Raw genomic sequence first — 72089 nt, forward strand, 5'->3', positions numbered from 1 at the left:
GGAGATCTGCAGTATTTTAAAAAATATGTCAGAAATTGATCAGTGTCTGAATGTCTCCATATGCCATTCAAGATTTTTCTTATTTATAATTTTTACCTAAATAAATAATCAAATAAATGGAATAAAAATATTAGAAAAAATAATACAATAACGGTTTCTTCCTTTTTTTACTTTCTTTCTTTGCTCCCTCATTTAGTAGTGAAAGGGTCAGATGATCTCTTTTTTCTCCAAGTCATTTATCCCTCTTTTCTACAAAGACTTCTCTCCAAAATATTCTTCTCCATGGCAACAGCAAACCACAAACAACACTTTTGAAAGAAGTCATCATTCAGATTTTTATATTATTTGCACTGTAAATTATATATAAATGTATTCACAAATTATGTGTGAATACTTCAGTAAGGTGCACAGCGTATAGCTGTCATTCATGCAATTAGGTTATGTATTTATAGTTCCCATGGTTACGCTTCCTGTGTATCTGTGTTTTAATCATGTTCTTGCATTTTGGGTGAAAATCAGTGTCGCATTCTGTACAACTGGATTAAAAACATGATCTAATGTCACACTCCACTGGTAACTGTACTTTCAAGGAATGCCTGGTTTCTTCTTTTCACTTTCTCGGAACTGAGAAAATATCAGTGTGTATCAGATGACTGCCAAAACCTTCCTTTAAGCCTTCAAAGCGGCGGGAAGCAATGTGGTGGTGTAACATGGTAGCGCTGTCACCTCACAGCAAGAGAGCAGGTTTGGGTTCAAATCTGCATGTCGGCTGTAGTCTGCTGTGCATCATCGGTTTTCTCAGGGTGCTCTCACAGTGCAAAGATATTTATTTAAAACTATTTGGTGATTGTAAAGTGGCAGCAGTGGATCAGGCTGAGATAGGCTGCTGCTCTACTATGACGCTGGTCAAATAAATGATTAAAAAAATACTTTTCTCAGCCTTTTCTTATCTGAAAGAATTATTTTAAAAGTATAGTGAGTAGAGATGCTGAATCAAACCAGAGCATCCCCCATAGTTTCAGAATACATTCCTTGTTTGTTTTTGCACTGTTTGAATAATATACATACGCTTAAAATAAAATAGAATGGTAAAAAAGAAATGTGCGCAGTCGGAACATCAATTCTAGAAACCATAGAGTACTTTCATGTCATGACTTTTAAGTCAACATTCCAGCTGTTAATACAGATTTCTTCAAAGCTTGCAAGCTTTAATTTCTAAACTCAAAATCCAGCTTTCAAACTAAATTTGAAATATTTCTCACTCTGTTGGCAAAACCTCACCAACAGATCAACAGTTTAATCAGTTTGTGCCTGGAACCACAATTATTATCTGATCATTCACACAACCTGTCAGAATAATGTAGCTACTGAGAAGTTGTTAGATGGTGAATTCAGAATTTTTCTGAATTGCTGAAACACTAAAACTCATTGTCTGAACCAAGTGCTCAGTGGCCATAAACACAATTTACAGATCTCAGTGACTAATTTTTGCAAAACTCTAAAAACATTATCATTACAAATATTTAACACTGTGATGCACAAATGGCAAAAGGTACATAAAGCACAGATGTCCTAAATTAAAATCGATCACATTTGTTCCCAATGATGTGACACAGCCAATATAAGCCAGTTCAGAGAGCACACAGGTTGTTGAAGTTATTGGTTTCATATCTAAAATATACTGAAATTATCAGAGAGGCAGAATACATGTCATAGACAGGGTACAACAGGAAATTCAAGGAGCCTAGGAGGATGAAGAGCAAGACAAAGAGTAATGATTTCTCATGTAATTCAAGCTACTATAACAGACAATGGTCTTGTTCATGGAATGACTATAGGGAACAGGACAAAGAGTGCAACCCAACATGAGCAGATTCTTTGTGTCCACCAAAATTCATAGATCAAGACAAGAGAACAGGTACAGCACCACTGTGTTTAGTCACTGTCTTTATATCAGCACTGTATAATTTATGCAGTTTTAGTTTTAGTAACCAAGGTCATCAGAGTTAATACTGTACTGCATTAATATTTTTGTAACTGCACATCTATCTTTATGGACTTGCAAGATTGCCACACAAGGGTGGAAATTCACTCAGCAGCAAAAGGCCATTATACCTGACAAGCTGTTTCAAAACAGCTCCATAAAACTGCAGGAAATATAGCAACAAGTTACTGAAGGCAGTCCAGACTTTGTAGGATTCAACACCGTCAGCCTTTCCACCAGCGACTCTGTCTCCAGGGACAACAGGGTGCACATGAAGAAAATGCACTTTGAGTGCAACTCAGAAAGGGTCAAAGAGCTGCATTTTTAGCATGTGCAAGTAAGTGCACATTCAGACAAAGTATAGATATGGCAGGCTCAAGCTCAGTGAAATCACATCAGTATGTCCGGTGTAAGTCGATATTGCACATATTATACTCTACAGCACAATGCCGTCTTTCTGTAGCACTTAGAAAATTATATCTATTTCAACATATAGAACATGTTTGATGTAGGATACCTGTTCAGTCATGGTAATTTGACACTGTGCTGCCATAAGCAAATCATATGGTTCCCCACTATTATGTGACTCAAAGGCCAAATAATACAGAGCATCTTCTTGGGTCTTGCATTGCTGTTCAGAATGGTTACAATTATGGGCAATTATTGCCAAGCACCATCCACCTCCCTTTCCTCAACCTAATATGGGAGTTTTTCTTGTATGGTAGTGGAAGAGATATGTGTGTCAAGGCTGGATACACCAGACAGTTCTGTCCCCATTGGCTGGTGTGGGGGAGTATGCAGCGTTGATGAAGTGCTGCGGCCTGACCCAGCCCAAAGACACGATAAAGCCAAATGACAGTCCAATTTACGGTGCATTGTAGGCTTTTCACTGCAAGGAACTTGCCATTTCTATTTTCCACTATGTTTTTTAATGTACATACAGTAAATTTAAAACCCACTATCATTTTTTTTTCTATAATGCAATGCAAAATGCACTTGCTGGACTGTAAACAGCAAACATTTCTCCTGCAGCTATATACCTTGAACATTCTTCTTTTCATCTACTCATCTTTTCTTTATATAGTTTGAAATGGCTGCTCAGTTGTGCTTTTATTGTGACTGTCCTGTTTATGATCTGTTGCCATTGTTGCCTTTGAACAAGGTTTTAAGGCGAGTGTTTGATTTTGCGAGAAATGCCGGAGCTTTTTTATAACGCCGTTTGAAAACGTTGTTTTGTATTAGTAGTGGAAGGTTTCAAGAAAAGTGTTTTAGCAGTTCAGAAAAAAATGTAACTGTAACAGAATAAAACATATAGCAAATGTTTATGTTTTATATGTATTGTATATTTTGTAGGATTTATATATCTCACACTATAACTCATGAAAGAGACCAATTTCACTTCTTTTTTTTTCATATAACATAATTTTAAAAAGTAAACATAATACCCTGTGGGAAAATATGAGATAGTTTCAGCAATAATGAGTCATTTCTTTTCGGATAGTTTATCATTTGTAGAAGAAAATCTCTACAAAAAACACCTTTCTTTATCTTACTCTTCCTCCGCTGCCTCTTCATTTTTTTCCCCATCCATCACTGGTAACAAGCTTCAACTTGCCCTTGCGTGCAACTCTGAACTTACCTTAAATTGCATCTGTAGCAACCAGTCTGACCAATTTTGAGTTATGCTCTAGAAATGAGTCTGCACTGTAGTTCAGTTTAACTTCTGTCTCCTGTGGTTAGCATTTATCAACACAAGTGTATCACTGTGAAAAAGTATTTAAGAGATAAGAATGTGTTCAGAGCTCTGACCAAAAAAAGCTTGTTGTACTGAGTGAAATTGTTTATTGTTTATTGTTTATTTATTTATTTATTTATTTATTTATTTATTTATTTTGTCAAAACTGTGATGGAGAATTGGATGATATGAGAATAGCTGTAATTTATTATTCTAGAGTCAATAAAAAGGGGCAAAGCAAGCTTACATGGTTTGTTGACTATTTAAAGTTCTTTGATCCTTTAAGCCAAATAGAGGAATCGGCCCCCACATAGAGTATACATTGTGTAATACATGTTATGTAGGGTTGGTTCCAGCTACATACCAGTCCTTGAGTAAATACACCATTCAGAGAAAACTAATAAAGAATTTACAAGGAGGAGTTTTATATGCTAAGCCATGCTGCATACAACTCTGATCAGTGTCAGTTTAATCAAAGCTATCCGGTAGCTTCACGTGTAGCTTCCTGCACCTGCAAGCCAATAATCTAATGCTAGAAAATCATTTAAGATTCTCACGCTAATGTTATGTGTATTCTGTGAGCTCTAGGCTATGTTCTGAGAATGGCTATGTAGAAGGTCGAACTGATCCACTTCCCCACTTAATTGAAGTCCAGAGTGTTCCCTTGGAAACCATCTGATGGGGTAAAATGTACTGTAAAAAGACATGATTCAGAGAAAAATATGAGGGAAAACATAAAAATAAAATCAATCACAAGCAATAAATTTGTGCATCAGAACCTCAGATGTTATAAGGAAAAAAAGTGAGATTGTTCCTGTGTGGCTGTACTTATGTGGCTTTATATTAAAGTACTAGGGATAATAGGGGATAACACAGGGGTAATAAGTGTTTGCAAATGAAATTGTCTGTTTATCTACAGTTTGCGGTGTTTTAAATGCGCTAAAAGATTTAGAATCATCTTAACCTTTTTCGTGGTCTATCTGTTTTGCTAGTGTTACCCTTTTCTCTCTTTTCTGTCATCATTATTTCAGTTACTGACCCTCAATCACAGATGGAAAAATAAAAAACAAGGATAAATCACTGGGCAAGTGTGAAGATGAAGGTGCTCTGCTTGTCTTTCTGCTCTTCGCTGTGGTAAACTCTTGCAATACAACTCTTACAATAACGATTTAGAAAGACTCACCCATCGGAGCTGATGCACTCAAAAATACCCCTCATCAGAGACAATTTGGATGACAAAGGAGAAACTGAGAATTTTTGAGGATGATTTTGGAGTCCCTAACCAACCTTAATGAGAAGTGTGAGTTTGAAAACGGGTTTGTGTTTGTACAACAAGCATGCCCCTATATCTCCAGTTGGTACCCCAGCCTTAGTCAATGCCACAAGTCTTGCAGAGCTTGAAACTGAGAATCAACCCAGACAGTGTGATGCAATAAAAAAAAATTGTGACTAAAGATAAGAGAGAAAGAGCTGAACTCGAAGAGCCTGGATAAGAACTCACTGCTGGTGAGTGAAAGGCATGAATTCATCTTAGCAACAGTAGCAGAGTTATGCATTGCACGTAGCGGCAATGCTGATACAAAGCCATGAATATTTCACAGTATCTGTTTAGGAGTCTTCAGTGTTCCTATTTCTGTGGATGGACAGCTGCAGAGCAGTCAAAGCAGTGGGTGGTAGTAGCTTTAAAGCTTCAGCAGAGTGTGACTAAAATGTTATTAGGCAAACTGAAGGAAATTGAAGTGATTAGAAGTGATAAATGCAGCAGTAGTTTTGTTCTGCCTACTGATGCTGTCTGCTGTGTACTTTTACATTATGCATTGTTGGCTGTCAATTTCACGTAATGATGTGTAAATGCAATGTAGCTGTGAAAAAGTCCAGAGGAACAAAAGCATCAAACTAAATATATCCACTCACAACAGCACTGGACACACAAATGCATTTCATTTCAGTGTTTACACTGTATTTCTTTAACCCTCTCAAGGCAGGCGTTGCCGATTTGCAACAGTTAAAAACTAACAACCTGATTACCCCACATACATATTGTATGAGTTTTTTTTACTCAGAAGTACCACTGCAGGACTTGGTTGTGCATTAGCAACAAAAAGTTTAATTTGAGCCTGAGAGGGTTAAATAGATTTTATTTTTAATCATGGATTAGAATATTTTAGCTTTACTAGTTTATTTTATGTTTAAAATGCTGAACCTTAAACCATACAGCACTCCTACCTACAGCATCTTCTGTCATGAGTCACATACCTAGTGAACAGGGTCATTTACATGTCTCAGAGGACTGCAGGCGTTTTAGGGGAGATCAAGTGTAACGTTCAAAGCAAGACCTTTTACCTTTAAACACTATCTTTAACTACAGGTTAATTGTAGTCATTACTGAATAGCTCATCATTAAACCAATCAATATACAAATCTGACCTCAGGATACCAATCTGATTGGTCTCTGAATACCAGCTGTTATTATATTAATATTATATTAATAGGCTATAGTTTTGGTAAAAATCCAACCACATCAGTAAAACTGTCACTGCAATTATAGCGAGGACTGCTATAATTGCTCTGGCTTTCTCCCACAGTCCGAAGACCTACATTTAGTGGGGTTAGGTTAACTGGTGATTCTAAATTGCCCTTATGTTGAATGTGAAGGTGAATAGTTGTCTGTCTCTCTGTGTTATTAATCCTGGCAACCTATAATGGTGTTCCCTGCATCTCACTCTAATGGCAGCTGGTATAGGCTCCATACGCTCCTCAGTCAGTCAGTTAGTCAGACAGACAGACAGACGGACAGTGGTACAATGAGTGTTCACACTATCAAACTAACTGACAGGTCCTTAAACGATTGCACTGCAAGCAACCACTGGACACACTTCCTTTGATCAAAGCCCTTCAGATGTTCCATGTGAAAACACCACAGCATAATATCTTCCATTGTTGCTGAAGGAGAACAAAGCAAGCTTTGAGAAACTGTCTGAAATATGTATTATTGATCCACAGATGAATACAAGACGAAAAGAAAAGAACGGTGGACATTAAGCTTTGATGTGTCTTTTTCACTGAACACGGCTTTTAAAAACCTTGGTACTGATTTATGTTATGGTTTAAGGTTCATCACAAATGACGACCCGATTGCAAACACAATAGAGGCAGACAAGCAGCTATAGCAAAAACAAAGGTGAGTTTTAATAGAAAGCTGTTTAAAACTCTCGAGTTACCATGAAAACATTCAACTCTGCGGTTATGAAGAGTAAAGTCTAAAAAAATAACACAGTGGTGAAGAACTCGGGCAGCCAAACAGGCAGATGAAGGACTGAGGAAAGAGGTAAAAAAAAATTAGACTGAAACAGACAATCAGAGGGGTGGGAGGAATAATTGAAACAACACAACCAAAAACAGACATCAAGATTTTGTTTCTTTTTTGTAGTTTTTCAGTTCAGAGCATTTCCCTCATTCAGTGTAAAACAAATCTATAAATATGCAAATTACTCCTTAACACCTCCACCATTTGCCTGCAGACTCAGGGCCCACCCTCTGTAACTGGAGGCATCAGTCACTCTGTAGGATCTCTTGGTATGTGCTGGGGGAAAACAATGGCACGTTAATACTTGGGAAGTGTGTCTTTGTTAATCAGGACACTAAAACCCAGTGTACAGTCTGTAAATGAGCAAACTATGCACTCAGTTTTGAACCAAACAAAACTGAATGTTTCTTCTTTACTTACCTGTTTTGCACCTGTTTTGTCCCTATTACATTAAATCATTAGTAAATGAATTAAACTCTGGTCCTCTCCCATGTGTGTCTTGTCTTATCTGCTCTGCTCCCTTAAGTTTCCCCTCACTGTCTCTCATGGCAGATGGCTGCCCCTCCCTGAGCCTGGTTCTGCAAGATGTTTCTTCCCATTAAAAGGGATTTTTTTCCCTTCCCACTGTCGCCAAGTACATGCTCATAGTGTGTCCTCTGATTGTTGGGGTTTCTCTCTAATATTATAGGGTCTTAACCCTACAATATAAAGTGGTTTGAGGTGACTGTTGTTGTTATTTAGTGCTATATAAATAGAAGTGAATTTAACTTTGGAATGAATTGAAAGTGCTGGGTTGTTGGAAATGAGAAAATACTTCAAACCCTGGGCCTGCACTGGCATAAAATTTTCAACAGAGTAAAGCAGACTGAGAACACTAATGGCACCAAGGTTTTAATATATATGCATTTGTGATCATTCTGGTGATTGTAATTTTCATAATGTGAACAATTCATTTTGGTGGACCACGAGGGCACGAAAGCTTACATAAACTGGTTGAAGTGCATCTGCTTAAGAGGTACTTCATAAATTAAAGTAATGTGGGACTAATGAAGAAGGTTGCCTGATTTATTTAAAGATGAAAAGAAGGATTTACATGAGGTTGCGTTTCGGGGTTTTAATAAACATTTTTTAACTCACTAAGTAACATCCTAACATTTTGAAATTTTCTTTGGTACAATTAGGTTCTGAATCATTAATCACGGTGGCTCTGTTCACAGTCTTTCAGCAGTTCAACAACCCTTAATTAAACTAAAATGGATGCAAGTCGGATCGTGTATCCCATCAGTAGTCCCAGTGGGTGGGAGATTAATAAACTTGGCTAACATTTTTCATAAAACTTATCTTGGACTTTATCAATAATGGGTCAAAACAGATGAGAGCCATTTCTGAGTACTAAGACATGATGTTGAAGTACAGCAAAGATACTGGCTGATCAAATTACACTGGTGCATATATATATATATATATATATATATATATATATATATATATATATAAAAAAACACCCAGCACGCCCCTGCGGGCGGTTTATCCTTCAAACTCGGGTCCTCTACCAGAGGCCTGGGAGCTTGAGGGTCCTGCGCAGTATCTTAGCTGTTCCCAGGACTGCGCTCTTCTGGACAGAGATCTCCGATGTTGTTCCCGGGATCTGCTGGAGCCACTCGCCTAGCTTGGGAGTCACCGCACCTAGTGCTCCGATTACCACGGGGACCACCGTTACCTTCACCCTCCACATCCTCTTGAGCTCTTCTCTGAGCCCTTGGTATTTCTCCAGCTTCTCGTGTTCCTTCTTCCTGATATTGCTGTCATTCGGAACCGCTACATCGATCACTACGGCCATCTTCTTCTGTTTGTCTACCACCACTATGTCCGGTTGGTTAGCCACCACCATTTTGTCCGTCTGTATCTGGAAGTCCCACAGGATCTTAGCTCGGTCATTCTCCACCACCCTTGGGGGCATCTCCCATTTTGACCTCGGGACTTCCAGGTTATACTCGGCACAGATGTTCCTGTACACTATGCCGGCCACTTGGTTATGGCGTTCCATGTATGCCTTGCCTGCTAGCATCTTGCACCCTGCTGTTATGTGCTGGATTGTCTCTGGGGCATCTTTACACAGCCTGCACCTGGGGTCTTGCCTGGTGTGATAGACCCCAGCCTCTATGGATCTTGTGCTCAGAGCTTGTTCTTGTGCTGCCATGATTAGTGCCTCTGTGCTGTCTTTCAGTCCAGCTTTGTCCAGCCACTGGTAGGATTTCTGGATATCAGCCACCTCCTCTATCTGCCGGTGGTACATACCGTGCAGGGGCCTGTCCTTCCATGATGGTTCCTCGTCTCCCTCCTCTTTCTTGGGTTTCTGCTGCCTGAGGTATTCACTGAGCACTCGGTCAGTTGGGGCCATCTTCCCAATATTCCCAATATTCCCTTCCCCAAGAAGGGAAGGGAATATATATATATATATATATATATATATATATATATATATATATATATATATATATATAATCGGAGCGTGGTAATCGGAGCACTAGGTGCGGTGACTCCCAAGCTAGGCGAGTGGCTCCAGCAGATCCCAGGAACAACATCGGAGATCTCAGTCCAGAAGAGCGCAGTCCTGGGAACAGCTAAGATACTGCGCAGGACCCTCAAGCTCCCAGGCCTCTGGTAGAGGACCCGAGCTTGAAGGATAAACCGCCCGCAGGGGCGTGCTGGGTGTTTTTTTTTTTTTTTATATATATTCCCTTCTTGGGGAAGGGAATATTGGGAAGATGGCCCCAACTGACCGAGTGCTCAGTGAATACCTCAGGCAGCAGAAACCCATGAAAGAGGAGGGAGACGAGGAACCATCATGAAAGGACAGGCCCCTGCACGGTATGTACCACCGGTACATACCGTGCATATATATATATATATATATATATATATATAGATATAGATAGATATAGATGCAGCATATTTTATCTGTTCTGCCTGTTTTAAACTTTGAAATTGGCATCACAGTTTGATTTGGACTATTTCCAATGAACGCCTTTAATGATTTTCTTTTGAGAAAAATCAATCAATTCAATTCTTGAATAACTTTTAAAACACTGTACTGCAATGTGGGCATGCCAAAGTACATAATTGTGAAGCATATTGAAAATTGGCACTTTGGTATAATTACTGAGCGAAAAGACAAGAACAAATCAGGGAACTGAATAAAATTAATATCTAGCCAGCATAATTAAATTCTACATTGTAATAACAGCTTATTTTAGTTCCTCGTGTTTGTGAGCCCACACACTGACCCCTAATGAATCATTCCAGATGAGCATTAACATGTAATTACCTTTTGTCTCATTAGACAAATTTTGTCCTATTCCAAAATGTTATGATGGATCATTATAGTATTACCAGGCTATTTAGCTGCGTTGGGCTTACATTGTAAATCTACTTCGTACTTTATTCAATTCATAACACCGTAAATTATTATTCTCCTCCAAACCATCAATTATACTTTATATAATGACTCTGGTTTGTCACGTTTAGGCTAAGGGAAATGTGCACCCGTTTTGCAGTATCTATCTAAATACACAACTTTGGTTTAAAATAAATACATAAATTAATTTATCCAAACGGTCAATCCTACTGGATCGACGTACACAGAAGAATTTCAGTCGGCAGTGTTGTACGTGTCTTCAGTACATTTAGTCAACCTACTGCAAATGCCTTGGCATGGGTTCGAGGACACGAGCATCTTGCAGCGTAGTCTCTTTATCTCCGGGAGTAAGTGAGACACTAGTACAGAGACTGTTGGGTAAGGGTGATGCGCACTGAGAAGCTCCCCAAAAGGCTGTTGCTTCGCTTACTGGACTCACACGAGGATGGATAGAGTTTTTGCGTAACGGTAACGCGGTGAATTTTTGTACTCTTTTTCCAAATTTTGGTCGCTTTGTAATTACGTTATTAACGGAAATAACGTTCAAGGAGTTGTTCGGGGGATTCCCCAAATGTCCAGCCTTTGAATTTATTTTCAACAACAGTAGAAAGATCTAACATTCCTGGAGATTGCCTGTTTGCAAACGTTTTGGATACTATAGCGTCTCACTCATATGGCGTTCTGACTGGATTGATTTGATTTGTCTTCTACTGTTATATCACGAAAAAAAAAATTAGGTTGAAATGTCCGACTTCCACAACCGGAGCCAAACAAGCGCACGTCGCAGTGACTACGTGTGGCAGTATGAATATTATGAGGACGAAGAGCCCGTGTCGTTCGAGGGACTCAAAGCGCACAGATGTAAGCCAAACACATTACTAAGACGTTTCCCATTGTTTCTGATCTCCTTCTAAATTGTGCAGTGTTTATGTCTATGGCTGTGTTATGTGTAGCCTATGTGTATGCCTTCCAGCGCACTTTTAATTAAATGATTCATCACCCTTTGGTCCCCCTTACTCCTTGCATTATTGCTTTAGCTGAACGCTGTCTGTTTCTCAGCAACATTGTGTAGCAGATTTAGTTCGTGGAGCACCTGTAGTGCCGTTTTATACTCCAGTGGAAGCCTAATAGTCAAGCCAATTAATGAGACCAAATTGTAATGCCAAACAATTCGGTTACTTTAATCAAATGTTAGACGAACGAAATTTCACTCTTTACAACACAATTAAGAATTCTGTCCTCAGAGTGAGGCTTCCAGTTGAGAATAAAAGTCACACACAGAAAATGAGAAGAGCAGAGATTAATGTAGTCATTAATTGTACTAATAAGATTCTTCCTTCTCTGACCTTTCAGACTCCATCGTCATCGGCTTTTGGGTTGGACTTGCTGTGTTCGTGATTTTCATGTTCTTTGTTCTCACTCTGCTCACAAAGACAGGAGCGCCACATCAAGAGTGGGTATAATAGCAGGCTGGAGCCCATGTTTATTTCCACTTTCACATTTCCCCCTACAAGGACATTTAAAGCACCGTGGAGAGCTCAAGGAAATAAGCACTTAGCACTTCTCATCTAGGTGGCTGTTTAAGAGTGAGCTGATGAGTTTCAGGGATGCTGTTCTGACAGTAGACTGTGCAAAAGTCTTGAGCTACCCCCACATTATTTATTAGTTTTCTAGAAAAACTGGAAATAGTGTAAACATTTTTGAAACATGTGCGAAATAAATACAGTTTGTAATGCAGAAACAGTGTCTGTACAATTCTAATGAGCTTGAAAGTCATTTTGTTGGTATGTCCACCTTAATTCTTCACCACAGCCTGAACTCTCCTAAGCAAGCTTTGTGGTCATTTATTTAAGCAGTCTGCAGGAATAGCTCTCTGGGCTCCTTGAAGGGCATCCCAAAGCCTTTCTTTGGATGCTTGGTGCCTTTTGCACCATTCTTTCTCAAGATGATCCTACACTGTTTTAATAACATTGAAGTCCAGCAGTCCATAAGACTTGTTGCCATTTATTTTCAGCCCAGTTCATGTGTAATTTGGAATACTTTAGCATTTCCTCCTTGTTTCCCAATGAAAGGGTGGCTTCTCGACAGCCACCCTTCCACAGAGACCATGTCAAATGAGGCTTCAATTAATAGTAAATGGATCAGGTTAGATGTATCACTCGGCCCCTGTCTCAGTTCTTTGCCAGATTTCTTTCCTATTTTTTAAGACTATGACCATCAGATAGTGTTCATCTGCTGTAAATTGTTTTTTAGGCTTCCCACTTCTTCTTTTGTCCTCCACTTGTCCAGTTTCTTCTCCATGTTTTAGGGTCACACTGCAAACCATGCTAAGACATGCCTAGTTTTCTGCTAACAGCTCATTTGGATTTACCTTATTGGTGAAAAAGCCTTTATCTTTGGCATTTTTGAAAATGTAACTAAAGAAATGGGAACACATGTTGTGTGTTTGTGACAGGCTGCTAATAACAATTTGCCTAAAGGTACAATTTAAAATAGATTCTTTGCTAAACTGTATGTCAACACTGGCACATGTCTTGATTTAGGTCCTTCTAATGCTTCAATGAATCATAGGTCAGTTTTAAGTAGCTGAACAAAAAAACAGAAATCCTCAGGTACAAGGACCGGCCTGAAAATGACTGGAAAAACAGCTAATATCCAAAGAAATTAAAAAGTGCTCTTGAGCTATAGCGCTCCAGGCTTTCTGAATCAAAGACCTTCAGAAAGCCCAGAGAGCTATAGCTCAAGAGCACTTTAGAAAAATTACAAGAAGGTCTGTCTCTTTCAAAGCAAAATATAAAGAAATGAGAGATTACTGGGCATTTTGCACATTACTGTATGTTGTAAGACATTGTAATATAATTATGTCATGTTGAATACATATATAGATGAGTGACAAATAAAAAAAGGCCAATGTAAATTAACTTAAAGCGATTGGTCACCATCAATTCATCGCTCATTGACAATGATTCCTCTAGTTTTGAGAATGCTGCTGCAGGGATGGCCCACAACGGATCATCCATCCGTGATGGTGGTGGAGTGTTTTGTTATACACTTTGTTCCAAAATCTCCAAAACGTGTTTAACTACTTCACAATGTGATGACTGGAAAAACCGTAGCATATTATTCACATCACTTTCATACTCATCCGTCACCTCTTGTGTCGTTTGGATGGGAACAGTTAGCCTTAAGAAAAATACAGAATGAATACAAACCATTATGTGAATAAGTCTAGGGTTCATGTTTTGCCTGTAATTTTTCAACTGCCTCTTTACTGATTTTATATTGTGCTTTTTACAAAAGATATTTGAACTGGCGCTGAGCTTCGTATTGTCAAAGGCACATTTTCCATTTCAAAATAATAACCAGAACTGGAAATTGGTGAGAAGTCACTTATATAATGTCAGACTGAATACAGCTCTGTGCACAGCAAATTCAAAAGTGTTAACTTTTTTGGTGTTAATAGTCTCCTTGCAAAAGTAGAGTTAATTTTACTCTAAGCAGAGTCACATTCTTTTAATGTAACTCTGAGGTGTAAAATGATAGTAGTTAAAATCGAGTGTTAAAAATGAGTGTTTCTCTGTCAAATCTGGAGGTGTTACAATGGAAACATTAACTCTTGACCTCTTAACTCTGAACTCCTACAGGGGCTATGACACCAACAGAGTAAATTCACAGACTCCGCCCCCAGCACGGCTCCAATCGAAGCTGAAGTGAAGCCGTTTCAGAACATTTTGCTCTACATATTTGAGTTGTTTGCCATGCTTGGTAAGTCACTTTTTCAAAGATTGTTTCAATTGTTATTAGCTTTTACTTCTGTGGCTCTTTGGAGTTGAGACAAAGCTGTGTGAAAGGCATTAGCCATGTTGCTCGGTGATAGCATAATATTCTGTTTTAGCTAGCTGAAAGGTATTGTTTGCGGGCAAATACCGCAGCCTTGAAAAAAAGCTTGCATGTGAATTTTCAGTCAAACCTTTGGTCAAATACACCTAAAACAATGTCTAGAATGTGAAATGTTGGTATAATGGTGCTACTTGAAGCCTGAAAACGATCGCCCATAAAAAAAAATAAAAAACCGAGCAAACAGCAGTAGCAGACGTCCTGACTGGATTCTACGTTAGCATAGATCCCTCCAGAGTTTTGTGCACACGGTTTAGGTAAAAATGAAAAAGGTTGAGGTTTTACATTTAGTTCAGTATTACCTGTTGCCTGCGTCCTTGTCTTTTGGGAAAATACTTTACACAAGTAATGGCTCAAAGAGGATTCCTTTTTTTTTTTTTTTTTTTTACTGTGCTGCAATTGTTTACTGGATTATTTGTGCCATTAATTAGTGTCAACTAATTTTTATTCGATCTCCGCACAGGATATGCTTGTGAAGATGGAATATGGGGGAGAGCAGAAGTGCGCTGAAGTTCCACAAAGGGATGAATGAAGGACATGCATATTGTATTGAAGAAATAAGTGATGAGAATGCTGTTATTTGCATTTACCATGTCAGACCTTTTGATAAACAAAATTCTAATGAAAGTGAGAACATGTACACTGTTACATCTTTCAGAAAATGTTTTGAAATTGTGGTGCACAGTTCAGAATAAATGTTTTTCAAAAACCATTGCATCTTTTTAGTAAATGTTTATTTCCAAAAGAAATTTCTAGAAGTTCAGAACAGTAAAATTCCCGCTTTTTAGAATGAATTAGAAGATAACTCTTACGTAGTTAAACTAAAATACTCTTTGAGAGTTAATATATAAACTCTTAACACCAAGTGTTAAATTATCAACTCCAGACAGATTTGGTGTTTAACACTAAATCAGAGTTAACGTACCAACTCTCCAAAAAGAGTTAAATTAACACTCTCTGGTGTGGACCCATATAGACACTTTAATAGTGTTGAAATCAAATCCGACAGTGTTAATTTGGACATGATGGATTTGCTGTGTGGTTAAACCAAGGCGGAGTAAGTAGTTACCCCTGCTCAACCCTGTTCCTTTTTCAGCATGGGTGATTTTAAGAATCCATTTCCAGACACAGAAGCAAAAAAGCAATGGAGAACAAAAAAATCCTTAATTTTTTCTATTGAACTAATGTTACATTCAGGACAAAAATGACCAAAAAAAGCGCCTCATATTGTTAAAGCCTTCTCCTGCTGTAATCTCACTCTCATCTTTCTTTGTTTCATAACAGTAACCCAGACTCGGCTGAAAAGCGTCATCGACCGGGAAGCTGTCTGGTAGACATTGATGGTCACCAGGATGAAAACGACAAAGCCTTCTCACGTCCGTTGCTAGCAGGATCCCGTTCATATTTTAATTTCTACATCAATGAGGAAGACAAGGGTCACGGGAAGCAAAAAGTAGAAGAAAAGAGAGCTGGAAAGCACACCGGGGCCCGAGCCGAGCAGGGAACCTTCAACCGGAACAGAGGTGTCAGCTCCTCTGGGATGGACGAGATGGAAGAAGACATTGAGGAGGCTGGGGTCCACCAACAGCTTACTGGACTAATAGAACAGAGCAAGACAGACAGAGAGTGCACCTTTCTTTCTCACTTCAACATCCCTAACTTTGTCAACTTGGATCACAGTTCAACTCTTGGAGAGGATGATCTGCTATATGAGCCCTCAGTCATACTAGAGCGTCAGTCTAAATGTCACGATGCTCACTTTGACATCCACTAAGGCTCGTCCTGCAGATAAGCATGGTTATAGTGATACCGTAACACCATTTGCTTTTTCAAAGGGTCATTTATGAACTGACAATGAGAAATATACTCATCACTAAGCTTCTGTGTATGAAGTTTTGTTGTGTTTTTTTTACAGCCAACAACCAAGAGGGCACAAAACCTAGCTGACAGATCAATATTCAGTGCAACTCAAAGTTATAAGATGATAATTCTTCCTGAAGTTGAAATTGCCTCAGGCGAGATACCTGTTATTTTGAGTATAGGCTCTGGAAATGGACGCAGCTGTGCTGTACCTGGATGAGATGACATTTTCACACAGGAACAGATAAAAATGGAAGAGTGCCAGGTTCACAAGGGAGATTTTTTTTTTTTGTAGTTCTGTAGAATTCATCATGTTGTTATTGCTGTGTCGTTTTCCTTGTAGAATTTTGAACGCTGGGCATTATCTTTTAAAAACGAAATAAATGCCAGCTGGTCTACCAACAAATTTAAAAACTGTGAATTAATCAAGTTTTGTCCTAAGATTAAGTGTTTAGAAAAGGTGAAGTGTAATTCTGTGTAGCAAAAGGTATAATTAGTAGTACAAAATCAAATATATCAGAATAGGGACTCGCAGGAGAAAATACACTGCGCTTTTGTAGTCGGAAAATCTATTAAACTTACTGAAGGTGAATGTTAACTGTTCTAATAAAACTTAAATGTTTTTGAAATTAACTCGCGTTTGGAGTGGTGCAGTATTTTTCTGAATGTTGTGTTTGGACTGACTCTCGCCTTCATATCTTTCAGGGACTCAAATGTCTACGAGTACAAGAGATGTGACTGCTTTCACCTGCGGTGACAAAGCAAAAGAGGATTATGGCTCTGCGGTTCATCGCATTAACATTTACGTAACGAATACAGAGGATAACTACAGAGCAGTTGGCAGAAACCAGAATCGCCCTAAAAAGTAACGTTTGATCCGGATCACAGCTGTGAAAAGAAAATCTATACCGTCATTATCCTTGTGTTTGGGGACATTTTAACAGAAGAGCTCATGCATAAAAGCCTAAATGCTGCACCCCTCCTTGTCTTTATTCATGTAGAAATATCTCCCCCAGCTAAATCAAATTAAAATTGTTTTGAACAATATCAGGTGATAATTATGCAAAGGAACATTGCTAGTTATCATTATTACTTAACGGGGACTGCATGAGTTACATACATTTGTCTGATGGAAGGATGTGCTGAGAATGCTCGAGAGTTCATCAGCATTAATGGGACACTGACTTCACTGAAGCAGCCTCTTAGGTTTTGACAAACAGCCCATTAATTCTTACCAGTGAAAATTAATGTAAAAATAAAGACCTCTGACCTCGACTGACATTTCTCATATTTCTTGAAAGGCAGGCGGTCGAGACCAGGCTCACAAAATGTGGTTTGTTTGCCCGGAGCTTGTTGCAAGTAAGGCGTGTAACATTTATCCAATATTATTTTTCTCTGGGCTAAAATCACCAGAGGGAACACTATATTATTTATTTAATTTAAGTGCATTATCACTCTATTTCATAAGAAATCATTAATTATTTTTCCAAATAATAAAACATCAGGGTAGCTTTTATGGGCAATGAATAGTGTTAGTAAGTTAGAAACGTCACGTGGCTTCAAGCAAGCTTTGACAGATTTTTTTTCATATTCCTCTTTTTTTAAAATTACTAAGTGCAAAATATCACATGTACCAAAAATATTCCTGCATCTTTTCCCCTTTCATTGCACTGACAGCAGTGCATGCCAGGTTTGTTAAGCATTAAAATCAGTAAGCCAAAGTGCTGTTCTGTAGATATTAAGAACTCTTTTAGGGAGTTTGTAGCTCAATCAGGAGGCAGTAAACTCTGTAATTAGGAGCAGCTGAGGTCAGACAGTCAAGAACTGTGTAGGTAGAAAGCATGTTCATATTGGTTATGTAATGCAAACTTCAAACTAAGTTAACCTTAACAGGACCTTTTCCTTGCTTTTCCTTAATTTATTTCATCCCTATACAATGGTGGACATTCTTATCCAGCAGAGTTGCACGTATTCTCTGTGAACCAGAAGCTCAGGCTTCACACTGGTTTTGCAACACCCTTTTTTATTTCTAGTGGCTTTTCCTACTCATGAATCCTCATCACAGAAAGCAAATATCCCTGACACTGCGATCTCAGGCACACAGTTCCGTTGGAGTGCAGGGACAGCAAATCAGAAGAAACTTGGCTCCAAGGACGTGGGAACGAGGGGGTTAATATTTCAGAGAGTGAAGAATGAACTCAATATATGCTTTATAAAAACACTATATTGTATTGTGAAAACATCTGTGGCACTTCAGAAATTATATATTCATTGTTTTCATCTCAGTAAACATTTTTGAATGGCAAGACTTCAAGCTTAAAATCACATAGATATCATTGCTGATACGAGAGAATGGCTTGGCAGTAACAGACAGAGCAGCAGTGAATCAGCGTGTTTTTTATCTTATAACTGAGGGGGTGTTCAGTCAGCTGAGCATCCACTAGGCACTCTCAAACACAAGAAGGCCAGCAAACTATCTGCCAGCAAAATCAATCAGATAGAAAAGCAATATGTTCATTTTAACTAATTGCATATATACTTAAAGAGTATGCATGTGAAACCCCTCTAGCTAATTAGTAATTTCATATGATCTGCTACAACCTAAATTATCAAACTTATGTGACTTTAGAATAATGCGTGCAGGATCCACAAGCCTCAGCAGTTAGCCTAGGGCGTGTGTGCAAACTGTATAGACTGTATATCTTTCCTGCAGTCTCTGGGGCTCACCCTGCATGGGTGCAGCTCGCATCAACAACCAGTGGATGGAGCAATGGAGTTACATCAAGTCTGAAATCTGTTATTTTTCCTAAGTACCCCCAAGGCGGTCTCTGTAGGCATGCTGGTTGAAAGTTGGCGGTTTGCAATGTCTGCCCAGCAATGAGTAGCAACGGAGGAATGGCAGGGAGGGACAGGCATGGCTGAAGAAAAGCAAACATTGCTGTGTTTTATTGACACAGAAATTTCTCTGGATTTGGTGGGTGTTGAAAAGAAGTGCCAGTCAAATGCTAATTATACATTTGCGTACACAAAAACAAGACGTGCAACATATCTCGTGTTTCAATGAGCCAATGAGTAAGGGCAAAGTTTTACAGTCTCTCTTTCACTCTCTGCAATGCAAGGAATGGTTGAGCAGCATTTAGAAAATTCTGGTTAAACCCCATAATTACTATTCCTAAGAAGACCCATCAGAATTAATCGTGTTTCTTTAGCCTACTGTGTGCTTTTAAATAAGCCTCTTATTGTTTGCCAAACATACATTAGAGTTGAGGTGTGTGTCATCTTGACCCCTGAAGTCACTCTAAACAGTTATTCTACATTTAGAGGCCACAAAAAGAAACCAACAAATTGAGACATAAGACATGGGAATGAGTGTAAGAACTGAGTCTTCCATGGTTACATTGAATCTAATACTGTCTTTTTCCTAAACGAAGACTGTCAGCTTGGCTCCAGAAGCTTGACAATTCAAATTCTTTTCCAAAGGAAATGTGGGTGGATACAAAGAATGAGTAACTCTTTCTTTTCCCTCAACAAAGCAGCTTTATGCACGTGCCTACAGTGGAGCTGCTCACTCCAACAAAAGGAGGCTGTTTGTAGCAAGCGGCTGCTAGGTAAACATGTCTGCAACTGTATGACACAAAGGGCAGGACTGAAATAATTCTTGGCGCACACTGTAAATCTGCTCATTGCTGTTCCTCTGTCTGAAAATGCATAGAATGTCTTGTTAGACCACATAACACTTCTAGCCAAATTGCCAAGTAAAACAGAATGTGTGACTCACCAGGAAAATTCAATCATCCCACCAAGCATTTGTATTGTCACTTTATAACAAGCTCTTAAACTAATCCTCGCAATATGGGTCAATTAGAGGAGTCAGCACTACTAAAGAGACATGGAACGGTGGTTTTCTTTTTCTCTTTTTTATGTCATGGCTTCTAAAAGGTTTTCTATTTTTTCCATGTGTTATTTGTTTAATCAGCTCCAGACTGGAAAAACTGGACCTGCACTCCCTTTAGCGTGAATTTTGCTGAGTGGACTTTTTTTCATATTTTGATGCTGAATTGCATAGACAAATGTAGTTTAGTTACCCATCGTCATCCCAATCCTAGTTTGATAAGAAGAGATCACTTGTAAGAATTTGAACACGATTTATTGAGACAGAGAAATTGATGTATTTGTTGATTAGACCCACCATGGCAGAAAGAAATCCCAGCGGTGATGGGAATTAGGATAGGACCCCCTGGAGTCTAGATACTGGTGTTGGTAAAGGTGAAGACTAAGGCTCGAGTGAAGGTCTGACTAAGGTGTCCGTGAGGTGGAGATGGGGAGGAGGTGGGTTGCACATATGAGAGAGAATGACAGATGGCACAGATTTAAACTACACAAAGTGGAGGATGATTGGCCCAAAGGAGGCGAGCAAGAAAATGATTGGATGAGAATAATAATGACAGTATTGAGATCGACAGGGTGGGAAAGCAGTAGTGATGTAGAGAACAGAAAGGCAGACTAGCACCCGGGAAAGCAGGCAGATGAGTGATTCCTCATTGAATTTATGCTTAAGCTTCATATAAAGTACAATTTATATTTAAAGATTCAAAGAGTATACACATATTTCAAATAATCTTAGAATTTTGCACAAATGATAATCAGAAAATACTGATTTAAACATTTTTTAGAACATATAGAATGTTAAAACTTATGCTAATGTTTAATTAGATACAAGTTCAAACTTGCAAAAACATTGGAACAGGGGCAGCAACTGACTGGAAAGGATCCATAATTTTAAAGACACACATACACACAGAGAAACTGCAAATTTCTTCATCTACCGTAATTTCAAAATATTTAATAGGCCACAGAATTCCTGGGACTCTGCCAAAAACCTTATTTGGATGGTCATCTGCCAGTCCTCAAGCAGCACTCCCAGCACTGTTAATCACTGCATGGATTCAGGATCACTGCATTGAGAAATGTGACTTTAAACATTTAAAATGGAAAGAACAAAACAAACATAAACAAGATTCAGATATGCTGCCACATTTATTGGTTCCAAGCTTATTTGAGGGGGACTGAGGCAAAGTGGGAAACAGGTTTCTAGTCTAACAAATCAAAATTTTAAATTCTCTGTAGAACAGATGGATGTCTTCTAGGCTAAAAAGGAGAGAGACTATCCAGCTTGTTATCAGAGGAGTGAGTACAAAAAAACAGCATCTGTAGAGAGTACGGGGGTTCATTAGTACACTGCACACTGTTCACTGACTTGCACATCTGTGAAGGAGTAGCATAAAGCTGCCAGCCACACAGCATTTTCTCAGGGTAGGCCTTCATTATTTGTGCAAGGCAATGCCAAACCACATTCTGCATGTATTACAACATGCAGAATGTCGCTCCATAGTAAGAGGGTTCAGAGACTACGGTGATGTGCCCAGACCTGCTACACATCGAGAGCTTTTTTGTATATTAACAAACTGGAATTTGCAAATTCCAAAACTGTTAAGCAGGTTTCAGCTAAGCATGTGAAAGACCACAGTTTGTCTCACTGCATTCTATTACATTTAAAGTTTCAACTTTTTATTCTTTCTTTTTTCTCTAGATATTGAATTATAATGCACTGGTAAATCATTTACATTGGGCAAGTTCCCCTATTTGTTTTGTTATTGGTAAAAGGAACAAGTAACAAGGTGAGGCTAGGTGTAAATTTTTTATAGGCTGTAGAATGAGGCAGGTTTCAGTTTCTGTGGCCCATGAATAAGTCATGGGAAACAGACAACCCAAGAGGAGGAATGCATTTGCATGTATTTATTAATGCCATGCATGCCTTTTGATGTGTCGTGTGTACACAGAGCTTGTTATGTGTAGATAAAAGGGTCCGGCATGCAAGGACTAGCACTGGTTTTAAAGCTAGGGTCTACAGTAACACAAAGGTTCTGCAAAAGAAAGGGAAAGAATAAGGTAGTGCAAACCACCTAGTGGATGTGAACATGCTGGTATTTCCTAAAGCAGATAAAACCCCACAGACGGGTCTTTTAGGGGAGCCTATCTCACAGCATGCAGCCTAATACACAGCCGTTACACAACGCAGTGACATAGCTGTTGTGGCATGGTGCTCAAAGCCTCGGGGTGTTACCTAGCTGGGGCAGATTCCAGCTGCGTCCTTCCCCTTCTTACCATGGGAAAAAAATAACACTTCAAAAGTTGCAGACTCAATTGCATCTGGCGTACTGCAAAAGTTAGCCTTGAAATTCTTTTCTGTTAAGCTTGCACTGAATATTTATTAGTTAGTCCGCTGCAGAGTGGCATGTCTGAGGAGGTTAGAGTTACCTGAGAGAAGCGGCACAGCACGCTGAAAGACTTCATTTATGAGGGCTATTCCAGGGGGCTACCTTTGACCGGTTTGTTCCCCATAGAGCCACGAGAAGCACTGTAATCATGGTAAGATCTCGCTCTGTCTGTGGCGGCGTGCTTGTAAAGAAATTAAGTTGCGGTTTGTGGGCTTTTCAGTAGAGACGGTTTGAAAGTTTAAGTAACACTCTAAAGCCTCTAGGCCACATTTGCTTTAATCTTATGAACTGTAGTTCTGGTAGACTTCGTTATGGTAATTAAAAGTAGTGAAAACAACGTTTAAGGTGGTTTAATGATAGCGTGGTGACGGTTGATGCTTTACTTTTCGTGTTTGTCTGACCACCATTGTAAGGGGTATACCCGTTATGATAATACTATAGTAAGTAAAAACAAAATGGGACATTAAATGTGAACGCATAAATTAATCCCATGTGCAGTGTTTAAACCAGTGATTCGCGGCCAGTCCCCCCGGGCAGGGTGGATTATGTATGAGCATTAGAAGTAGAGAAAATCGAGCTTTCTTTAAAATTCATCATGCTACAACGTGGCTTCTAGTTGCTCTGCTTCATTATTATTATTTTTAAAAAATCAAAACAATCCTGAGTTACCCAGACAGGAGTGGTTTAATGGTTAAGTTCCCCGACTGAGCAGCATGGAAAGAATGACTTGAACTTCTCGCCAAATAAAAGAAGAGAAATTTGGGAAAAAAAAGAAAAAACGACTTTCAGCAGACTCTGAAACCCACATGAGCGGTGCGTCATTTCCGCTGAAAAACTTTGTTTGGGCAAGGCCTCGTGCTGCATTCAGTTGTTAAGAAAAATGTCGGAATGTTGAACTGCACACACATCAGCTAATTAATGATTACAGAACAGCTGTCACTTCCTCAAAACAGAATCTAATTTCAGTCTGAAATGCTCATATCTGTCAAATATAACCTATTTGAAATATAACAGATCTAATTTTGGTCTAGGTGTAAGAGTTTGGAAAGGAAACACTCATCCAGATTATCAATTTACTGCTTTTGCTCTTTGAAATATGACATTTTAACCTCACTAAAATTTTGTAAATTTTGTAAAATCACAAAGCAATCTACACTCATTTATCAACAAGCCTTTCTTATATTACATAATGAGATTTCTTTCTTTCTTGTGCATTGTCACCATTTAGGTATCCTATACATACTTGCTACTTAGTGCTTATATGTTATGGTGTTTTGTAATTTTATTTCAGTGTTCTTCATGTTGAGTTCTTTCAGTGGAAATAAGCTCATTCAGTGAATGGAATGAGTGCGTATACTTATTTTTCATTCTCCTGCGGCAGTGCAGCAAACTTGTGGATGTACTGCATTGTTTCTTTAGAACAGCAACAAATAGCCCACAGTAAAATGTATACTGAGACACTGATACACTGCATCAATAGATGAGACAATTGCTCTTTTTTTTCTTCTGCTTCTTTAGATCAGTACATGTTAAACAATGAGACACGTGGCTACTGCGTATTTCCAATCCTATCCTGAACTTGGACAGCAAAGGAGTGCCTGAATAAACAAATGAGTGAATGGGTTTTTTTTATCAGCTGATGAGTTGTTACAGTGTAACAACTGTTCCTGAAAGTGCAAAAAGTCAAGAAGAAATTAGAAAAATATAAACTTATGATCATCACAGGACAAAAAAAAGCATAAAAAAACAGAGAGTAGTCAACTAGGAAATGATTTTAAAAAAGTATTTTCAAAAACTCCAAGTATTATAAGTAATGTCATTTTATTCCTGTGCAACAATATACATAATGGAATTAAAAGCAACATTCATTGAATAACTACTTAAAATATTGCTTTTTAAGTTTTACCCTTAGAAATATTCAGCACATTTATGCCACAAGTTCCAAAATTTGTTTTGCTTAACGTTTGGGTGAAAGTATGTCGAGTTCAAGGATGAGATAAGTCAAGTTAAGAGATGGCTCTGGGATAAAAACTGTTCACTATGCTGCGATTTTTTCCTAAGCATTTACGGTGATATTACAAATATGTGAAATATGAGTCATGACATGGTCGATAACAGGCAAACAGTCAAACTTATGCGAAGGCCGTCAACAGAAGACGTGACTGCTTTATATATACACTGGGGAAATCATGTAAATAATACATAATTTTTTGTTCCAGTGATCATTATGAAATAAAAAAGATAGGCTAATTAAATCTGGCAGCACAGTGGCACAGTGGTTAGCACTATTACCTCACAGCAATAAGGTCCTGAGTTCAATTTCGCCAGCAGGTCAGGGTCTTTCTGTGTGGAGTTTGCATTCCTCCCACAGTCCAAAGACATGCAGTAAGTGGGCATAGGTTATTTGGAAACTCTGTGAATGTGAGTGCGAATGGTTGTCTGTATCTATGTGTAAGCCCTACGACAGACTGGCGACCTGTCCAGGGTATACCCTGCCTCTTGCCCTAAGACAGCTGGGATAGGCTCCAGTCCCCTGCGACCCTAAAAAAGGATAAGGGGAAGTGAATGGCTAATTATATCTATCTTTAGCATTTCTTGCCCCCACAAACCGCTTCTCTTAACTTAACAAGTTGAAAAAATAACACGTTTAATTTAAAACAAACAAACTGATTTTGTTTGACTTGGAGGGAGTTACTAAGCCTATTATAACTAATAATAGGCTTAGTAAGTAAGTGTTAGTTAAAGCTTTAAACTGCTAATAGCAGCCAGTCATATAGCCAATCATTTCAACGTATATCTGATGCTATAAGTTGGCCTTAAGCCAAACTAAATACCAGCAAAATGAAACTGTGGTTGAGCTGCTGACGTGGGAAAAAAACAGCTGTTGACAAACCGGCTTCATCGGGCCGCTCATGTTTGCATGTTGGAAGATGTGTACGAGCAGCACTTGAAAGCATCGCTTTTAGCTCTGGGCTGCGCGCGTTCTGATGGAGGGGCTGGAACTTCAAAATATCACGCACATCTCCAAAGCCACACTCTGCCGCGCTCTTATTACAGTTGTGGATGCTTTACTGCAAGCAACGGGGACTAAACGCAGCTTCTCCATCAGCTAGACAAACATCTTAGAGAAGATTTTTAAGCAGCGGTTTACATTTTGAAGTCGAGATCAAAGTTTTTCTTCCATGTGAAGTTCAGGGTAAGTCGATTTTGAAATGACGGCCAAGAGTGTCTGGTTCAAATTAGAGAGTTATGTATGGATCTGTCAAAGTGATTGATCCATGTGATGTTTTTTCTGCTCTTTCACACTGCTATTGTTTGTCCTGGTGGAATGATTTTGTTTGTGTTTTATGCTCTGTAGGAGTTTTTGTTCTAAACCAAAATCATGTTCACAGCCTACATAAAGGGTCTGAATGATATGGTATTTTCTACGGTAAGCTTACAGGTTATAAGCACCCTTGCATGTCTTTGCTATGCTGAGAGATGCATGGCTGTACTAAAAAATAAATAAATCTCAATGAACAGGAAACCCTCACTTATATTTTCTTCGGATCTCCAGCTTGCACTCCTTTGCTTTGTCCATTTAGACAGTTTGTATTACTGTCATGTTATCTAAATTCTGCGCATATTCACCGGAAATATGCATGTTTGCAAATTGCAGCTACGTTTTGAAGCTGACATTTATTTGAGTTATTTCTGTGCTTTGCTTTAGTCTGAGAGCCCCGAAGACCAGCCAAGTACTGGAGTCTTGGGTCGTATTGGCACTTGGCTCTCTCCGTGGAGGGGAAAGGCTCCGAAGACTCCTACTGAAAATGCCCCCTCAACTGGCGATCACACTCTTAAGTCAGAGGGAGAAGTGGAAAGTGAGGAGACTGTGAGACCCTGGGCTGGAGAACAGCAGCAAGAGGAGGAGAATCCCCATCTTCAGGATTTCTTCAGAGGCGTTTTCCCTTGTGACGAGGAGAACGCCACGCAGTCTGCCCACAGAGACGGCCCTGTTGTGTGCAGCACTGAGACGGGAGTAGGAGGTCCAAAAAAGGAGGAGCTTTGGGAGTGCAGTAGGCAGACAACAGGACAGGACAGGGAGGAGAGCAACAAACGTACTTCAGCAAGTGGGAATCCTGAAAGGAATGACAGCCATCTGACACATCTCTATTCATCTACTAAACAGGGAGTGGCTTGGTACTCTGACCAGGCCCACACCCAGCCTCAGGCCCAGAGAAAAGCACAGGCCCAGACAGGCAAGAAGCTCCATGTGTACCTGGAGGAAACGAGTGTGATTCAGTGTGGTGAGAACAGTTGTGCTGGGCAGGAAGTTGTCCGCACCAAACTCACAAAAAGCCTTCAAGTCCTCCCTAAGGCAAAGTCATCACCAAGTTTTCATTTAGCAATTAGCTCAAGTGCAGAGAACAAAGAAACACATTCGAGGCCTGCTGCTGGGGCACAGGATTATTACGGCACACTAGTAGGAGTGCCACTAAAATCCCACAAAGACTCACAGTTAGAGCCTGAACCAGATCAAGAACAAATAGAAGAAGACATCATGGGGCGTAAAAACTCAGCCAGAAGAAGAAGGAAAAACTCTCAGAGCGATGGAGGGAAAGCTCCTGCGGAAACAATCCCTCCAACTGCACAACCTGCCTCAGAGGGATTCCCTAAGTCAGATAACTTAGTGAGTAGTCTAAAGAGCAAAAGTGAGGCACCTAAAGACTCCTCCTCCGAGCAAAACCCCACCTCACAGGCCTCACCTGAAGGAGGGGAAAGAAAGACTTCCTGCCCCGCCACGGTCAAGCAGTTGGACAACCTCCAAGACTTGAACTGTGTGGCGGATGAAGGTGCAGACATGGAGGGCGATGACGATTTTTATAGAGTAGAAAGGAAGACAGAGACACCAGAGTCCAAACGCAGGAGCATTAAGGTTTCTCAGAGTGAGGTGAAGCTTTTTACAAAACATGTTCGTCTGAATCCAAAGAAAAGTCCAGCTGAAGATAACAAGGATTGGAATGCAGCATTAAAGAATACCAAAGGTGACGAAAAGGATACACCCAAAACAGAGAATGACGGCAGGTAAGTTGAATTTAGGAGTGAAAGTGTTTGATTTACATAGATAGAACACTGGCTAATCACCACATGCATCTATCAGTCTTTCAGTAACGCTCACTAAAATAAGTAAAGTAAGTGTAACTAAATAAGTAAACCTCACTTAAAATGCTATCTTTTGTTTGTTTGTTTTTGAGGGTCAAGGCTGAATATTTAACTCATCGATATCCCCTTATTAGCAGATACTTATGCTAGCTCCAGCTTTGGTAAAAGAGCAGGCTACAGCTTTAGATGAAAAGCAGCATTGCTTCACTGTATCCACAGTGAAACAACGCCATGATTCATAATGCAAAGATCAGTGCTGTGCTCTAAGGACTGATTTCATAACATATAGAGGACGTGAAAAATGGATCAGGTTATTCTTATCTCTTAAGTGATTAACAAATAGAAATCTCTATGGCAGGTGTGGTGGGTCATAAATGGATTATGACTTTAAATTCAGAAGTTCTTTGATATATTTACCTCTTGTTTGCACAGAGTACACACCTCAAAGAAGGCTGATGAAGAGCGTAAGCCAACGACTGCCAGGATTGCGGATAAAATCAGCCTTTTTGAGAAGCAGCAGCAACAACCTACGGGTGGCCACAAGCAGCCCTTCAGAATCCCGAGGAGTGCTGATGTGTCTCCAAATAGACAACCCACCGAGCGGTTGAAAGTGGATTTTCTTGCGTCTGATCAGAGGTCAAGATCAGCTGAACGCTACAGCACGGAACAGCCACCTGTCATGGAAAAGCTGATGACCATCAGGGAGCGAGTGCAGAAATTAACAGACGCGTCTGTGTCGGAGGATAAACCTGTGCAGCCTCAAACACCAGCCGTGAAAGGAATGTCTCACAAATCCACCTCGTCTGTGGCAGACATTACGTCAAAGTCTCCAGAACTGGACAGTCAAGGTAAACTGGATACAAAAGAGCTGATACAGACAAAAGCAGTGTCAAAGATAGCACTAAAACCAGAAGGACGAGATACGACTCCTTTAGGGGAGCACACGTCCATTCCCACAGTACAACAAACAGACTGGAAAACAAAGGAAACGGTGGTCTCAGAAGCAATAGATCAAGGTACGAAACCCAACAGCGCTGAAACAGATCCTCCAGCTGAAGAACTAGGCGATTCCAAAGAAGTGACCAATAACAGTAGCCCATCTCCCAAAGGCCCTAGCAGAACAGGCTCCCGCTCTAAAAGATGGAAAAATAGAGACCCAACCAGTCCCATCAGTCCAAGCATTCAAAACAAACCAGAGTGCTCTGCAAGTAAGTCAAAGGTCACCGCTACAAAGCCAGATAAGAGTGATGAAATAAATGAGACTGCCTCTTCTCCCAAAAAGCTTTCAGGAAAAGAGCCATCTCAAGTTCAAAGAAGAAAATCTGACGAACAGCCACTGAGCGATAGCCAGCAGAAGGAATTTAAAAAGGAAGTGGAGGTATCCGATAAACAGGAGAAGCAGTTAGATGCTTCATTTAAAAAGGTGAATATTCACCAGTCAGTAAACACACCAGCAGGATTACCTCAACCATCTGTCAGCAAAGATGAACCTGATACTGCTGCTTGTAGCAGCACAACAAAGGTGCCCGCTAACAAGGACTCCATTGATTTACCCCAAAAAGAGGAAGAAGCAGAGAGACAAAGTCTGACATTTAAAATGGAAAGAAAAAAGGCTTCTGTGGAAGTCACAGAACCTTTAGTTTCCCCCCAATCACCTTTGGTTGAACCAACTATTGAGAAGCCTTCTGCAGCGGAGGAGGAGTCACCTGTTAAACTTCCCAAATTAGATAAAGAATTTTCAGTGCAACTTGAGTCAAAAGATAAAGAAAAAAGGAAGAAGCCTAGTAAAAAAGAAACACAGCAACCTCAAAACAAGGACACAGAACTAATAACTCAAGCTGAACCTGCAGATGTGGTGAGATTAGAGAAGGTGGTGAGTGAGAAAACAAATCAGACTGAGGAGAAAGTTAAAGAAAAACCACAGCAGCGCCTGCCTCTAGATGAAAGTGCCGCAAAGCCCAAGGTTTCACACAGTGTGCAGGCGATCACAGGGAAAGAGGAAAGTGTTGCAAGGGATGATGAAAGAAAAAATCCTGAAAAAAATGAGGAGACACAACTGGTTAAAGACATAATAAGACCAGAAACTAAAGAACCAGAACCAGCTTTTCAGTCAGAAAAGAGCAGCGGCTCATCAGATCTCCCTGCTCAAACACAACATCTCAGTCAGTCGGTGACTGCACCTTCAGAAAAAGCTGCTGTTTGTACCATCACCCAGGCTAATGAGGCTGTGAGTGGCGCCAAGAGTGATAAAGAGCTTGGGAAGGTAGAGACGCTTATAAATGGGCCTTCTGAGTTGCAGACTCATTCTGCAGAAAGCCCCAGAACAGAAGGAGAGCCAGTGGTGATTGCACAGCCTAATTCTGCATCTGTGGAAAAAGCAGAGAATTCACGGGATGACTCATGTACACATGGAGCTAATGATTCAGAGTTCTCCAGCACAAATCCTATTACCAAAGCAGCTACGGCCAGTGAGGAAGTGAAGGCAAAAGTCTCTAATGACACTCTATTTTCACTCACTGACATGACACATGGGCAAAACAAAGAATCATATGTGGAAGAGCCTTCTTCTACTTCTGTTTGCAAATCTGCAAACACAGAGAGAGGTGGGCAGGAAGATCAGGAAAAAAGCTCAACTGTCAAATCAGTGACCTCAGAAGTCAGTACCTCTGGAGATATGACAAAACCAGCCTCCAGCCACACACTGTCTGATGAATCAAAAAATATAGAGAATGGCAGCGATATTACACCACTCAGGGATGCTGAATACATAACAAAGAGCCGCCCTGATAGCACTGCTGCAAGCCACGCAGTGAATGTGACTGAGAATTCAGCTGTGATGGGATTGCATTTGCCAGTGAATGAAGTTTCATCTCATATCAATCGTGACATTTCCACACATTTAGAAGTCAAGCCAGTTAAAAAGGAGCCTGTTGATAACAATCTGAGACGGTCTTCAAAAGCACCCACTTCCCCAGAGTCTAACAGGCTGATCCCAGGCTCAATACAGCATTCATCCATGAAGAAGTTCCAATTGCCACAGGGTCTAGGCACAGATGACTCCTCGAAACAGCAAGATGCCCCCTCTAGCTGGCTGGATGTGGACTTCCCCAAATGGAAACATAAAGTCCAGGAGCAAAAGCTGACTTCTTCTGGAAGTGAGAGCAATCTTCTGGACACTCCTGGCGAGCTAGATGATCATGATTTTGTTGAGAAAATCAAGAAACTTTGTGCCCCATTTTCCCTCCCACCACGGAAGCACAACAACCTCCGACCACCTCAGCCCCCATTTGCAATGCCAGCCATTAAGGAGGACCGCTTTGAGAAGACTTTTGACCCAGAGGAGTTTACATTTGGCTTGAGAAAAAAGCCTGAGTTTTCCATAAACACATCACTGACCCTTTTTTCCAAGAACTCAAACACAAATACAAAATCTGTCCTGAAGCCTGCCAGGGTTAGCTTTGCAGACAAGAGCATGCTGCTTAATAGCCTAGACACACACTCTCGCCTCAGGGACAAAACCCCTGTCAAGGAAGAGGAGGACGTGAAGGAACAGAAAGATGATCAAATCAAGGTGAAGTCTCGCTTGGCGGGGAGCTGCGTTCTGAGTAGTCTCACCTCCCTTTACAGAGGAAAGAGAAATGGAGTTCAAGCCGAGTCAGAGGGCACTGGCTCAGGAAACGTATCGCCTACTGCAGCCTCCGAGCTGAGCCCTCCACCTTCGTCCCAGCCACCCACACCAAGCCCGTCAGCCACAGCTTCAATCAAAGACACTCTAGCCAAGCAGAGTGAAGAGGAAACCCGTGCTGCAGAGGCTGTGGTTAGTGACTCAGGTCCTCCACTTCCTTCTTTTAACGACATCAAACTGCCTGACTATTTAGAGAAGTACCTCCCAAGAGATCAAGTAAAGCCAGTACAGAGCATACAAGGACAGGATCAAGTCAAACCAGAGGTTAGTTTTTCTGCATGTAACTAAAAGTTGTGAGTGTCAGTGTAGTTGTCCTTTTAGCACAGAGACACAATGTAACTAGCAAGCTCAGCAGAGTTGAAGCATAGCAAAGCTATTTAGCTAAAGCACAGAACTCTGCTTTCCTGTCGACTGACAGGAGAGACATGGAAATGGCACTTTAGTAAATAAACCACAGTAGACGTTGCCACGGCATATTTCATAAGCAAACACATTAAAAACATTTATCCTTACTCCATCGTTTTCTTTTTACACACCAGTTAATTAAGAAAATGGCCACTCCTGTTGCTGGAGATGAAGCAGACAGCGTTGCAAAGCCAGGTCCGGTGCTTCCTGACACTGCTGCTCCATGCTTTCCTGTTGTTCCTCCAACAAAACAACCAACCCTCCCCGAACGAAAGCAGCCTCCGGCTCAGCCGCAGGGAGTACTTAGAAGTAATGTAAGTGTTCTGCATTCATTACAAACATTTTATTGAAGGATGAATAAAAGGTTTATTGTCATAAATTAAAGTTGTGGATTGCTTTGAAGTACATAAGTATCAGCTCTTACTTTCTGACAAGCCAGATACAAGAAAGCTTGCTGTGCTGGTAAGAGAGTTGGATGCTATTTCTATTTTCGGAGCTACACCACATATGGTTTTCATGGAAAAAATTACATTTTCTTTTCTTTTTTTTTGGTCATCACAAGTAGGGAAGCTTTCTTATTCTCAGTAACACTGTGTCTGGAATTTGCTCCAGTGGAGTCCATGTAAAAGTTAATCTGCTCAGAAGTAACCGGCCACTTTATTAGGTACACATTGTTAGTACCTGGTTAAACACCATGTTGCCTTCAGAATTGATGTAAATCTCACATTTAGGAAGGTGCTAGAAACATTCTGAGATTTCGGTCCATGTTGACATGATAGCATCACACAGTTGCTGCAGATTTGTCAACTGTACATGTACTCTACTGGATGTACACTTTGGTCATAAAGGGATAGACATGGTCAGCAGCAATACACAGCAATACATTGGCATTTAAATGAAGCTCGTTTGGTGCTGATGGGGCCAAAGTGTGTCAAGAAAATATCTCCCTCACCATTACAGCACCAGCAGCCTGAAGTGTTGATATAAGGCAGGATGGATCAGTGCTTTCATTTTGTTTACACTGAATTCAAACCCTTCCATCTGAATGTTGCAGCAGAAATTGAGACTCATCAGACCTGGTGTCGTCTTTCCATGCCACATTTATAGTCACCTAAATCATCTTTCTTCTCCATTCTAATGCTCGGTTTGAACTTTATTGGTTTGTCTTCACCATGTCTACATGTATACATGCAATTAGTTGCTGTCATGTGACTGACTATATATTTCCAGTTGAATAGGTGTATCTAACAAAGTGGCCAATGGCTGCATAAATAAAGCTGAATTGAGCTGAAGGGAATTTGTATGACGATTTCTGTTCTCTGTAAATGGTAAAAGCTTGTTTTTACAAAGCCCAAGCTGGTATATTACAGTATTTAAAGTGTTTATTAGATTCAATTGACAGTTCTCAATACTGAGTATTTAATGATACATAGATATAACACGTTTCCGAGCATGAACCTCGAGAGGGAGTGCGACAAAACAGCGTGAAATATGTAAATTATAAATCAGTTATAATCAAAAGTCTGGACTTGATGTTTCTAGTTGCTGTTGATTTTTTGTTTTTTAGTTTAATTTTACTGCCGTTTTGTGCAATCAACATCACGAGCTTACGCTGATTGCACTCTGGTTTTGGCTGGTCTCTGGTTTTGGGTGCTTAGATATGAAATGAGAGGAATGTCTTCTCCACATGCCCACTATGTCCCTGGGAGTAAAACTGAAAGGTCATAGGCACAGCTTCTTCACAAACTAATTCATATCAATTTCTTTTGTATTGTCGAGATGTTTACTTTGATCTTAACTATGTGTTTCTGCATTCCAGATAAGAACTGTGAAGGGATTTCACAAACGCCCTGGAAAGGTACAGTAGGCACAACTTTACCATCATGAAATAGAAACAAGATGGGAGAGAGGAATCTGAACAGACAAGTCTCTGTTCTGTGAAAACATCTGCTTTTCATATGGTGTTCTCGTGGGTAAACAGAGTAAAAAAAAAAGTCTTGTGCAATTGCTCAGCTGGGTGCAATCACAGAATTCAGTTCTGCCAACGTAGTGCAGATCCTGTGGTTTTTCATTACTGCAGAACTTCATTAGTAGTTGTTACAAGGAACGAGGAATTCCCGGGGCACTCAACATTTGTAGTTGCTTTCCTACATATTAGGTGTTCATTAATTCGGTTTACCTCCTGTGTTGCCTTTGGAGGGGCTTGAACTATGACGACTGGGATTAACCAAAACAAACAGAAGAGAATATATGTAAAGATTTAGAATTTTAAGCAGGCTTATTAACAAACAAAACATAACAAAGAGGTTTCTAGAGAAGCTGCTTTTTCCACAACTGTGGTTTACTCCTTCATTATTCATAACTATCAAGCTTCTGTTTGGCTTTAAAAACAAAAACGTTCAAATTCATGTTTTTTATTAAAATTATGGTGTCCTGGTAGTTGAAGTAATTATATACCTGTAAGTTTTTTTGCTTCTACTGTAGCATGAAAAGGAGAGAGTAAAATGGGATGTCCTTGCACTCACTGAATCCTGCTTAATGTAATAGATTTAGCAAGTAATGCATTATAATATTAAGCCATTATTTCTCTTCATGGTTGATGTGTTGATGTTTTTTACTTTTTTATTTTTTTGACACTGTCCTTCTTTTCTCTATGCAGGTGGTGCTGTTTGAAAAACCTCAGTTCAGTGGCCAGGCATATGAGATTTACAGGGATATGCCAGATGCTACATCTCTGCAGCTCTCGCCTTTCATATCTGTGAAGGTTGTTAGAGGGTGGTAAGTAACAAATATTCAGCCAAAATGTCAGATGATGGAAAGAAAATGCCCCGTATAGCTTTAATTGGTGTCATGTGGTCTTGAGATGCCAAAATCTCTTGTTGAGGCTCTACACCAAGCTAATTTAATGAAGCATGAGCACTGAGAGAGTCTTACTTGATAATCGAACTTATTTATTATTTATTTAGAACCCTGCATGCTTTACATTCATATTTTCTTTGCTATCAGTCCCTTTTTTACCCTTACCATTCCTGCTTTTCTTGACGTGGTCCAGGCACCTGTGGATTACTGGAAGTGTGTAATACCATTTGCAGGAATGTGCCAAACACCAGCCATGTGCTTGTGTGTGTGCAGGTGCATCCTCTGGCTTGCACTTCTTAGCTTTGTAGTTCTTTATACTTCTTTGCAGTGGTCAGATACTGTTTTTGATATTCAAGGTAGATGTTTGGAATGATGCTGTCTAAAAAAAAAGAATGACATTTAAATGCACTTTCTGAAAATGCTGACACTTACATACGTTGAAAAAAAAAATCAAATTTTTTGTGCTGGGGAAGAAAAGCACAGCTTGATTCTGGTGCTAAAATGATAAAGGAAAAATTCAAATTAGAAATGTGTTCAGATCTGACCTTCAGCGGCTACATCAAGATACACTAAATTAGCATTTTATCATATTCAACAAATAGCAAGACTTAAAAAGTACAGCGCCCTCTGTTCCAGCAGCAAGGACTACTGTAACAAGCTCTTGCCTTGTCCTTTTAAAAACACAGATTTCATCTCATTCACAGCGTGGCTGCCAGACTTTCTGCAAAGATGTGTTGTTCTTCCACTTTGCAATGAAATCGGGGAAGAAGCAATGTGTTAATTAGTGAGCTAAAGAGGAGCTGTTAGAGCCAGCTGTGCTAACCAACTGCCAGGTGTATTCTTAAAATAGCAGGAGAACGATATTGATTCACTCATGTAGCTTTCAACGAGCAACCAAATAGGTGTATTTCCAAAATTGTCGAATTAGTGATGTAATCCACAGTTGTTAACCTTGATCATTAGCTATCTGATTGTGATTATGATGATTATGTTTTCATAACTAGCTGGATGCTGTATGAGAAGCCTGACTTTCAGGGCCGCACCATCGCCTTGGAGGAGGCGAACATGGAATTGGCAAACGATTGGGCAGAACCTCAAGTGGGGACAGAACCGCACAACAGCCCGCCAATGGTGATCGGCTCTATTCGACTTGCTGTCAGGGTGCGTACACTAACTCCGCCTTGCATGGTCTTCAGTACCGACATTATCTTCACCTCACATTGGATCTGAAATGTAGCTAACAGACTGCATTGTTTTATTGATATTCAATCCAGACTCCAGAGCAGAAAAGAATAAAAGTCAGCTAGTTAAGATCTTCCTTGGATTTATTGGGAGGAATTATTGATGATCTTGTGTGGACCACTGCTGATAATGGCTTTTCTTCCTCCCCACCCCCTCTGTAGGATTACAGCATCCCCCATATTGATCTGTTTACTGAACCCGAAGGCCACGGCAGAGTAACACCATACCACGACGACACAATAGAAACTGGCTCATTCGGCATCCCACTGAGTACAGCTTCCATTCAAGTGCACTCTGGGGTGTAAGTATTGTTGTTTTATGCATGTAGTCCATAAAGATACAAGAAATGCACCTTTTAGAAAATGAGACAATCTCAGTCCTTCTCAGTGATGTTGTTTTTTTTCCTTTTGATGAGCTCTTACCTGCTGCGCTCAAATCAGAGCTGTCTCTTTAATAAGATCTTCTCTGTGTTTTGCTCTGAGAAATAACTGTGATAATAATCATTACTACATTCATTTGCCCGCCGAGGAATGTCTGTCCTGCTGTTGCATGTTAGAAATGAGGGAGAGCGGGAGTTGGGACACATGGGAAGCAGAGGAGTAGAGGAGGAGCAATTGACAGAAAGTGAGAAACAGACAAAAGTGTGGAGAGAATTCGGCAAATGGCACAAGAATGTTTTTCTTGGTTATAGGTGTAGCTATTCAGTACATTTTGTGCCCTACAGCAGAAGGGAATGAATGCTGTTAGTTAGAGCTTTTCCTGTAAAGCGAGTATTGTTGACTTACCTACAATACTTAATGCACAGGATTTTTTTCAGCATTTGTCAGCAGCAAAAACAAAACTAATTGCTGTCAGATGCCAGCTCATCTCGACACAATTGCAAATTCTGCCACTGTAGCTTCTCCTGTCTGTCTGTGACAAGTGAAGGCAGCTGATCAGCAGATGTAGCGTTGTGTTTTGCGTGCAGTAATCCCGGTTGACTTCACTGAACAGATAGACTCTGTGGATTTAGCAAGTTAAGGTTGACATAAATTCTTGGTAATCACTTTTTTTTTAGTCCTGACTGAATGAGCTGGGTGTATTTTTCCTGACAGAGACTCACATCTGGTTGTTGGTATGAGGCATTGTGCTGTGCCACACCATGGTTTAAAATACCAAAGTTGGGGGCATTGTTCTCACAAAGGCTGCCCGGGCTATAAATATGAATAGTGAAGAAAAGTGATTTGAATTGAAGCATGCCATTCCCCAGATATTTTGCTCTTAAACAAATAGCCTTTGTTCCTAGCTCTAGTTCTTTGGCTCATAGCAGAGGTAGATATAGAATTAAACCCAAATAAAGCGCCGCCTTGAACTGACAATGCTTAATGTACTGAGGAAAAAGCATAAGTCACTTCTGCCGATACCACAGCTGAAAAAGCTGCTGCTTATTTATGTGTTGAGGAAAAAAAAGGAACAGAAAGTTTGTTATTTTTATGACAATGATTTTTTTACAGCTCTTTTATGGAAGTATTTAAGGTCCTCACTTACATTAGTTTTAAAACAACCAACAGTTTTGTTGTTATGCATAATATGAATAAAGGTTTTTGATGATGAAATAACATGAATTCCTCCTTTCTTCAGGTGGCTGCTTTTCAGTGATCCAGGGTTTGAGGGCATGGTGTCTGTCCTGGAAACAGGAGTGTACCCTTTTCCTGAGACCTGGGGTTTCCCGTCACCCTTCGTGGGATCTCTTAGACCACTTAAAATGGTTTGTATTACTGTAATGTATAACATCTAATGCATTTTAAAATGACAAATGATCTCTTTTGATCATTCCCTCAATGTGTCCCAGGCATAAAATAACTACTGGATACACAACCAAAAGCTTTGGAACAGTCATTTGTGATCCCTAAAGGATGAAGCATACAGATTTTGTTTTTTAGTAAAATCTCTGCATCCATGAGGCCAATTGCTATAAAATTTGTTACACATATTTAAGGATCCTAGAGTCTATATGGTCTTTATGGTGTCCTTCCTGCAGATAAAATTTACATCAGAGCTTTTGTAAATGGACTTAAAATGTGATATAGACTGGCTCTGTGGTGCACGCATTAACACATTTGACCCTTGACGATTCTGGGAGGAGACACAAAGGCAATCTTAAGGAGGTCACGTGCTGGTCCCAGTGCAGATAAATGGGATTGTGTCAGGAAGGACAGCTCACATAAAACCTGTCTCAAATCAAAATACATATCCTTCTACTGTGGAAAGTACCTGCTGAGAACATGGCATAGACATTTATAGTTCCTAGAGGATGAGTCATGAGTGTAGCATATGTTTTTGCAGATACGCTACAGTCAGGATGTTAAGTTTTGCCCATGTAAGAATAGTGAAGCTAATTAATTATCTAGAGAATTGACAGCGAGCTACTGTGTGTGACGTGTCCTGCCTCCTGCAAGTTCTATTATGCAGCACCCTCACCTGCACAACACCAAACAGCATTTCCAATAGTGGCAAAGCTTCTAAAGAAGACTCTCTCTTTCTATTTCTGTTCTGTTCGGGTTTTTTTCTAAGACTATGTGAGACAGGGTGACTGCCAGCAATGTTCTGACTTGATTCTCCTGACACTGTTCCTCTGGTAATTCACTGAGAATTCACTGAGATTTATGCTTTATGGGAGATACAGACACATATTGGACTGATGTGCCATTTGTTACAAACATCCCACCCCTCAGATAAATTAATGAGCCCGATTTTTCACCAAGTGCAATCATAAGGTCAAATTCTTAAGTAGTTCAGAAGTTTTACTTTAAATTAAATGTAACTGAAATTATGCAAAATTGCTGACATCCCCTTAAGCCACAGCTTCATGTTGTGTTCAGTAATAATTTCCAAAAGCTGGCATTCCGATTTCTGCCTTTTCCGCATTGTGAAGGGTCACTCTATGTCCAAAGGCAGTGTTTACTGTTATTACCCACAGAGACAATAGCTCAGCTCAACCTTCCATCTTGGGACCCCTTCTGTTTAACATCTACATGCTCCCACTGGCACAGATTATAAACAACAACAAAATAAACTATCACAGCTATGCAGATGACACACAAATATATATCACAATGTCACCAGGAGACCGAGGCCCTGTACAGGCTCTTGGTAAATGCATTGAGGAAATCAATGACTGGTTGTGCCACAATTTTCTCCAGCTAAACAAAAACAAAACTGAGGTAATAGTCTTTGGCGCCAAAGAAAAACGATTACAGGTCACCAGAGAACTTCAATCTATACATCTAAAAACCACAAACCAGGCGAGAAATTTGGGTGTAGTGATGGATGCAGACCTAAACTTAGAAAAACACATTAAGACAATAACAAAGTCAGCTTACTATCACCTCAAGAATATATCAAGGATAAAAGATCTGATGTCTCAACAGGACCTGGAAAAACTAGTCCATGCATTCATCTTTAGTAGGCTTGATTACTGTAACAGCATCTTTACAGGTCTACCTAAAAAATCAGTCAGACAACTACAGCTCATTCAGAACTCTGCTGCTCGAGTCCTCACTAAGACCAAAAAAGTGGACCACATCAGTCCAGCTCTGAGGTCCTTACACTGGCTGCCTGTCCGTCAGAGGATAGACTTTAAAGTTCTGATGCTGGCCTATAAAGCTCTGAATGGTTTAGGACCAAAATACATCAGTGACCTCCTGACCCAGTATGAACCATCCAGATCCCTCAGGTCATCTGGATCCGGTCTTTTATCAGTTCCCAGAGTCAGAACCAGACACGGAGAAGCTGCATTCAGCTTTTATGCTCCTTATATCTGGAACAAACTCCCAGAAAGCCTCAGATCAGCTGAAACACTCAGTTTATTTAAATCCAGGTTGAAGACTCACCTGTTCTCAGCTGCATTTGAATAAAGCACCAAATCCACACTTTAAGCTTAAATTTCAAAACTTACATTTAACTACTGATTTTATCTACTGTTCTGATTTTATCTGTTTTGATTTTATATACTGTTGTTTGTTTGTTTGTTAATTAGTTAGTTAGTTTATTTGCTTGTTTTATTCAATTTTAAATCATGCTTTTTATTTGTTCTTGTTTCTAATGTCTCTGTAAAGCACTTTGAATCACCTTGTTGTTGAATTGTGCTATACAAATAAACTTGCCTTGCCTTGCCTTGCCTTACCAGGCCAAGGGAATTATGAACATTTTTGAGAAAATTAGTTGAACTATGAATGTGTGTAATTGCTGGCAGGTGTTCTATTGTGTGCATATAATTAGAGAAGAGCATTGTTAATGATGATGACTTCTCTGTTCCAGGGTGGTTTCAAAGTGGAGAATTCCAGTGAAGTCAAGGTATGCGCAGTTCTGTTTTGTTTGATCTCAAAAAGAAGAAAAAGAAAGGAAAAAGCTATTTAATGTTAAATTCTGGAAATTATAAAATAATCTAACCGCAAACTGTAATATCTGTGTTGAGTATATAGGAAAAGCATGTTTATGAAAGGCCTTCAGGCATTGCCCAAGTACCCAAATGTTTTTGACTTGTAGGCTTATTTCATTTAAGACCACAAAAAGTAACGGAAGTTCCAGTACACTAACCACAGTTTATTTTAAGAGCGAGAATTTCCACAGCTAACAATGTGAGAATCAGATAAACAGATTATTTTTAGGGTGAACGCGTCATTCATCAATTGGACAACGTAAAAACCACTGAGATGCACACAGTCTTAATACTGTGCCATTCAAATAGGACTTTTAATATGTAGTTTGTAGTTCCTTGGAAATACAATGAAGTGAAATAAAATATAACCTGTGTGTTCATGTAAGCTGTCTGTTCTTTGATGCAGGCTGTTCTATATGAGAAGCCCGGCTTTGAAGGCTCCTGTATGGAAGTTGACGGTGAAATTTTCAGCTTTTGCGAGAGTGAAGGAGATGTTCCTGCAGACCTGGACACAATGAAACTGAAGTCCGTGGGCTCTTTGAAGATCATTGGAGGATTGTGAGTCTTCTTCTGCATGTCCCTTTGCTTGTACAGGATGGAGTTAAATGGCACTCTTACTCTGGAGCAAAGTTTATTCTAGACTAAGATAGTGATTTTGATGTAATATGATTATAATATAATAATTTGATCAGGAGCTACCAGTTTAGCTCTAATCAGTGACTTTGCTGCATTTTGGTTCTTGCATCAGCTGGGTGGGCTACAGTGAGTCTGGGTTCGAGGGTCAGCAGCACATCCTGGAGGAAGGAGAGTACCTGGAGTGCAGTGACTGGGGCGGCTCAGAACTTCTGTCATTGCGACCGATACTGTCTGTGAGTACTGCAAACACTAAAAAACTAGCAAGGAGTTTAGCATATACCAGTGTGTGATTAATAGCAACCGCCAACTGATGCTTGAATTTTGCATAACCACTCTGAGTTGATGAAGGTTACAATTCAGATTGCAGCTGATTGTCGAAAAATAAAAATAGCACGCTTTTGTAGGCTTTAAGACCATTCAAGGTGCTTCACACTATAACCTGCATTCACCCATTCTGACAAAGCTTAGCTCTGTCATGCACACATCAGTGGATTCGTCGGGGTCGATTCAGGGCTCAGTACCTTGTTCTTCTTCTTTAGACTGCAAGCTAATGTAAAAATATAATATAATAAAAACTATTGAGACCAAAAACTTCCACATAAACACTGACTATGAAGAGTCTGGAGCATTAGCAAGCAGGGAGACATATTTATTAAATGGTAGACAAAATGCCAATTTTCCAAGTCTTTGTTGGGGAATTGTTTTAAACAGAAAGAAAGCAAAAACAACTTTTTGTTTTAAGAAGCTGTTGCAAAGAAATACATTCCACTGTATCCCCAGTGGGCATGGCTGACTTTTGGATGTACAAGAAAACAGTATAAAGTCTGCAGAAAATTGTTATATACAAATTGTTAATAGCAACTCGAAGGCATAAACAGTTTTTGGAAGCCCCAGATTCTATAAACAAATCAACATCTTGCATATAATATATTAATCTTACCCCAAAGCAGTTTTTGCTCAAGGGCGCTTTCATTATGGTGCTTTTTGTCTAGAAACAGCTTTTCAGTCAGGACCACTTTAATCGAAGGATAATTGTGTTTTCTGTCTTCAGTAATGTATTTTTTTGGTCTTTCTCTGTTCTGAGACCTCCCCTCCCTGTATATAAGTGGGAAGATAGAGGCAGTGAGACCTCCCATAAAGAACAGAGCAGACATCAGTCATAACATTTAAATCAGATAGAAGCATGAAAAAGGAGTGGTAGAGGCGGGTTGCAAAGCAGCTGTGCAATTGTGCATGCAAGTTAAATAGAGAACCCTATATGAGATTTACTATTTGGATGTATATCAGGATATCACCTGAGACGTCAGCTGATGTAAGATGGTATGCTGATATGCCAGGATTGCAGCTGAGCTACATTTCGTGTCGTGCCTAAGCTGATACTGTCTTCATTTTTTGGACAGGGTGTGCAAGTACATCAGAAACCTATAAGCTGTTGTGTAATCATATTCTTTGCAATTGGTGTGACTGGAAAAATGTATAACAGTTTAAAAATAACTCCCTAGAGTAAATTGACTTTATTCCTAACATACATATTTATTGTTTTGATCTTCAACCCAAGATTTTGTGTTTGTCTGCAGCTTTTCCTAAAATGATTTTATTCTTGTCACAGGATTTCATGTCTCCACACCTCAAGATGTTCAGCGACAGAGATTTTGGCGAGCTGGGGATGAACATTGACCTCTCAGTGCCTGTTATTAACATGGATGAGACGGGCTATGGCATGAAGACGCAGTCTATTGATGTCGGCGGTGGTGTGTAAGTAGCATGCTTATTATGGTTTATTGTTTTGTGATCGTTATGGGTTTGGGGTATTTTAGAAAAAACGTATTTTCGGCTGTTAGAAATGGGTTAAACACTTTCCTTTGCAAGTCATCTTCAATCTGCAAGACTTGTGGTGAAATGCTTGGGTATGGTTCTAACAAATATTGCTTGATTACCTACCTTGATGGAGAACGACTTAGACTACTCTACATGTTTTTAGATGCTTTTCTTCCCGCCAGCTTGATGATTAGTTGAGGCTACAGTTCCTGTGAAGTCTTGTGTGGTTTATTACCCTTCGTTGCTTCTCAGGAGCGTGGCTGCATGACTGCCACACCTTTGCTGACAGGTCGAGACAGATTACCTCGTTCACTAATGGTTAGTCTGCCGTGCATATGTTCCAGACCTTAGGACTATCTCAGACTTTTTGCAGTGGGAAACAACTCTGTGACTTCTTGGAGAGTGTGGAGGAGGCAGACTCAGATCTTTAAACTTAGTTAACAAGGAATTCTGTTTATATTTGGAAATTCTTTATTCCCTTGAGGTATTTTTTATCACCATCTTTTTTTTTTTTTTAACCACATGCTGTAGGAATGAGCAGTGGCAGTGTTCCATCACTGCTTGCCTTTCAACCTCTCTTTATGGTATGATCAGCTAGAAAAAAAATGCAGAAGTAAACAAACAGGAAGCAAACGAGAATAATGAAGCGCAGAGCATGCTTTCCTGATTGCTTCTACCCAAGGGAGAGGAAGAAAATGGTTAATAATGTGGAGTGGAACATAACGTCCTTCTTTATGAGAAAAGACTCTCATGACATTGAAAGGTTATTCTTGCTGCGCTGCTAGTCTGTTATTAGACTGCGCGGCCTCGCCCATGTTCTTCTGCTGTTTGATTGGCTCATTTGCGTTCCGTTTGTTTTGCTGGGAGACAACTGTCAGTTTTTCAGTCTTGCACGTTAGGACACACACAGTTCTGCAAATGCAACACCCACTCCCACAGCCACTCGTGACATGCCACATTTTTCAACAGAGTAGCTGCTGAGATGCTATCATGCGGGACGGTATTGGATTTTGACCGCAAGTTGTTGCTGAACGAGCACAACTGTGCCTGAATTCTTGTGGGTTTCAGCCATGGCCCATCAAACACTCTGTTTCTTTACCAATTAAAATGAAATGAAAATGAAAAAAGAATGTCATGTCAAAAGTAAAGGGTGCTCCTCTTTTGTTTTTGTTCTCAGCTGGGTTGTGTTTGAAGAGCCAGGCTTTTGTGGCGAGCCTTATGTCCTGGAAAAAGGCCTGTATGGAAGCCCAGAGGACTGGGGGGCACTGCAGCACAGAGTTGGCTCAACAATGCCTGTCATGCTGGTAAGAGTTGTGACTCACAAGGTGGAAACATTGTCTGGTTATTAGACAGATGGTCTGGCGACTGTGATATTTTACATTTAATCAATGCAGCAGCCAGTGTGTTTGCTTGACCTGCACGATTAGCTCCATCAGCTTTGCACGATGAATAGTTGCACAACTGCTGGTGAATTTTCACTTCCTCTTGAGGTACTAGTGTGACTCACCATGTGGTTTCGCTGCTTGTAACCAGCAACTTTTACAATCAAAATTTAAGGTGGAATCCTTAAAATAGGAAAATGAATGTCAGGGATAACACGCGACAGATACCAGGCTTTACAGTGGATTAGCTCTGGGAGCATGAAGCAGAGCAGAAATGTGAATAAAATTACTTATCCAGCATGAGAGAGGAAAATTCTTGTCATTAGATTGAAAGCAAAAATATCTTAGATCACAAAAGTGACTCATCGTGAAGTTGCTTTGGTTACAAACTGGATGATGACAAAGAGGCATATACAAGACAAGACTCGGTAAAATGCTGTAATGATCGGTCCCAATTAGAGTAGGCGAGTCATTAAAAATTAATTATTTGGCTTTAAAGTTAAGATGGTCTGTCTCAGATATTTGTGTAAACAATTTCTGTGGAGTTTAAATGTAAAAAGGATGGAGTCTTTGATGTGAGTATCAATCCTTCAAAGGCTTTTGAGATGACAGAGGTTAGATCAACTGACTAGTGGTTGTACAAACGAGTTACAGTAAATTTTTCTGGGAATAGGCCCGATGGTGGTTTTAAGGGAGGTTCAAAATGTGTGTCAATACCTCTGACAGGACAGCCCTGCACATCATTGGACCCAGCTTTTTTTTTTAATGCAGAAGAGTTGAAGAGTGTCTGCTGCACCTTGTGAATGCCTTTCAGTCTGCTATCGGTTTGTGACCGGCTGGAGTTTGATTTGATTATTATTTGTCAAACTGTGCAAAGAATCGGTCGAGTTTCTCTGTTAGATGGATTTGTTGGCTGCTGCGTGCTGCCTGTTATGAGAGCAGGACAAGCAAGCCAGGCTGCTGGAGGCAATGTGAGCAAGAGCCAGGCTGGCTGATGAGGATGCACACGGAAACAAAGAGTTGCTTCAAAGGGTCACATAACATGAGTAACAAACTAAATCAGAAGTGGGAGTAGTGTTAGACTCACATAAGGGAATGAACGATCCAAAGCGAGCCACAGAATGCTACAGGAGCTTGATTAGTGGATGAGGTGAGTTGATTAAAGGGGCAGGAATGGAGTGCAATGCCCAGGCAGACACACACACAGACTACACAGAGATTAAAGAAAAACAAAAAACACAGACAATGAGACATGAGGAAAGGTAAAACCAGGAAAACGGAGTGGAGGGAGGGCATATCACACACACACACACACAAGTTAAAGCAATACCACCCACAATGTTGCATCTCTCCTTTCCTATCAGCGCCACTCTCTTTTGTGGTTCAGTGTGAATCAGTCTCAATAATCTTTTTTTTTTTTTTCATTTTCATTTCAGGATGATTTTGAGAACGCATCCAAATTTAAGGTAGGCATTTAAAAAGGAAGAAAGAAAGCACATCTAATCTTGAAGCGTTATTGCAATTATTATGTGACGAGGAGGTGAGGAGCTCAGAGTGGATGACTCAGTCTTGTTTTCTTGCTGTGTGTGCCTCAGGTGCAGCTTTTCTCTGATCCAGGTTTTAAGGGCTCTGTCCTCACTCTGGAGGACAATGTGACCTCCCTGCAGGATGGTTTCTCTGTGGCCTCCTGCAAGGTTCTAGCTGGCAGGTGAGTAATACTGTACATTGTGAAGAAACTGTCACACTGCGGGGCTGTAAGGTGAATCTCTGGCACTAAAAACAACAGCCTTTCAATAGCAGATTTTAGAGATAGATGTGCCAAGGTGATCTGCTACAATTGTAACTGCATATTGGTCACATTAAAAAGCAATTTCTGTGATTTAGAGTCTGCTTCAGGCTGTCACTGTTACACTTTCTAAACAGAAAAAAATCCCATATGGCAGTAGCTAGTGATACACTGCCTGCATTACATATTATAAAATGCATCATTAATATTAATATACTATTTTGCTTTGGCCCATTAATAAGTAAGAATTCAGTAGCTCAGTAAAAAGCTCTTGTTCACCTTCAAGCTTGAATAGTATTAAAATTGAAAATCTTTTTAGTGCAGGTAGGTTTACACAATGATCATCTATCGTATTCAGTGCAGAACACGGGCACATTTTTTGTGCTTTTGTTCTTCTTCTGTGTGTGTCAGTATATTTGTGTAATTGCATTTATGTATTCTTGCAGCTGGATGGCTTTTGAGGGCCAAGACTTCACTTGCAGGATGTATGTGTTAGAAGTGGGAAACTACCCAGACCTGAGATCAATGGGCTGTGTCAGTACAAGCTCCTCCATCCTGTCACTACAGACTATTGGCTTTGTAAGTCTATAATTTAATTCTTCTAACAAATTAACACTCACTCCCCTTTTACAGATTGCCAGCCTAAAACTGAAACATGTTATTTTTGGTCATTAAACCCTGGGAGTAGACATTAAGTTTTCTAGAATTAAATATATTTTTGAACTGAAACACTCTTTAAGGAGGAGATTAAGCATTAAATTAGCTCTCATCAGTATTTAGGTCTTGCAAAGCTACAAAAACTAATTTGTAATTGACAGCTGAAGGCATCACAGACAAATATCCATTGCTATTGTAGTTTTTCAAGCTAGTTGAGAGTCTGTCTGAAGGGTGCATGAATAGTGCCTGTAATCTGCACAGTTGCACTAAAGTTGGACACCACTTGGACATCCTTTTGGAGTTTTGGCTTCACCCTTTAATGATAAATGACTCGGACCTGAGCAGATGTGGGAAGTACACATGTCTGTCATGTGGCATATGGTTTGTTTGTTTTTTTATCCCAAATGCTGTTCAATTCTTTGATTTTTTCCAAATTTATAAAACGAATACTTTTTTGACATCTTGTCAAAAAACAATGGATGAATCATCCCAAAACTGTTAAGTGTTAAAATAAAAAAAAATATAACTGTCAATAATGGTGATTTTGTATCAGAAGGTAAAAATTCACACATTTCTGCTTATTTCTTTCCTTATCATCTACATCATCACCATCCAGTATTAAATGCGTTGACCCATGACATTAGTGTCCATTTAGAAGGCAGTCTGTCTTTTACAGTAAACAGGGAGTGAAAATGCCAGGGAGCACAAAGGTGTGAGTGTGGCCTGTTTCCAGGGTAACTTCAAAATAACCTTAATGTCAACCTGTATGACCTGGAGCTTTCAGCGCTTGTTAATGCACTTGTCCTTTCTCTCACTCTTGGCAGGAATTCTCACTTCCATCCATCACTCTTTTTGAGCGATGTGGTCTGCATGGGAAGAGGGTGGTCCTAAAGGACGGATCAGTCAACCTCCAGCTGGCCGGAGGATGTGGCAGAGTCCAGTCTGTGCTGGTGGAAGGAGGCGTGTGAGTGCTTTTCAGACCTGTTTGGTTATCCAGCCGTTACTAAGGATACCCTGTGGTTTGTGTTTAACAGGTTCATTCTGCTCTACTCCCAAATGTTTCTTTAACGCTAAGCGACACGTGACACTAAATAAAATTCTTTACTTTTCACTCACACAACAGTGGCCTGTTGTTACTCAGCAGTGCCACCTCTTAATCCATTTTGGTTTCATTTCAAATTCAGTTGCTATTATCTCTTTAGTCAACATGTCAAAACATTTCCAGAACTTTCTGGTGCCATTTCCATAGTTATTTGTGCAACCTGTACTTATTTGATGTCTGTTGGTATAACTAAGATGATTTTTTAAAGATTCCTCTGTAGTTAAAGAATTCGTTTGGGCGTACCATATAGACTATAACATGGCATTTTGCAGATTCAGAAATATTGAATGCAGTGCAGGGTCAGCACATCTAATATTGCAGAATGGCAGTACTGACAGATGGATCGATGGTGGAAACCTGCTGCTGATGTGCAAGATTTAGACTGTAGGTGTGAGCCAACACTGAGGAAATAAAGGGCTCGCAGTAAGGCAGAGCTGCCTCTGGACTGGCACATTCTTGCTGCAGGAGAGATGAGCCATAAAGCAACGAGTGAAAAGCAACATCTAACCTCAAAGCAAAATTGGACTGTTATAAAACTCAGCAGGGTTATTATCTTTTGCTAGGCATTGAATGGAAGCCAGGATTCAGAATTCAGCTATTTCTTAAGATAAAACAATGACCTACCAGCATCGAAGGCTTGGTTTCTAGTTTGTGCTATTAAAAGAAAAGAAAAAGAAAACAGGTATAGAAAAATCATGTTTGTTTATGTCTGCCTGTCTCTGTGCTCTCTTGAGCATCCTGTAATATCCTATCACACGAGGAAGGAGGATATTGAAATATATTAAAACAAGGACTGGCATTTTCAAGCCAAATTTTCACTCATGGTGACTGACTGTCAGTCCCCAGACAGCGATAAAAGCTGATAAGGAAGTGTTGTTTTCATTTCTGCTGTTGAATATCTGAGACTTGATTATGTTTTTGTCTCGTCTTAAAAAATCAGGTGGGTGCTATACGAGGGAATCAACTATCGGGGTGCTCAGATTTTGCTAAAGCCTGGAGAGGTGCTCGACTGGCGGAAACACAGCAACTGGCAGAAAATTGGATCGCTCCGCCCTCTTTTACAGGTATACAATGAAGCTATGCAAAGTATTAGATTACTGCACCACAATGGTGGTAATGCTCATAGCTGCACTTTTAGATACCACACATGTGCATTGATTGATTGACTGTTAGTTGTGATAGTTAAGAGCATGGTCGAGTTGATTTGAAATTCCCTTGCTGTGAATCCTGTTTTGAGAAGAAGCGCCAACTATTTGTATGTGTTTTCCGAGCAGAAGCAAGTGCACTTCCGTTTAAGGAACAGACAGACGGGGCTAATGATGTCAGTGACCGGGGATTTAGATGATGTCAAACTGCTACGGATACAAGAAACAGAAGAAGCGGATGGTTTGGAGCAGATTTGGTTCTACCAGAATGGACGCCTACACTGCAAGGTAACAGTACCTTCATTACGCAACGAAACGATAAAGAAAGGTCAGGGAAAGCTTGATGAATAGCAGCCCTTAGACCAAGATCAAGATCTTAGATCCTAAGGTCAAATCTCAGATGAGAATCAAAACAATGTTAAAGAGTTAAAGAAAAGTGACCACAGGTCAAACAGAGGTGTTTTCTGCACTATATCTGATCATATATTATATGATCTATGAATCTTTCACCATTCTACCTGTTAGCAGCTGGTAATTTGAATATCTCTAACTGACTCCTCTCTCTGTTTCCAGCTCTTGGAGGAGTGCTGCCTAAGTCCCAGTGGTAGTGTGACAATTGCAGGAAGCCGTGTGGGTCTCACTCCAGACCCAGATGACCAAATCCACCTCTGGAGCATCACTCCTGAGGGCTTCATTCGCTATGTTCTCAACCCTGATCTAGTCCTGGAAGTCAAAGGTAAGCCTCACCAGTGTTACAACACCAACAGTAAAATTGTTCCGATAGATGATTTGTATATAAAGACTTGTTTGTACTACAAGCACCATCTGTGACAAGCTTCCCACAGAGAATTCAAATGTCAGAGTTACATAATACTTAAGTTTCAGTTTGATTTCTATGCATTAAATATTCAGGTTTCATGGCTAGTCTTATGAAAGTTGTCAAATCCAACAAGCTGCCTGTATATGGACTACGGAGCAAATGCTACAATTATTATTAAATGGCAAATGAACTTACATTGTGCCTTCCTACTTAATTTGAGCACTTAAAGCTCTTAAACTGAGTATTCTATGTTCCCATACACATTTAAGAGATAGTAAAGATGCAACTTCTGTGCATAAGGCAATAAAAAGGATCTTGAAACCTGTGGTTAGATATTCCCAGTATAAAACTGGGGATTTATGTCTAGTCACTTTGTTTGCATCATTGTCAATTAGTGACCCCTTGTGGACTGAATTTTTCCCTGCAATAGGCGTACTGAACACTATTGTAGGAGTTATCATCATTGTATGTGAAATTAAATATATGCAAAACATTTTTAATTCTACTTTTAATCCATCTTAAATAAACAATATTATGCAACACAATCTCTTTCCAGGCACCAGAATGATGCTAAAATATGTATACAAAATCCACTTAATAAAAACATCTGTTTCTTTCAGGTGGTCATCTTTATGACAAAAACCAAGTGATTCTGAACACACCTGATGCAAGTAAACTACAACAAAGGTGGGATGTGGAGATTATATGAAAACAAAGTCTGCTGAACTGGATCCCTGACACACTAATGCAGTGACACACAGTGCTCACAAACGAGGTACGCCGCTGGAGGTTCTCAACATTTTGCTGCAGGGGAACCATGAGAAGGCAGATGAAGAGGTCAACTTGGAGAGAAATTAAGGATTTTGGTAGAATGTATTGCTACGTAACAAACGTACAAACAGTTCATTCAGGAATTGAAATATTTAACATGTTATTCTTACATCGTTTGTCAGTTTGGGGTCAATTTGAAAAGTCCTGCTTTTGAAAGAAAAAAATATTTAAATGATTGCAAATGTTTTAAGATGCAATTAAGGATTCCTTTCTGCTGAAAGAAAAGGAAAGTTTGACTTGTTTAGTGTACGGTGATTTTTGGCCATCTTGAGACAAAAACTGGCCTTTTAGCCTGACTGTACATTAGCCTACACATATGCAGATATTCCATAAAAAATCCTTTGTTTGATTTATGATTCCACGTTCCATTGTTATTTACAAGGTATCTGATCAAGTAAATGTTTTACCAGAACAAAACAAATTAATATTGTTGTACATTCAAAAACAAGACATTTTCTAGGTGACCCCAAACTTTTTGAGCTGTATCTCCATTGAACAAATCTGTTTTTGCCTTATTTTTATTAACTTAAAACAGTGTTAAAACTTTTTTTTGGATTTTTTTTAATGAAATGTGCTGTTATTTAGTACATATTGCTTTTTTCCAGCTGCATGCAACACAAGGAAACAAATATCATGTCTTTTATTTTTGTTTAATCAAAACTATTCAACATAGAACTTTTTTCTTTTCAATATAATAAAACTATTTTTGTCAATGAACTTCTCAAACAGTGCACAGTTGAGTGGAATGGACATGCAAAAAACAAAACATTTCAGATGTTTGTTGTTCCCCGAAAGTTACACTGATATATTCCTTTCAGATTATGTAGCTTTACAGGATGTCCACATAATTTCACATACAAGGTAGTGATGGGTAACTAAACCAAAAAAAGAAAAAACAAATAGTTTCTTCCACATTTGTAACAGAAAAGCTTTTTTATACAATGTTGTACCAGCCAGCTAATTACCAAAAGTCTGGTAACCATAACCAGCTGCATGGTTGACATGAGGAGCATTTAGCTGGTAACATTAGTAATTTCAACATGATGAACACAGCACGACTTGAGAACTTTGAAAACTTTGAGTACATCGCAGAAGGCTCGTTAACAAGAGATACAACTTCTGGTATCTTCTAATTACAAGCGCAGGTCACGACTGCAGTCTGCTACAAAACAGACTACCTCTCACTCTGCTGATGGTGAAGGGGAGGTGAGAAGGATCATAACAGAAACTCTCTAGGCACCTGCTTTCCTCTACTTAGCTTTGCTTGGCTGTTTCTTGCACTGACTCTACAGTCTCCGTGCTGCTGTCCTGCACCAGCTCTTCAGTCTGTCTATCGTCCTCTTCAGCCACCCTGACTACCGTCTTCCCTCTGGCATGGCCCTTCTCGAGCTTCTGAAAAGCCTGAGGCACCTGAGTAAATGAGAACTGGGCCTCCACAACAGGCAGGATCTGTGACAGAGCAGCAGAAATGGGAAATAATTAAAAGATCAGATTTACACATTTAGGCAGGAGTTCAATTGATTATGAAAATTAGTTTTGGCTTTTGTTTTAATGGCGCTTAAAAAAAAAAACCCCATCAGAATAAGTATTGACAGTCTGTCATGAATGTGGCAGCTTGTGCAAATCCGACTCGTGAGGTAAGCACCATGCATTAAGAGCAGCAAACCAGACAAAATGAGTAACTGTCCAAACTTAACAGCACTGGAACCATTTCCACTTTCACATCTTAGTGAAGAGGCTTTTTTGCAAGTCACAAAGCACTGCAAATTACAGTGATCCCATAATCAAACCCATTATCAAAAAAGTTTAGTCTAGCAAATAACCACAAACTCCTAATGCTACAACATCGCTGCTTTCATAGTTGCAAGAGTGAAAACGTGAGGGAGGGGTTTAGAATGTGATGAGGCTGGACAATCCTGTGCTAGTCCCAGAACACAAGCAGCCAGGCTTGTTATTGTGGTCACCATCTTTTGTCTTTAACAATGAATGGGGAGGGCAGTCGCGTCACTGGAAACCATCCACACTTCTGACTGCAAATAGGACAGAGAGAGCAGAGAGATCGTGCGTGTATGTTTTGTGAGGAGGGGTGGTGGGGCACCGGAGGTCATAGATTCCCGCCACTGGCCTGAGTTTGCTGCTTGCTGTAAGCCCCAGCACAAAAGGACAGAGGTCCCACACGCTTTTGCGAATGGCTGCTCAGCACTGTTTAAAAATCCATTCACCGTCTGATGGCGCCTGACTCAATCGCCCAGCAGCCAACCGTGCACAACACCAACCAACCAGCCAACCAGAATAGCAGGAATGTGATTCTGACTCCCTCACAAAGCCACATGGGAGCCTCGGATACAAACTCATAGGGAATCCATGGTATGTTCAGTATTCAGTGAGTTGCATGATCTCCATCTCTGCATAAATTCAACTCTCTGCCTGTGACGGATTTGCAAATTAGACATCACTCTAATTCTGTCAGTACAAATGGTCCTAAAAGGCAGGTGTGCATGATATGAATAATAAAGCCATATAGTACCTTCCCTGCATCTACCAGCTTGCTGACTTCATCCAGGGCAGGTCCATCTGGTGCATAAAATCCCCACCTATAGAAGACTCCGCTTGATAATAAATTCTAAGAAGAAAGCAAACGGGAGGCAGTAATTAGAAGTCAGGCTTGTCTGCATCTCATACACATGAGTAACCACACAGAGTTATCGGTTAGGAAAAAAGAGAAGGAAAATGTAGAAAAATGTACTTTAAAAAATTAAGACCTGGATCAGAACACCAAAAAAGACAACTAAGCTGACTAAAACACACATGGCAGTTACCCTGACTTACAGTAATTAGCACCATAAGGATTTAGGAGGAAGAAACCGCATTTTGTATGAGAGGACTAATTAGCACTAATTTCCTGATAAGTTTTCAATAAACTACTGAAGGTTACTAAAAATGTTAAAGCACCTAATTTAAACATTTATGTTTAGATTAATGATTTGGTTTTGTGAATTTTCAGACGCACTGTCATGAATAACTGATGATGAGATGAGCAGAAACAGGAATGTTGGATTATATTAGCAGTGTTATTGTTCACATCTAGTAATACAATTATCATTTATTAAATTGTTGTTCTTAAAAAATAATACATAACTTGAAAGCTAGTATTTAGTTTTACACACACGGACACAAACTGGACCTCTGACCATCACATATCGCATGAATCTGAGCTACGTTTCTTTGAGTGATGCAGGATTCTGAGCACAAATACTTTGGTTGATGGCATACTAGTTTATTAGGGCATCTAAATTAAACAGAGAAACCACTAATGGTTTGTTTCACTAAGATTTTTCCTGCTATATGTGAAAAAGACCAGGACTGCCAGCTATGAAAAAAGGTCTGTAAAAGGTGCTCCAAATGTCTAAATAAAATTAGTGGTGTAATAATTCATTTAAAACAACAAAACCAAACATAACCTTGCTTTATACTTGATAATATTGTGTTATTATGTAAAACTGCTCTGGTAAAACCACCCTGATTTGCTTGTTAAAAACCAGACAGTTCATGATTGTTCAGTGCAGCTCTAGTTTGACACTAGAGGGCTCAGTTGCACAGATAAAAATGGCAGGCTGTCCAGCGTTGGGCACCGAGGGTGTGACTGATGCAGCGGAGCCTCGCCAAAGTGACCAGCTGGCTGCTCCCATGGACAAAAGGCCTCGGAGGCTTGGCAAGAAACACACAAACAGTGGTATTTGCCGGGAGGGGGGGGAAATGGTTGGCCACAATCTGAACAAACACCAAATACTGCTGGTTCAGCAGCAAACACATGCACGCACGCACACACACACTGTCTCATCCATTCTAACGCTGCCAGCTGTGCTGTCACCAGTGCCTACCCTGCCCAGGACAAGTTCACTCAGTCCCTAGAGCACCCTGTCCACCCTGTCCTCGTCTGTTCGGTCATGATCTTCATGACATGAACACCAGCTATTAGGGAAACGCAACACCACAAACCTAACACGCATGCAGGGACTCAAAGTGTTAATGCTATTCCATCTTCACCTGCACACAGCACATACAAACAGAAGAAAAAATACAGGCAGTGCAAAAATTTACTGTGACGCTCAGTCAAGTCATCACTTGACTTTTCCCCCCTCCCTGTGTCACCTCAGCTCCAATCCATATAATCAACTGAATGGAAAAGAAATATCCATGTCTTCTTTCCATGCCACTGAGGATCAAGTATGACATTTCAATTTGGAAGCACTGGCAGGCCACACCCAGAATAATGCCTTAGTGAGAAAAACAAACCTCAGTCCGTGTTACAAAAATAAACAACCTCAGTGGAAGCTTTTTTTTTGTGTACATCCACTTTTGTTTGAATCAAAAGTCAGTTTTACTGGTGTTTACCTGAATGGCCTTGCTCTGCAGAGAGAAACCAGCATTCAATGTACCATCCAATAGGCCCATAGAGTCGGTGTTGAGAAGTAAAGGTGTTACCAGTGTGACGTATTTTGCACCAGACCAGGGCTTTAGCAGGCCCATCGCCCACTCCTCTGTGTCCCCACCCACGCCGTCAAAAACAACGTCAAACCTTGAGGTGGAAAAAAGAGGCAGACAATCTTGTAAACATCTTGCTGGAAATGTGGTAAAAAAACAAAACAAAATTTACTTTTTCAAAACAAATTATCCTATGTCAGTACACTATGCACTGTGCTGGTTTAGCCCCTTGCTGGAATTCTAAGAAACCAAACCAAGCACTACCAATTTTGTTTTAGGGGCAGGAAAATAAATGAACCATCATCCACTCAGACCTTAAACCGTGGTTTCCATGGAAACTAGAAAGCGAGTCAGGGAACAGGTGTGCCAAGCTGATAGGAATATGTTTACCACATTTGGGTGTTTAAAGGGCGAAACACACCAAATTTAGCAAATCTAGATGAGTCCTTTTTAATTAACACGTTCACTGGATTGGCACAGACTCTAATGATACTTCAGTAGACACCAGCATTGGGACCAGTGAGCAACATTTTGCTCCAGCGTTTCTTTAAACACAGTACAATCTAACCACACAAGTTTCAATGTATACACTGCAGCTCTTACTTCTCCATCATTTCTAGTTGTTCAACCACATCTCCTGCTGTGTAGTCCAGCACTTCATCAGCTCCCAGCCCTCTAACAAGACCCACAGCGTTCTGAGAGCAGGTGACCGTTACGTGGGCGCCCCAAGCCTTCAACAGCTGGTGAAACATAAAGGATAAAAAACAGGGAGTATGCACACAGCAAGAGATCTTACTTTGTCAGGGTTTAAAAGGCATAAATATAGATACAGGCATAGCCAAACGAAGACACTCTGTCTTACCTGAATAGCAAATGTTCCAACACCTCCTGATCCTCCAGTGATTAAAACTCTAGGAGGAGAAACCCCAGCAACAAGAGGGTCATTCAATTACTGTGTGACTCATTTATGCAAAGCTACGAAAAGAAGTGGAAGCCTCAGGGGGTACAAAGGGATTTGCAGGATTGGAAGCTATTACGTTAGCGGGTTAGGTTAAATGTTTTGACGTTTGCAGGTTAAATGCGTTATTTTAAAACTCTTGTTGCCAATTAAAATGAAATGAAAGTGTTGAAACGGGTTTCGTTACATTCTGAGTCGACATGACTGGACTGATTTCTCAACAAGGAAAGAGCATATTCAATTCTCCAAGTCACAAACGAAAGACATTATTAAATCTTTTATAGCATTCAGGGGCTTAACACTTTTTTAATGTTTTTTTTTTAATAAGTATACATGGCAACAGGGTGAAATGAGCTCAACATAAAATTATTTTGGATCAGGCTGATTCTTGCCTTTTATTTGAAGAACTGTCTCTGCAAAGACCACCTCCATTGACAAGTGCAGACAGAGAAGTGTTGGCTACATAAGGAATGGATGCCGCCTCTATGTGGCTCAGTACTTTTGGCTTATGGGAAACCTGCAAAAATCAGCCACACAGAGAGTGTTAACAATGTTAGAATTGCATTCACTTGTAAACAATATTTTACATTTATAAACTTTGAGGCTGTGTCTAATCAGCACAGCTACTGTGAGGGCAGACAGCCAGAGTCGGAGAATAAATGAAGTTCAATGCAGCAAGAAAACACAGGGCAATTTGTATGTCCCTTTAATTGGTGCCACCGCAGCTACAGCTAACAAACAAACTTAATCCTAATTACATTTTACAGTGAAGGATTACTAAACAGGGTTCGCTTCTTCCGAACTTTTGTTTAATGTATTTTACAGTTTAAATAAGGGTTCTCAATGAACTTTTTCCATTAGTTTAAAAACAAACTGACAATAAAATTACTTTAATCTCAGTCTTTGTGTAGACACTCGTTAAATTATTCACAGTTAATTCTGAAAATGCACCGCCATCCAACTGCTGCACAGACTCTGCTCACCTCGTACTCTGTTAGAGTCACATATTCAGCCAGGCTGCCTTGTTTCCAAGGGGGAACAGCAGCCCACACCTGAAGACAAATATGACATTTAACATGCAGAACACAACTTAAATTAACCACCTACTCTCACTCTCTGAATCTGGTTAATCAGCTATTAGGGTCTCACACAACTGCTCCTGTCCTTTCTCATCATTAGACGTTTCCAAAGATATTTTTATACTGGTGAAATACAATTACTAGAATAGTGCATGTGGAAAATTTTACTGCTGTATTGTTCAGTGATTTAATTACATTCACTTTAAGCCAGATTTGCATAATTGCATTTCTCTCTGCAGGAAGACAGTAATGTAGATATGTGGGAGACAGCAGGGTCTCAAATTATGAGTCACACTGACTGGGAGACCAAGCAGAAAGCACTTGATCTTTTCAACAAGAAAATGTCTCTGAATGACTTAACTATGGAGGTGCATGTAAGTGGGCTAAGCAATATAACCATATTTAACTTTAGAAAAATTGTGTAACATCAGCAAATTTGCCTTCGCATTTTTAATATGGTATTTATCACTTCACATAAAATCAAGGGTGCCCAGTCTTTATGACTTTGACCCTCAGTCCATATGTCTATGAATATCGTGACTATATTATTATGCAAATAATATATTATAAATGTACAAGAACAAACAAAGCATTTTGCTTGCTTTGTGCACTTTCTTTTACAGTCATCTACTCAATTTCAAATTGCATTTGAATCTGACAAAATATTAAAAAGATCATCCTGTCTAGTTATTTTTCAGGTTGTCAGTTGATCACTAATAGACACTTATTGGCTACTTTGCATGGTACACCAGATCAATTGCTTGTTAAAGCATATAGCTAATCAGGCAGACATATGGTCCATGGGAGCAGCATATCAGTGCATTTATGCATGTAGACATGGTCAAGACAACCTGATGAAGTTCCCCATCAGAACGAGGAGGAAAGGATAATTTAATGGACTTTGGATATGACCTGGTTGTTGATGCCAGATGAACTGGTCTAAGCATTTCAGACACAAATTATCTATTGGGATTTTCCCCACTCAACCATCTCTTGGGTATACAAAGAATTGACTGAAAAAGAGACATTTTTCAGTGAGCATCAGTTCTCTGGTCAAAACGTCCCTATTGATGTCAAAGAATGGCCAGACTGGTTAAAACTGATAGGAAGGCAAAAGTAACTCAAATCACCACTTGTTACAACCAAGGAATCCAGAGGAGCATCTCTGAATGTGCAATATAATGAACCTTGATGCAAGTCAGCTACAGCAGCAGTGGAAGACCACACCAGTTGCCATTAGATTAGAAAAAGGTTGCCTGGTCAGACAAGTCTAGATTTCTACTGTGGCATTCAGATTGTAGGGTCAGAATTTGGTGAAAAGAAGATAAATGCATGTATGCATCATGCCTTGTATCAAATGTTCAGGCTGGTGGTGGTGGTATAATGGTGTGGGGGATATTTTCTTGGCACACTTGGACCCCTTAGTACCAACCGAGCATCATTTAAATGTCACAGCCTGTCTGAGTATTGTTGCTGACCATGCTGATCCCTCCCAGCAGGATAACACCATGTCAGAAAGCTCACATCAAACTGGTTTCTTGAAAAGGACAAGTGTTCTTAAATGCCCTACAATCCAATAGTGAACTTTTGGGACGTGGTGGAACGGGAGATTCACATCATGAATGTGCAGTTGACAAATCTGCAACAACTGTCCAAGTCAATATGGACCAAAATCTTCAAGAAATGTTTCCATCACCTTTTTGAATTTATGCCACAAAGAATGAAGGTAGTGAAGGTAGAATGAAGCAACAAAATAGCAACTAATAAAGTATCTGATATTACGAAGTCACTTTTTAAGTGCACATGTACAACTTAATGCATTCCAAATGAATAGAAGAGGCACTAGAGTACAATATGAGAATATGGTAAATTTTCACTAACAATCTGAGAAAGCTTGTAGCTGCTGCTGATGTTGTAATAGAATGTGTTTAGATGTGTTTCTAATATTCCTTAAGAGGATGTCAATAAAGAGCACTAAACACTAACTTTAACATCAATGCAATGAATGCAGCTATAATATTATTGTCACTAATTTCCAGTACATCTTTTAAAAGACGATTGTGCAATGCAGAACCTACCTCATCTCCCAGGGCAAAATGGGTAACCCCAGATCCACAGTCCACTACTACACCAGACAAATCACGACCAAGAATGAGAGGAAACTCAGTGTCATTGTCCATCACAGATAATGGATCTCTTCTTAACTTCAGCAGTTTAGCCCCATAGCCACCTGAAATTGAGAATTTTCTTGGCTTATTGATGTAAGTTATTCGTTTCTTTGTTAATTATTAATTTGAGTTAGCAGCACTTACCCCTCATAGCTACATCAAGGGGGTTGAGACTAACTGCATGGACCTTAATCATCACCTCAGTGGCAGAACTAATCGTGGGAACGGTGGTCTCTTCTGTGTACTTCAGAACACCATTACTGCCATACTGATCAATGATCCATGCTGACATGCAGCCCTGCAGCCTTGGAGATGAACTGCTCATATTTCTTGTGAGACACACTCTGCACCCTGTCCTGGCTAATGTTTTAATGGATCCTGCTGCTGTCGCATTGAATAAACACAGAAGCCTGGTTGATGTCATAGCTCTGGCAGAAGCCATTCTAGTCGCCTTCCAGCTCACTGCTACTACAAGGTCAGGTTTCGATACAACATGACATTTAGGAGACTTCTCACCAAGCTACGTAGCTACACAGCTAGCATTAGCATGTCGAAGTTATCGCCGATCAAAACAAATGTGTAAAAGTGCAAAACGAATCAAATAATCAAGCGATAGCACATTCGTGCACTATTTTTATGTAACAGAAGTCTCAAAGAGCAACAGCTGTTACAATAATGAACAGATAACACACATCTCAGCAGCTGGGTACATAACAACATTACCAAATAAGCTAACCTCTGAACTCACAACGGCAGCCAATCAGTTTCCAGAACATCATGGCCACGTGACTGTCGCGCATTGCATGCCGGAAACTCGTGGCAAAACAATCCAAGTACTGCATCAAATGCAAGCATTTGCAGCACCGCAAAACGTTCTTTCTCCGGTTCCAATACCTTCTTGCTTTTTCTTTGCCCCCCAAAAAAGGTATGAAAGCACTGAATAGACGCTGACGTAATTTTTAACTTATTCAGTTAAATGTTTTCATAAACGTTTTCTTACTAATATAAAACAAGCATTTTATTAATTAATTAATTAATTAATTGAATACTAATTAATTAATTAGTATTCATTAAAGTTTGAACTGCAGCTTGATATTAGTACCATTTGTTTATCTCTTCATCATAGTTCCTAGAAAAAACAGCAGTAAACTAAAGGCTACTGGGCTTTTCAGTGTACTAGACTCCTATTATGTAATTTAACAATTCGTCTTTTTATGATGTATCGGGCACATTTAATTGTCTTTTGATTGTTTCTAAGCTACCTCTTGGCATGTTTTGGGTAGATTGATAGATTACCAGTTATCTATGTACGAAAAACACCCTTGTGCACAATGCACAATAATTATGTAATACTTATTTTGCTAATTTGAACAGGTAAACGGGGAAACTAATAAAATGCTCAAGACATAAACCACAAAGATCAGAGCCACCAATATATAAGTGGGTTACACTTTTGTCTAAAAAGCAAAAGGAAGAGGCACAAATCCCTCTTAGTTTGCATCTGTGAGTTTGGCGTAAACATTCCACCATGCGGAGCTACCTACTGTGGACACCTCTGGTAAATAAAGGAACAACTGAATGTGGCTTTATTAGTCAAAAGATCAGAACTTGAACTAAAAACGTTCCAGCACCTGTGACAGAACTAAACACTGAACCAGAGTATAGTCACTTTGCAAGAAATTATTTAAATATCAAATTAACTGCTACAGCACTGTTGCTGTTGTTTAGAAAAGTAGGCTGTAAGGTCCTTACCAGTTATATCCCTTTCTCTGTAATAAGAGTTGTCAACAAAGAATGAAGTCACAGTTTTGTGCTTTGCTTAATTGTGTGCAACAGTTGATGCTACACTGTGCATTATGATAATAATAATAAACTCAGAAAAAAGACTACAAACACCCTTACTTGTTTTCTCAAGCTTGGATTACATTTCTTCCTGATGAGTCTCATTAATAGCTCATTAATAACAGGCAGGAGGTTAGTGCAAACCACAGCGAGATGGGAGAGTGGGAATTACCTATTATTTTAAGCAGTTATGGATGTATTGACTACAATAGTCTAATGATGACATGGCCTGGTTGTTAAATCATATTAAATATATATATATATATACTGGCTACGGATACCGACTACGGAACGGAGCAGTTGTCAGCCACCTCCTGTACATGGATGACATCAAGCTGTATGCCAAGAGTGAACGAGACATCGATTCACTGATCCACACTACCAGGCTATACAGCAATGACATTGGAATGTCGTTCGGACTGGAGAAGTGTAGTCGGATGGTAACAAAGAGAGGGAAGGTAGTCAGAACTGAGGGGATTGAACTACCAGAAGGCAACATTGCAGACATAGAGGACAGTTACAAGTACTTGGGGATCCCGCAGGCGAATGGGAACCATGAAGAGGCCGCTAGAAAAGCTGCAACCACCAAGTACCTGCAGAGGGTCAGGCAAGTCCTGAGGAGTCAGCTGAATGGTAAGAACAAGATCCGGGCCATCAACACGTACGCCCTGCCCGTGATCAGGTACCCTGCTGGGGTAATAGGCTGGCCAAAGGAGGAGATAGAAGCCACTGACATAAAGACAAGAAAGCTCCTTACCATGCATGGAGGGTTTCACCCCAAGTCCAGCACCCTGAGGCTGTACGCTAAGCGGAAGGAAGGGGGCCGGGGACTGGTGAGTGTCAGCACCACAGTCCAGGATGAGACAGCGAACATCCAAGAATACATTGGGAAGATGGCCCCAACTGACCGAGTGCTCAGTGAATACCTCAGGCAGCAGAAACCCAAGAAAGAGGAGGGAGACGAGGAACCATCATGGAAGGACAGGCCCCTGCACGGTATGTACCACCGGCAGATAGAGGAGGTGGCTGATATCCAGAAATCCTACCAGTGGCTGGACAAAGCTGGACTGAAAGACAGCACAGAGGCACTAATCATGGCAGCACAAGAACAAGCTCTCAGCACAAGATCCATAGAGGCTGGGGTCTATCACACCAGGCAAGACCCCAGGTGCAGGCTGTGTAAAGATGCCCCAGAGACAATCCAGCACATAACAGCAGGGTGCAAGATGCTAGCAGGCAAGGCATACATGGAACGCCATAACCAAGTGGCCGGCATAGTGTACAGGAACATCTGTGCCGAGTATAACCTGGAAGTCCCGAGGTCAAAATGGGAGATGCCCCCAAGGGTGGTGGAGAATGACCGAGCTAAGATCCTGTGGGACTTCCAGATACAGACGGACAAAATGGTGGTGGCTAACCAACCGGACATAGTGGTGGTAGACAAACAGAAGAAGACGGCCGTAGTGATGGATGTAGCGGTTCCGAATGACAGCAATATCAGGAAGAAGGAACACGAGAAGCTGGAGAAATACCAAGGGCTCAGAGAAGAGCTCGAGAGGATGTGGAGGGTGAAGGTAACGGTGGTCCCCGTGGTAATCGGAGCACTAGGTGCGGTGACTCCCAAGCTAGGCGAGTGGCTCCAGCAGATCCCGGGAACAACATCGGAGATCTCTGTCCAGAAGAGCGCAGTCCTGGGAACAGCTAAGATACTGCGCAGGACCCTCAAGCTCCCAGGCCTCTGGTAGAGGACCCGAGCTTGAAGGATAAACCGCCCGCAGGGGCGTGCTGGGTGTTATATATATATATATATATATATATATATATATATATATATATATATATATATACACATTATTAAGTATTATCAACCAGTTTTGATGGCACTTACAGCATTTATTGTCCTATACACAGCAGAAATGGCAGCAAAAATGGGAAGAAAGAGCTAAAATGCATTAGCTACAAAACCAAAAACCCATCAAATAGCAATAATAGCCTCTTATCATAAAAATGCAAGTGTACATGAAAAAATTATAACCTAATATACTTGAGAGGCCCACTCGACACTGAAGTGATTGTTGAGTGCTCCATCAGCTTGAGCCAAATGGGTGGAATACATGCCAGTGTAGAGGCCTAATGGAGAGCACACGCATCGATGTTGGAAACATAAAGCAAATGGGTAGAAGAGATTATCTGTTTATTCTTCAACGGCACACATGGGGGTATACTCTGGTTTGTTATGATGTTCAACAATCAGTTAGATTGATTACTTTCTTGTTCTGTAATTGCCTCTTTGGAGACCAACTATTATTTTTTCCGTTACATATTCTGATAGCACACTGGTTAGGTTTAGGGTTAGGGTCTAACAGGGTTACAGCAAATAGGCTGCCTTGCTTTTTACCATCAAGCTTCACTGTTTCTGCATCTGGGTTTCAAACTAAGTCCCCTCATAAGGCACTGAAAAATAAAACAACAAAGTAGCTTCGTCAACTCGTGCTGTCTTCGTAACAGGCTGATGAAATGAATAGATAAAACAGATCACACTGCTCATGCAAGTGACACAAGCTGCAAAAATAATCAATGTTCCAGAAAGCGATGGGAGAGAGGTGAGAAAAGAAAGAACGAGGGCCTGTGGCTGTGCGATCATGATTCAGCATGAAACCAGGCAACAAACAGCACTGTCATTATGATCACAGCTCCCAGGGGAAAGAGGACACAGTGGAAATTGGGTGCTTTGTCTATGTTGGCTCATTATAGAGGGTCTGTCTAATGAATTATACTTTTGGCTGCTGCTCAAAAAAAAACTTCAAATCTGTGTTAGCGCAAGTAGAGGGTGCAATCTTTCATCTTCACAGAAACAATCACTGCTTAATTTTTGTTTCTTATGGGATGAACTACCTAAGACAAGTGTTTGCTCAGGCTTTGAGAAGGATCTGCTTTAAATTTGCATTTTCAGGAGGGTCATTCTTTCACAGAACCTCTGAGTGTAGCTTTTCTAGGCCTCCTTTCTATATTGGGACATGTGGCCTAAATCACATGGTTGCTCTAAAAATTATTGCTTTGCTCTAATTTAATATAGTGATAGTTTAATTTTTAAACTAACAACACATCAACCCTATCTTTAGGTCATCTGTCTACCCGAGAAGTAGCTGTATAAGGTATGTATCTGTTTTTCTCTTTTTAAACTGCATCCCAGAGTCAGATAAATTAGCCTGCAGACAGACTTCCCGATACTTGGCAAAACACAACTAAACAGTGAGCCCGTGGTTAGTTTGGGCATTAACGGCCCCTCGTTACTTGGATAGCGATCACACAAGCCTTATTCATTACCTGACAAACCAGCTCCGTCTGAGACACAACAGAGAAGGAAAAGAGGCCTGTGCACTTGCTGAGGTCTGAGATTATTTATAGAATGAACGACTGGATTCTCTCCTTGGTATCTGCTGCTTTTTTTTCTCAATAGGCCAGACATTAACGTTGTTGTAGAGGAAGCTAAATGTTATGCATACATTAAGCTTCTTTATCGTCCGTCCTAAATCTAGATCTAAGATCATCTTAATTGTACCAAATTAAATGAATTTTTATTTTCTGCCAGGTATAGAGTAACTTTTGTTGCAATGTTTACAGAAGTATTTGTGCTGTGTTTGATGAGCTTGACCACATGTTCACTCAAGGGATCTCCCTTTTTTATGACCACTCTAGAGACCAAATTATGTGCAAGTTGACTGGGTTTTCCAGTTCATGTATCCATCTGAGTCACATCAGTGATGTGATGTATTCACCAAGGGGCCTGGACAACACACAGGGCAAACACACCTAAAGCCTGAAAGCTTGTTATCCTGTTTTAGGAATCCTGTACTCACATGAGTCTCACTGAAAGAAATGGAGTTAAGTGTAATCAGGAGACATGCTTTGAAAAAAAAAACAAAAAAACAGAATGAAAATCTCATGCAAGGCTCCAAAATCAACCCTCTAATGCTAAGTGTATCAAATTCATTACATGAGGTTTTGAGACCATTTAAACCTAACCCATGCAAATGTTTTTGTTTAAGCTAAACTGGCTGTGAGCAATAAATTGCACAAAAATGCAGAATGTTGCAAGAATTATACAAATTGTTGTTTATATATGCAAATGATATTTGCCTTCTTTATTTTAATCGGTTATAAGGTTCAATAAACACACATAAATTCTAGTTTCAAGAAATCGGAATTTTCTGACAATTATTTCATGGTTCCAGCGTTTCAGCCTAAGATTTGCACACTGTATTTTCACACATACAAATTAAGCATATATACATATACATATTGCACACAGTAATCCAAGGGTTTATGTTTTTACTACTATTAATTAACGAAAAATGACAATGAGGGCTCTAATGTCTATCTCACAGTAATCATGACACAGAGGATATGAGATGCATATCAACATATGCATATTCAAGTGCTGTTCACTGATATAGAACCCCTAAAGTACTTTTATTCTGACCTTGGATGATAACTCCGTATCAAAGTGAAGAGATGGTATTAACAAGCTCCTGTTAGCTGTAACAACCAAAGATGAAGGCTGTCTCCCTCTTGACAGAGTTATGTGTCGGGGGCTAATCATATCTGTATATAACTACATAACTACATCTGCCAACTTGACAGTTTTTTGTTTCCTTTTTTGAAACATCTAGCATTCTCTGTGCCTGCAAAGTAACAGTGTAACTGTTAAAGGCACAAAGGTTTTAGAGGTTTGTATCAACTGCAGTATTTGGTGTCAGTTTGACAGTTTGCTTGTAGACATATTTTGTTTATGAATAATTTACAGAGGAGAGTGGATGCTCTAAAATCATAGCTCACAGCCTATTTTTCCCCAGGCAGATAGCATGTGGAGTGTTATTGATTTACAATTACTGCTATTGTTGTTTCCTATATAACTAACAGTATTTAAATGCAATAGTTTATCCTCGAGCAATTAACATTGAAAGATTGATTCCAGAGAGCCAAAGAAGATTGGTTGATATGCATCAGAGCATAAACATTTACTAATATATATTTTCTGTTGTTGCTTTTTAGGCTCTTACACATGAACCAAATCAGTGGCATAGGAAACGTAATGTGCTCTGTTGTCCATCTTATAGATAACATCTTATCTTCAGTCTTCCTCTATGCTCCAAGGACAGTGTTGAGAAAGTAATACAATGTTTATTCTGTTTATCCGGTGCATTAGGAAGAACTATGCCATATGTTGATGTCAGAGTAAATTGCTGTTAATTTAAATCACCAGTGGATACAGCAAAACAACAAAGCAAATACACTTTTAGATACCTGCATGTGGACACGCACACACAGTGTTAGACATCCAGCTTAAACCCACATGATGTCCTGCCCATTTCACTAAAGCTAAACCCAAATTTCATTCTGATTATTAGATCTAAAACCACATTTAACCAGTTTACTTCATTTCAGAACTAATGGCCATCCAACCAACTTAATTCAGACTGTGCACAGTCTGAAATGGAGAGGTCATAAAAGTGAGCAGAGCACACACACTTTTTTTTGTACTTTTATTTATATTTGCATAATTAATAACCACTAGAACATAAACAACCACTTATACAACATTCTACTGTAAGCTGTGTGATCTGTTATATTTCTGCTTTTGTTCTCTCTAAGGATACAAAAAGAAGCCCATCCAATAAATTTAGTAAATGCCAATGGCTTCTTCTTGGCAGAGACTTTCTTATTACATCCATGTCATCTCTACACCCTCAGCCTCTATTTAAGGACATTACCCAGACTCTAAAGGTAAACACAAGTCTTTCTCCATTCACAAGCACGAACAGCATTTCTTTGGTTTATAACTAACTGGAAGGCTCCCTTCTCAGAATACTCAATAGCATAACCAAGTTCACTTATGTGACTGGAAAAAACATTCACACATAACACACACAATATAAAAATATGAAGCCACACTTAATGAATTCATATAGTTTAACACATACACCTGAATCGGGGTGGGGCGATCGTGGCTCAAGAGTTGGCAGCTCCGACAGTCTCGGTCGTTGTGTCCTTGGGCAAAACACTTCACCTGTTGCCTACTGGTGGTGGTCAGAGGGCCCGGTGGCGCCAGTGTCCGGCAGCCTCGCCTCTGTCAGTGCGCCCCAGGGCAGCTGTGGCTACAATGTAGCTTGGCATCACCAGTGTATGAATGGGTAGATGACTGAATGTAGTGTAAAGCACTTTGGGGTCCATAGGGACTAAGTAAAGTGCAACAAAATACAGGCCATTTTACCAAAGATGCTAACTAAGAGCACCCCGAAGAAATTATATCTTGGTTATTTAAAACTTACAACAATGAAAATGTAAAAACAACATTTTGCTAAGTTACATGTTATCTTGAGAAAACTAACATCACAGTTACCAGTTAATGGTGCTAAGCAAAGCTAACATAAAAGTGGCTTCATTTTTATATTCATATTTATTTATATCTTGTCATCGCTCTCTGAGAAATTAAAAGTAGGAGTAAGATGTTTCTAAAAAGACTTTTTCGAAAGAGATCCTATGTTTGTTTGTTTTTTTGTTTGTTTATTCTTTATTTTTTGTTCTAATTTGCAGTAAATATGTAAGTCAATGAAAAAAAAATACACAATGTTATTTTTTGGTATGAATTTGTAGATAGAATGTCTATGATGTCTATGCATTACAAATATGTCTATTGTGTATTAATATATGCTAATAAACACATCTTCTCCAGTATTAATAACAGTCAAAACTGTAGTAATATAAAATGTAACAATTTAATTTTAATAATATGTACTCGCTAAAAATGTACGATTTTCAAAAACTTGCTATTTAGACAAAAGACTGAAATATACATGTCACACCTGGCCATAAGTAAAAAGCACACTGCTAATATAATTACATAATTTATTTATCTTTGATTTACGCTCATGTTTTTTTTCCACACCATATGTTATACAAAATCACGAGACTCATCATTTTTGTCATCACTGTATTGAATTGTTGTTCTCCACTGTACATGTCACACTTAATACAATGTTCCAGGTTTTAAAACGGCTCTGAAATTATTATATTATATTATCTAAATTTGCGTTTTGCAACCCTGAATTCTGTAACAGATTTGTTAGATCCATACATCACTGGTGACCAATCAGTTCAGTGTATTATAGCTGGATATTTTGATGTTAGTATCAATAACTATTCTTCACATGATGGTAATTTTCAATCCAAGCATCAATCCGGCAGGTCTCACTAAACTTCCCACTAAACTACTGAACTGTCGTTATGTTACAGCTCCAGACCCAAACATCAGCACTTGCTGCTTCAGGCTTCTAACACTTTTCTATCTTATATTACTAAACAGCTTTCTTTCTCACTTTTCTACTTGTGTTTCATTTCAACAAAAGTAATTTTTTTAGTTTATGTCACATCTGTAGACCTTTGTGATGGCCATTCAGTATATTGAAGTGCTTCTATAATCCCAGTTCTAAACAAATTAATCTTTAGAATAGATGGACATTATTTTTTTTGTTTCCTAAGTTAATTTCAGCCCTATTAGGTGTTTGTTATTTTTCTTGCAGGTAGTGTGAGCTATTAGGAAATAACCTCAGTTTACAAATTGTTTATGTTTTTATGTTTTCTTGTAGGGATTAAGCGTAATCTGGACAGTTCTATTAGAATGGAACACTGCACTTACACAAATAAAACTAAACTTTTGGCTCAGCCCACAGTGTCTCGCACCTAATTGGGAAGCCATCTGAAAATGAACCACATTCATTATACAAATGTCAGTGCCTGCTGGTGGAGTGTAGGAAGAAGAGAGAGCTGGGAGGAGGTGTGGAGGGGCTGCGAATCAAGCTGACAGTCTGCTAATGAGATATCATCAAGAAAAAAGGTTCCTCGGTCCACTTAAGAGGCACAGTTTTACATAGCAATTGGGTGTATAATACAACACACAAGAAATTAGTGTGTTATCGTGCAGATTTTTGGAATTATAAAACATTTCCATCCCCACATGTTCCCTCACCATGCGTTCCTGTCAAAGATGTTCAGCTTCCTGCCTTTGTTAAAAGAAGTCCACACGAGCACTTGAACAAAATGCTCTTTTGCCATTAAAATCACAAATGTTTAAGGTTTACATGCTGTGGATGAGATATAGTTGTGTTAGCAGAAGGTGAGGGCATTTCTAATGTTTATTTAAGTTTTGAAAAAAAAGAATACATCTATCAGGAAAAATATTTTACTCATTATAGAAACAACAAATTGTGGTATGGCAGGATTGGTTCTTGGCAGATGACTTTCTTAGTCCTGCAAGTCACAGTTAATTAAGCTTTGGAGTGCTGTGGGTAGATTTTGTGACATTTGGTTCTCTCCACTTATTTTTTTTTTTTTAATTTTTTTCTTTTCTAGACTATGCTTAGCTAACCAACATGATATTTAATATGCAAGCCTGTGATGTCATATGAAATGAACAAGGCAAAACAACACAATGAAAAAGCATTATTAAAAGCCTTAACCCCTCCACCCCCTTTTGTATTAGTTTGCTGCTAAAAGTAGGAAATTTTTAAAAAAAAACAAAAAAAACAAGACCTTATTTATCTAAGAAATAAGATCCTGGAAAATTAACGCCATCACTTTCGCCAACAGCAGCATGGTCAGCAGATCTACTGTCAAAATTTCCAGTTGGCCTCACAAATTGTGGCTGTGGAATTGATTTCCTTTGCTTCCTGTGCCAGGGAGGTGACTCACTCCAAATATGACACAGTGTAGACACACAACAATGAAGCTAAACAGAGATCAATACAAAAAAAAAGATGGACAGTATTTGGAACTATTTCTGTCTGTGTGAAACACACTAATCTAAATTTGTGACTGGATCTAAGGATTATCACAAATAGCATGATATTTGTCATGGAATCCTGTGAGCTATTTTGTCAAAAAATAATAACTGATGGTTTTGGTGGCGTTGAAAATTCTGGAAATTTTCATTAAATTTAATTACACGAAAGCTATTACCACTCCTTCAAAATATCCTGTTTGTCAAAGTCTTCTCCAAATCACCAACATCATAATTCTCACTGCCTGAAAAAAAATGAGTGCAGACACAACATATGTGGTTTGTGAACTATGCGCAACTGAAAACAAATAGCCAAATAATTGAAACATGCTTTGATTTTCAGTTTCTATGAAACAGATTCCTTTAGGGTATGCTTGCCATGAAAACCAAAATTATAATGGTGCATTATATTTGTGCTCTGCTTTCAGTTTGTCAGATGTCTCAGACAAGTGAGTGCAGTCTGAATAAAAAGCACGCTGCCTCAAAGAGCAGATGGTACTGAGACACAGTCTCTCTCTCTCATTCTCTCTGTGAGCCATCAGTGTATTTAGCAGTCATTGTATACATGATTAGTTCATGTACATCACAGCTTTCTGGCTGGGGCTTCTTGTGTATCTTTCTTCGACACACGCAGTGGGTCGAAGCTATTCTCAGCAAACAGGTGCCATCATGTGGCATCAGGTGTCCTTCCAAGAGGTTACACGGGGAGGAGAGGGTGGTTTGTCCTAGATATGCAGTTAGTTAGATCAGAGGCGCTCTCGGAGGGCACTCTGAGTTTGGTAGCCAGCAGGGACACCACCACTGTCCCTGACAGCCGGGACAGTGGTGGTGTAAATCTGGGATAACCTGATTTGCTCATGGAATCAGGTTAGTTATGTGGGCTCTCACTCCTATGTTATGTTAAACAGGTCATTCATGGCTCACACATGAATAGGATTTTTGTTGCTTTTGCATTCAGGCTTAGTAAATAAAAGCCATGTCTGTCTAATCACTCGGTGTGACCACCATTGATAAAGCAAGGAGAAATCAACTACAAATTAACACGGGCACATTTACCGTACTGGACTGGTGTCAAAAATCTTTCCATTGTTTGGTTTCTATAGCAACCAAAGCCACTGGACATGAATCACTGAAACTGGAGACAGGAACAGGGGATCACTTTATCTACCTAATTGATGAGCTACATGTGATTACTGAAAATAAGAGAAACCAAGCAGCTTGAAAAGATCTGACTCCCATCTATGCTAACTGATTCACTTCTGCTGTGTTTCACAGCAAGGCAACGCTTCATTGTGTCTAAGAAGAAAAAGCTTCCTTGTAAAAGAAAAACGAGTACAGCTGACCATCTGGCAGGAAGGACCTTTCAGCTGATGCACAGCTTTTTGTCTGCTTTTTCCTTTTACCTTCCTCTATTTTAACCTAATAGGGGCATAATGTTACTAAATTGTTCATGTGGCTCTTTGAAATTAGTTTACAATTGATTATATTTAGATAGATCAACAATGTTTTGTACATTTTAGATGCTATTTTTAATTGAGGTGCTGAATAAAGAAAATGATATTTGTGCTCTCCCTACTAGGAAAAACATGAGACTATCCAAGATCCACCATAGATGCATAAGTGCATACACACTTATGCCAACACACAGAAGCAGTGTCTAAAAAACGTAGTAAATCCTTGCTGCTTCCAAGTAGCAGCCAGGTGCTGCTAATCAAATGCATTTGATTAACTGATCATCAGCAAGTGTGAGCTCCTCTGTAAAAGTAGACGTTTTGGCAGTTTGCTTGTCTGGAGCGTTCAGCTGCATGTTAGCTCAATGCCAAGCAGGAAAGATGTCAGCACTGATCTGAGAGATGCAGTCAATCTGAGATGGGTTATAAGATTATTTCCACCAAATTTGAAGTAGTGAGTAAAATTATTCATAAGTGGAAAACATTCAAGAGCAAATTTACCCCAAAGTCAGTTTGTATACTGCTCATAGAAACTGTAAAGCACCCAAGACCACAAAACCTCTGGAGTTTGTGGAGATGTTTGGCCATAATCCACATTACCACATTTGGAGAAAAGAAAGAGGTGTATGTTTGGACAAGTAATGAAAACATGTGCAAGTTTTGCATAGTATTGTTGCTCTTTACCACATTTTTAGACCTGGTAAGAACTAGATATTTTTTTTGGTACATCCTGAAATGCAAAACCTTAGAACTGACTGAGGGTGTACTTTCTTTTGGCCCTGACTGTATCTGTCATTGTATTCTTAGTCTTACTTGAAATTGGAATACATTTGAATGCTCAAACAAATAGATCACAGT

General features: G+C 39.7%; 3 protein-coding genes and 1 long non-coding RNA gene across 4 annotated transcripts; 3 read left to right on the forward strand and 1 right to left on the reverse strand.

Annotated features, from left to right (window-relative positions):
• Nucleotides 1–10720: 10720 nt before the first annotated feature.
• On the forward strand, nucleotides 10721–16834 carry LOC146692084 (melanocortin-2 receptor accessory protein 2A-like). The gene is made up of 4 exons (XM_085432027.1): nucleotides 10721–10912; nucleotides 11182–11305; nucleotides 11798–11897; nucleotides 15626–16834. Exons 2-4 carry the CDS (start codon nucleotides 11188–11190, stop codon nucleotides 16113–16115), a joined length of 708 nt encoding a protein of 235 aa, XP_085288153.1. The 5' UTR covers nucleotides 10721–10912; nucleotides 11182–11187; the 3' UTR covers nucleotides 16116–16834.
• LOC146692085 (uncharacterized) lies at nucleotides 13997–15053 on the forward strand. Its single transcript, XR_014915129.1, has 2 exons — nucleotides 13997–14209; nucleotides 14805–15053. It is a non-coding gene; the product is annotated as an uncharacterized LOC146692085 (long non-coding RNA).
• Nucleotides 16835–25846: 9012 nt separating the features above from the next.
• Nucleotides 25847–51126, forward strand: LOC146692086 (uncharacterized). Its single transcript, XM_085432029.1, has 22 exons — nucleotides 25847–25909; nucleotides 26189–27543; nucleotides 28054–31570; nucleotides 31846–32025; nucleotides 33531–33569; nucleotides 34371–34489; nucleotides 35575–35731; nucleotides 35974–36113; nucleotides 37433–37559; nucleotides 40112–40147; nucleotides 40639–40790; nucleotides 40981–41101; nucleotides 42478–42623; nucleotides 43864–43990; nucleotides 45505–45534; nucleotides 45664–45776; nucleotides 46301–46433; nucleotides 47336–47475; nucleotides 48554–48677; nucleotides 48888–49046; nucleotides 49332–49494; nucleotides 50199–51126. The coding sequence occupies exons 1-22, from the start codon at nucleotides 25862–25864 to the stop codon at nucleotides 50285–50287; spliced, it is 7215 nt and encodes a 2404-aa protein (XP_085288155.1). The 5' UTR covers nucleotides 25847–25861; the 3' UTR covers nucleotides 50288–51126.
• LOC146692087 (NAD(P)H oxidoreductase RTN4IP1, mitochondrial-like) lies at nucleotides 51044–59871 on the reverse strand. Its single transcript, XM_085432028.1, has 9 exons — nucleotides 59244–59871; nucleotides 59010–59161; nucleotides 56836–56904; nucleotides 56245–56369; nucleotides 55757–55805; nucleotides 55498–55634; nucleotides 54805–54988; nucleotides 52937–53032; nucleotides 51044–51858 (listed from the first exon to the last, which is right to left on the reverse strand). The coding sequence occupies exons 1-9, from the start codon at nucleotides 59539–59541 to the stop codon at nucleotides 51664–51666; spliced, it is 1305 nt and encodes a 434-aa protein (XP_085288154.1). The 5' UTR covers nucleotides 59542–59871; the 3' UTR covers nucleotides 51044–51663.
• Nucleotides 59872–72089: the final 12218 nt, after the last annotated feature.

The sequence above is a fragment of the Copadichromis virginalis genome, linkage group LG15, assembly GCF_057382275.1.
Source record: "Copadichromis virginalis isolate Kocher_CV1m ecotype Utaka linkage group LG15, C_Virginalis_male_GT1.1, whole genome shotgun sequence".
Classification (NCBI taxonomy): domain Eukaryota; kingdom Metazoa; phylum Chordata; class Actinopteri; order Cichliformes; family Cichlidae; genus Copadichromis; species Copadichromis virginalis.

Bases quoted from the DNA above. Each gene is read 5' to 3' on its own strand.
- LOC146692086 (XM_085432029.1), top strand. From the start codon at position 25,862: ATGTTCACAGCCTACATAAAGGGTCTGAATGATATGGTATTTTCTACG. The intron at 40,148-40,638 runs GTATGCGCAGTT...TCTTTGATGCAG, and splicing joins AGAATTCCAGTGAAGTCAAG to GCTGTTCTATATGAGAAGCC. The intron at 45,777-46,300 runs GTGAGTAATACT...GTATTCTTGCAG, and splicing joins TGCAAGGTTCTAGCTGGCAG to CTGGATGGCTTTTGAGGGCC.
- LOC146692087 (XM_085432028.1), bottom strand. From the start codon at position 59,541: ATGGCTTCTGCCAGAGCTATGACATCAACCAGGCTTCTGTGTTTATTC. The intron at 56,370-56,835 runs GTGAGCAGAGTC...TGATTTTTGCAG, and splicing joins TGACTCTAACAGAGTACGAG to GTTTCCCATAAGCCAAAAGT. The intron at 51,859-52,936 runs GTACTATATGGC...GCTCTGTCACAG, and splicing joins AGCTGGTAGATGCAGGGAAG to ATCCTGCCTGTTGTGGAGGC.
- LOC146692084 (XM_085432027.1), top strand. From the start codon at position 11,188: ATGTCCGACTTCCACAACCGGAGCCAAACAAGCGCACGTCGCAGTGAC. The intron at 11,306-11,797 runs GTAAGCCAAACA...CTGACCTTTCAG, and splicing joins GGGACTCAAAGCGCACAGAT to ACTCCATCGTCATCGGCTTT. The intron at 11,898-15,625 runs GTGGGTATAATA...GTTTCATAACAG, and splicing joins ACAGGAGCGCCACATCAAGA to TAACCCAGACTCGGCTGAAA.